This window comes from Microcaecilia unicolor, chromosome 3 (assembly GCF_901765095.1).
Source record: "Microcaecilia unicolor chromosome 3, aMicUni1.1, whole genome shotgun sequence".
Lineage (NCBI taxonomy): Eukaryota > Metazoa > Chordata > Amphibia > Gymnophiona > Siphonopidae > Microcaecilia > Microcaecilia unicolor.
In genome coordinates, this window is record NC_044033.1 from 219,936,159 (window position 1) to 220,008,247 (window position 72,089).

At 41.9% G+C, this 72,089-nt stretch overlaps 1 protein-coding gene across 1 annotated transcript; it reads left to right on the top strand.

Moving 5' to 3' along the window:
- The first annotated feature begins 3,227 nt into the window (after positions 1 to 3,227).
- Positions 3,228 to 39,946, top strand: LOC115464384 (vomeronasal type-2 receptor 26-like). The gene is made up of 7 exons (XM_030194769.1): positions 3,228 to 3,650; positions 8,622 to 8,849; positions 21,377 to 21,503; positions 24,377 to 25,208; positions 30,849 to 30,881; positions 38,554 to 38,845; positions 39,887 to 39,946. Exons 1-7 carry the CDS (start codon positions 3,228 to 3,230, stop codon positions 39,944 to 39,946), a joined length of 1,995 nt encoding a protein of 664 aa, XP_030050629.1.
- The last annotated feature ends 32,143 nt before the right edge of the window (positions 39,947 to 72,089 follow it).

The window sequence follows — 72,089 nt, forward strand, 5'->3', positions numbered from 1 at the left end:
GCCTTTGAATCGTCTCTCATCAAAGAGCTGTGCAGCTGGTATGGAATTAAAAAGACGCGGACCACTCCCTACCACCCCCAAGGCAATGGAAGGTGCGAAAGGTTTAACAGGACCCTGCATCAGATTCTTCGTACCTTTCCAGAGGATAAGAGGAGAAATTGGTCAAAGTTTCTTCCCGAGCTAATGCAAATTTATAACAGCTCAATACATCAGGCGACGGGCTATACCCCGGCGTCACTCTTTTTAGGTAGAGAAAGTTTGACACCTTTCGTCCAGCTTGTGGAGAAGAATGGAGATGAAGTGGGGGAAAATTTAAGAGGGAGTCTTGAAGATTGGATGATCGCACATCAAGAAAAGATGGAAGTGGCTTATGAGATGGCAAGAAGAACGATGGAGCAACAGCAGGAAAAGATGAGAAAAGAGTTCAACCGGCACACGGGAGCTGAGGAGCTTCGAGTGGGGGACTGGGTGCTGCTTAGGAGGCAGAGATTCTCCGGGAGACACAAATTGCAAGATTTGTGGGAAGAGCAGCCTTATAAAATAATAGAAATTTTTGGTGATACTTTTCAGGTTATAAGAATGAGGAATGACATGAATGGAGAGAAAACGGTGCATAGGAATTTGGTCAAGAAATATAATTTAGAGGTGTTAGAACCTGTAATGAACCAGTTCCAACATAAAATGGTAACTAAAAGGGAAGAGTCTTATGGGGATAAAGTAGATACGGGTACTAAATGGGGATATACTCTAGTTACTGAGATTACCCTAAATCCTTGTAATTCAGAGCCGAATGTGGGGAATGTGATGAATGTTAAGAGATCTGCTAGATGCAATAAGGGGGTATGTTCCACTTTCCTTAAAGAGAATTTCGTACTAGAATAAATTTAACTTATGTATTGGGGTTATGGATTGTGGGTAAAAGTTTAATGAAGTTGGGTACTTCGTATCCCGTGAAGGGAGAGCTAAGCTGGTGAATGAGGGATGGTGATTGTGAAGAATTTTGATACATTTCTGATCAAAATTCTGTTTCCCCTCATTCACACGCATTCTAGATTGGAGGAATGCTGTTGAATATATAAACTGTGATTCCTGTTCAGGTTCAGTTAAATGATATTTGCTGTTAGAAGAAAAAAAAAGATAATTTTTGTTTTTTTTTGGTTAAAATTTAGGGGGTTTTATATGTGCCCTAGGTTGGAGCAGGGGGGTGAGGTATTTCACATTATTTAGTTTTAGGTGGGATTTGCTGAATCTGTGGTTGTGATAATTGTATTGGGAGGCTGTTGGAATTGTAGAGTGGAAGGATGGAAACAGTGTTGGGTGTATATATGGTGGCTAGCGTCAGAGGTGTGATGTGAACTAGATTTTGGTGTAAGCTTGGGAGTGGAAGGGTAAGAGTGGTAGGAATATCTGGTGCAAGTGGGGTTGATAGTTGTGAAAAGTGTTGGTAAGTGAAGGGAATATTGAGGACAATATTCGATCTTAAAGCCAGCGTGAATGTAATAGAGGGTTAAATGGTGAGAAAAAAAAAAAAACTTACCCGGGGTCCGGTCTGGGGCCTCCGAGGTTCGGGCTCCCGGAGAGGGGAAAACGGGTTGACGTGTCCGTGGGGGCAAATGAGGTGGTGTGGTTCGTCCATCTTGTTTCGACAATACGGGTTTCACTGCCCCAAGATTTCGCTGTTTTGGAAGGACGTCCAAATCGCAACTTGGGTGTCCCTTTCAAAAATGCCCCTCTAAGTGTATCACTTTGCACTTTTTTGCATTGAATTTTAATTGCCAAACATTAGACAACTCTTCTAACTTCTGCAGATACTTTTTCATGTTTTCCACTCCCTCTAGAGTGTCCATTCTATCAAATCTTCGTATCATCCGCAAAAAGGCAGACCTTACCTTCTAACACTTCGGCAATATCACTTACAAATATATTGAACAGAATCGGCCCCAGCACAAAATTCTGAGTGGTATAGAAAGAGTAAAAGTAATTTGATTTATTACTCATTCCAAAAGTACAATGTCATGATGGTGACTGTTTCCTTGTCTGTACTCACCTCGCCCTCTGGTGGCCAGAACCGGTGGCTGCTATGGACTGTCACACATTCCAGGCTTCAGCCCAGTCCAGTCCGGATCTTCCGGGCTGCCAGACTTGCTTTTTGTTGTTTGTGCCTGAACAGCGCCCGTAGCTGCCTTGTGATTCCTGCATCTGAACTTCAGCTGCTGATGGGCTTTATTAACCACCTGGAAACTTCTGTGTTTGCCTTTGCATCGCCTAAGGTCTCTGGGTTTGTTGGTGTGCTCTGTGCACTTCTGTCTAGTCCAATTTGTTGTCTGAGTTCCTTGTCTGGTACTAGTTAGTCTGTGTGTAGTTTAGTTTTGGTTTTATTGCTTATTTCCTAGTCTTGTTTCTGGTCTGTATTCCTTGTCTAGTTCTTGGTTGTCTGTGTTTCTTTCTTAGTGGCTGCTTGACAGCTTTCCGTCCTGACTCTTACCTGTCTGAGTTTCTTTCTTAGTGGCTGCTTGGCAGCTTTTAGTCCTGACTCTTTCCTGTCTGTGTTCCTGTCTTAGTGGCTGCTTGGCAGCTTTCAGTCCTGACTCTTTCCTGTCTGTGTTTCTTTCTTGGTGGCTGCTTTGCAGCTTTCAGTCCTTGTTCTTGAGCCTGTCTACTTTCTACCTAGTGTGGTATTGTTTGTCTGAGAGTCCTAGTCTAGTATTCTGCCTAGCCTCCCTTGTGTATTCTAGACCCTGTGTGAATTCTGTTGGTATCCAATTCCTGCCCTGTCCTGTAAGTCCTGCCAGCCGCCTGCACCCAGGGGCTCAACTCCTGGGGAACAGCGGTCAAGCGCAGGTGAAGTCTAGCTGTTCCTGCTCTGCCTGTTCCAGCTTGTTTGCCTCAGCTGCAACTCCAGTCCGGGGCTCCAGTCCTGTTCTGCCTTGTCTCTGGTTTGGGGGTGGTTTTGCCTGCCACTGCCGCTCCTCGGCAGTGGTCCAAGGGTTCACGAATCCAAGTTTATCCGTGAGAAGCCTAACAGAATGCAAAGGTCATGAGCTCGGCAAGATCATCCTTCCAGCCCAGGACTTTTGCTCCTGTTTCCCGTATGAAGTTCGGTTCCAGTTTAATTATGGTTTTTTATTCTTTCATGACACTTTATAAGTATCGTGGAACACTTTTGTCTAAACCAGCTCTGAAGAGACTTCTTGAAGCGGCAGAAGAGAAAGCGTGTCCAAGAGCTTATGATTGCTGAAAACCCAGTTTCTGCTATTGACCCTTCAACCCCACTCTGCAAATACTGCCACCTACTGGTCTCCTGTCCAGCCCTGCGGAATGCTCTGGAAGCTGCCGCTGAAAGAAAGCGTCTTGAGAATCCCAAGTTCCAGGCTTACCTGGAGTCCAACCTGAGGGGCGCTTCTAGCCAAATTGCTCCGGAGTCCATTCAGAGGTCCAGTTTCAGCCAAGTTCGGAGTCTCGTCCGAGTGGCGCTTCCAGTCAAGCCTCTGAGTCCAGTCCGAGTGGCGCTTCCAGTCAAGCCTCGGATTCCTGTCCGAGCAGTGCTTTTGGTCGAGCCTCCAATTCCAGTCCAAGTGGCGCTTCTAGTTGAACCCCCGATTCCAGTCCGAGCGGCGCTTTTGGTCGAGTCTCTAATTCCAGTCCAAGTGGTGCTTCCAGTCAAGCCTCCGATTCCTGTCCGAGTGGCACTTCATGCTGAGTCCACACTGAGTTCCAGTTCCAGCCGAGATGCTGAGTCCACGCCGAGTTCCAGTTCCAGCCATGTGGCTAAGTCTAAGCCAAACTCCAGTTCCAGCCAAGATGCTGAGTCCAAGTCGAGTTCCAGTTTCAGCCAAGATGCTGAGTCCAAGCCGAGTTCCAGTTCCAGCCAAGCTGCTGAGTCCAAGCCGAGTTCCAGTTCCAGCCAAGCTGCTGAGTCCACTCTGAGTTCCCGTTTCAGCCAAGATGCTGAACCAAGTTCCAGTTCCAGCCAAGATGTTGAATCCATTCTGAGTTCCAGCTCCAGCCAAGAGGCGAGTTCCAGTCCTGATGCCAGTCTGGGGTGCAGTCCTAATGCCAGTTCGAGGTCCAGTCCTGATGCCAGTCTGGGTTCCAGTCGTGACTCCTGTTCAAGCACCAGCCCAGCTACCACTGGTCATATTTTGAAGATCCTCCATAGGTTTTACCATTGTTACCCATGGAGACCTGAATTCCCCTTGCAGGTCAGGGGGGGGGGGCCTTGAGGGGGCGGTACTGTCACGATGGTGACTGTTTCCTTGTCTGTGCTCACCTCGCCCTCTGGTGGCCAGAACCGGTGGCTGCTATGGACTGTCATACGTTCCAGGCTTCAGCCCAGTCCGGTCTGGATCTTCCAGGCTGCCAGACTTGCTTTTTGTTGTTTGTGCCTGAACAGCGCCCGTAGCTGCCTTGTGATTCCTGCAGTGAACTTCAGCTGCTGATGGGCTTTATTAACGACCTGGAAACTTCTGTGTTTGCCTTTGCATCGCCTAAGGTCTCTGGGTTTGTTGGTGTGCTCTGTGCACTTCTGCCTAGTCCAGTTTGTTGTCTGAGTTCCTTGTCTGGTTCTAGTTAGTCTGCATGTAGTTTAGTTTTATTGCTTATTTCCTAGTCATGTTTCTGGTCTGTATTCCTTGTCTAGTTCTTGGTTGTCTGTGTTTCTTTCTTAGTGGCTGCTTGGCAGCTTTCCGTCCTGACTTTTTCCTGTCTGTGTTCCTGTCTTAGTGGCTGCTTGGCAGCTTTCAGTCCTGACTCTTTCCTGTCTGTGTTTCTATCTTAGTGGCTGCTTTGCAGCTTTCACTCCTTGTTCTTGAGCCTGTCTGCTTTCTACCTAGTGTGGTATTGTTTGTCTGAGAGTCCTAGTCTAGTATTCTGCCTAGCCTCCCTTGTGTATTCTAGACCCTGTGTGAATCCTGTTGGTATCCAATTCCTGCCCTGTCCTGTAAGTCCTGCCAGCTGCCTGCACCCAGGGGCTCAACTCCTGGGGAACGGCGGTGAAGCGCAGGTGAAGTCTAGTTGTTCCTGCTCTGCCTGTTCCAGCTTGTTTGCCTCAGCTGCAACTCCAGTCCGGGTTCCAGTCCTGTTCTGCCTTGTCTCTGGTTTGGGGGTGGTTTTGCCTGCCACTGCCCCTCCTCAGCAGTTCCAAGGGCTCACGAATCCAGGTTTATCCATGAGAAGCCTAACATACAAACACCAGGGTACAGTCAAGGAAGTTACAAAATACTGTTAAAACAAATAGGAGGAAATATTTTCTCGCTGAATGGATAGTTAAGCTCTGGAACTCTTTGCTGGAGGATGTGGTAACAGCAGTGAGCATATCTGGGTTTAAAAAAAGGGATTGACGAGTTCCTGGAGGAAATATTCATAGTTTGCTATTAAGACAGACATGGGGAAGCAACTGCTTGTTCCAAGATTAGTAGCATGGATTGTTGCTACTAATTGGGTTCCTGCCAGGTAATTGTGACCTGGCTTTGCCACTGTTAGAAAGAGGATACTGGGCTAGATGGACCATTGGTCTGACTCAGTATAGCTACTGTTATGTTCTATGAGTGAATTCCATTAACTACCACCCTCTGGCAACTATCTGTCAACCAGTTCCTAATCCAGTTCACCACTTTGGGTCCTAACTTCAGCTTATCAAGTTTATTTAAAATCCTCCTATGAGGAACTGTGTCAAAGGCTTTGCTGAAATCTAAGTAGATTACATCTAGCACACATCCACGATTCAATTCTCTGATCACCCAGTCAAAGAATTCAATCAGATTCATTTGGCATCATTTATCTTTGGTAAAACCATGTTGTCTCGGATCTTTTAACCTATTGGATTTCAGGAAATTCACTATCCTTCCTTCAGCATCGCTTCCATTAATTTTCCATTAACTGAAGTGAGGCTTAACAGCTATAGTTTTCAACTTCTTCTCTGTTACCAGTTTTGTGAAGAGAACCACATCCGCTCTTCTTCAATCCCAAGGAACCTCCCCCATCTCAAATAAATATTAAACAAATTTTTAAGAGGGCCCTCCAGAACTTCTCTGAGCTCCCTCAATGTCCTGGGATGTTTCCTGACTGGTCTGATGGCTTTATCCACCTTCAAATTTTCACATTGTTAATAACCACTTTCTTCCATGAACAGTGCTATATCTATTCCATTCTCATATGTACCTTTGCCAGTCAATCGTGGTCCTTCTCCAGGATTTTCTTCCGTGAACACAGAACAGAAGTATTTGTTTAGCACTTTTGCTTTTTCCTCATCATTCTCCACATAGTGGTGCACAGCATCTTTCAGTCTCATAATTCTGTTTTCAGTCTTTCTCCTTTCACTAAAATACCTGAAAAAATTATTGCTGCCCCTCCTCACATTTCTGCATTTTATGAATGCCAGCTCTTTAGCCTTTATTTTCTAAGCCACATGTTCAGAGAATCATATCAGTTTCCTTTTTCTCTTGCTTTTATTTATTCTCCTTCCAAAAAGGTTATTAGCTATATTTATAGCTCCTTTCAAAATGGAACAATGCGTTCAACTTCTCGTATGTCCTCCCAGTCCGTCAGCTCTTTCTTCAGGTATTTCCCCATTTTGCTAAAGTCAGCATGCTTGAAAATCAGGACTGAGTTTTCAGTGGCTGCCATTCACTTTAGCTGTTATATCAAAGCAAACTGTTTGATGATTACTGCTGCCGAGGTGGGCACACACTCGGGGACTAGACATCATTTCCCCATTTGTGAACACCAGATCTACCGTTGCTTCCTCTCTCATGGGTTCTCTTACCATTTATCTGAGCAGAACACTGTAAGGCGTCCACGATCTCTCTACTTCTTTCCAATTCTGCAAGTGGAACTTTCCAATCTGGCAGGTTAAAATCTCCCAGCAACAGGGTCTCTCTCTTCTTTCCCAAGTTTATCTAGTTCTTCTGATTGTTTTGGAGGTCAGTTGGCAGCATCCATGTGTAATTGTGAGCCCTCCAGGAGCATTAAAATACTTACTGTACCTGAATGTACACCATTTCAATTATATAATTAGGTACAGTAGTTGTTTCTCTGTTCCTGGAGTGCACAATATTTTACAAAATAAAAAAGAATTGAAGCGAGATTTGAATCTGGGTCATTTGGTTTCCAGCCCAATGCAATAACTACTAGACTGCTCCTCAGACCTACACTTGTTTTGTTCTGAATGTCCATAATACCTGAAGCTGTCTCAGAGGCTGGTATTCCTTTCCAGTTTCACTTTTAGGGGAGATGGAGAGGGACAGCAACCACTGGGGGGTTTAATGAGGTGCTCAGACCACCTTTATGTACCCTAGACTTGATTGACACAGGTCTAGCTAAGAATGGGATTTGGATGTTTCAAGCACAAGAACGTCTATTTGGGCGTTTTGAAACATCCGTTTGCTTTGAAAATAAGTGCCGCTTGTAAATGCAAACTACTAATGGTGAGCATTCAGAACTTTCATTTGGGTTCAGTTATTTTCTTTTGTGGATATTTTTTTTTCATACTGTTTTGTATCTCAGAAGTATCACTCCATATCATGTCAAAATAGAACATGCTCTTTCCTGTTTCCTTCATTTGCATTTTTGTTTATATAACTATTGCCATACTGGGACAGACTGAAGTTCCATCAAGCCCAGCATCCTGTTTCCAACAGTGGCCAATCCAGGTTGCAAGTACCTGACAAGATTCCAAGCTTCTTTATCCATTTATTGAAAGACTAGTAAAAGAGGCCCGTTTCTGTGTGAATGCTGCCAGATAGATGATCTTTAACACCTGGAAGCTGCCCAACAGCTGCCTTTACCTACTGTGTGCGTGTGTTGGAGAGAAGTGTTTGAGAGCGACCCACAAAGAACTGCCCACCAGTTGTTCTGAAAACTTATCGGAGCAGTTGACTCTGCCCACTGATATCATCATCCTGGGTTTTAAACCCCAGAAGCAGCCCAACAGTGGCTACTTTGATTTTAGATCTTTGTCTACTGTGTGTGTGCTGGAGAGGATTGTTGAGAGTGACCCAACAAGAACCACCCACCAGTTGTTCTACAAGCTCATCGAAGCAGTTGACTCCGCCCACTTACATCATCATCCCGGGATTTAAGCCCTGTAAGCAGCCCAACAGCTGTGGTTGCTCACAGAAGGTGAAGGAGAGGGCCTCTTAGTGAAACCTTGGAGAGCTACTGGAGAGATGCTGGGGATTGTCGGAGGTGACTTGTTGATTGGTTTGAGAATGGTGCGGGCAGTAGGTTGAAAAGTGTTTTTTTTTTTTCATATTTCTGTTATAAGTGGGCATGAAGGCTTTGGGGAGTTGGTTGGTAGTCGGAGGGCGGTTAAGATTGTTAAATTGCATGTGAATTGTGAGAAATTGCAGGAGGTCCTTTTGGACTTGGAGATTGGGCATCCAAACATCAGATACAAATCGATGTAGACCTGTTTATTAAGCCATACTAGAGGGTGTCTATACAGTTAGCACATTCTAAGTTTTAGCTAAAAACATTAGTGCACCTTAGTAAACAGGGCCCTTGGTATCAGTTGATTTGTAATGTGTGACTGACAGATTAGAAATGCTCTTATTCAAATACATACATTAAAAGAAAATTGTCAGTTCCAGGCATTCCAGAAAATTTATCCTTTATTTTTTTAGCTTCATCATTATCTGAAGAATGTGCACTTTAAGAACAGTCTGGGTGAAGAGATATATTTTGATGAGAACGGAGACCAAGCCACTGTCTACATTATTATTAATCTGATCCATCTCCCCAATGGGACATTGAAACATGAAATTGTTGGAAGTTATAAACCTTCTGCTCCCCCTGGAGAGGATTTTACAATCGATGAAAAAATGATAGTTTGGGAGGCTTCATTTACCCAGGTTAGAGTGATAAAACATTATATAAGATGGTTAATAATACAAGAGGTATTGCATGCTGCTATACAGAGAAGAGTAGAAATTTGGCTTCATGGTTGGATTTTGTACAATTCTAATGGGTCCATTTTCAAAGTGATTTAATCATGCACGAGAGGCTTCTGTCCAGTTAGATCATTTGTACAGGGCTATCTGCAGAAATTTAGCAGCTCTTAACTGGTTCCTTCTGTGAATATCAGCTCTAACCACTGGTCCACCCCCAACAGGTGGCATTTCCAACGCAGGCTGAAATATTGGAAAAATATTTCCACAGAGGGTTACTCAGGGGTAATCGTGCAAAGCTGAGCACTGCCCAGTTACTACCGGGTTAGTGTGGGAGCCCTTAATGCCACCTCAAATGGTTGCGGTAAGTATCCCTCTGAAATGGCCATGCGGCAAGTGCAGACTTACTGCATGGCCGTTTCTTCTTCGGAGCTTTTTACTCCCTGAAGTAAAAGGGGCCCTGGTGTGTTGCAAATACGGCCACCGCTGCTAGCGTAGGGCACCCTTTTACCACCGTTTAGTAAAAGGGCCCCTATGTTAACTGGATAAATCAGACTGCATAAAACTCAGTCCTATCTACAGGATGAAACAAAAAAAAGGTAACCCCCCCCCCCCCCCCCCACAGGCTTTTGTTGTCTCTTATCAACTGTTTGGAATTTCAGTGTTAAATCGAACAGTTTTATTTCTTGCTCCCATCTACATTTATGTGCCATTGAATTCTCCCACTTCATGGTAGCTGGCTCCTCTCCCTTGGGCAGCTCTAGTGGTAGGCTACTTCCTTCTTCCACATACTCCATGGAATTTCTCTCTCCCTTCGTTTCTCCTCCTCCCTGGTGACCCTCCAGGAAATCTGCTCTCCCTTTCTTGCAGCTGGGGGGAATTATATACTGATGGTGAAGCCAGGAAAACTGAGCTTCATCCTTCCCTTGCCCTCTAGTGGGGAAGGGAGTAACAGGCTCACCCTGCCTCGAGCCATTGCTCCCCCTGTTGGGATTGGGAATACATTCCATATTTTTAGGACTACTCTCCTCACTCATTCTTGCAAGGACTTCTGGGACCCATAGTTCTGGGCTCAACTGCTTCACTGGGGTATCCCTGGGGCTTACCTTGTCACAAAATGATAACATGCCTTTGTAAACAGGGCCTTTAACCTGCTATCCGTGAATATTCAGCAAGGGATGGCCACCATCTCTCGCTTTATATTTGAGGTCAGCATATAGCAGCAAACTGGCCACCTTTGAATATTCAACGCATCACCGGTGAAGTTACATTCCTTTTAGCATAACAACCCAGCGCTTCATGCGTTCCAAACTGTTTGTACTGTAAAACTACCATTATTTGAAAAAAAAGAAACGGGGTACTGTTAATGGTATCATAGTTACATTCCCCTGATATTTAGCACTATTTAACCGGACAGGAATGACTCCTGGCCGATTTAAATAGCACTTAACCAGCTATCTCAGCAGGGAATGAGAACCATTTCCCGCTTTATATTTCAGGTCAGCATATAGCAGCTAACTGGCTGTCTGCGAATATTCAACAATCACTGGATAAGTTTGGCGATCAAATCAGGCCACCTAAACAGCAGGTGTATCTATGTCTGGTTTAAACTTAACTGGCCAGCTCTAAATATTCATTTGGCCAGTAAAGTTTAAATCGACCAAATAAACCCTCTGAATATTCAATGTCAGTCACTGGAAACAGCCCGGCATTGAATGTCCAGGCTCGGTGCTGACTGCGGGACTTAGACGGCTTGCCTCCCGTGGTTTCAATATCGGACCCATTGATTTATACAAACAACAGTTTGTATTTGATAATATGATCATTTACAAATACGTTCTTTAAAATCATTTCCTATTCGAATGGCAGTAATGGGCTAGGTGTCCACAGCTGATCTGAGACAGGCGGAGCTTACCACCAATAGGCAGAATTTGCCGCCAGATTGGTTCACCCAAAACAATAGCAAATGCTTTTTAGAAATAACAGACTGCCTATCCTTTGTCCATCTGTAAAACGTCTAAAACTCTTCAAGTTAGATAGGCAGCGACTTAAAAGATGGAGGATAAAGGATTTTTTTTTTATTTGAAAGCTTCCCATATCTAGATATATATCATGCAATAAAGTTGAATTTAACTAAAAAAAGCATTAAAAAGTATTGTAGCTGATAGAAACAGCAGTAGTAAACTCTGTATTTTATGCTCTTTTTTTCTACACTGTTCTATAATACATGGTCATATTTAAGTGAGGATATCCTGTTTCTTTATAGGGTCATCTTAACTGTTGTTGTATTGTGCCTTGGGAAGCCTGGTGCTGTAAAGATGGAATATATTAAAACTCAGTGGAAGTAAAATTAAACTCTCCGTTCATCAGGACACATGGAACCACTTCTTCACCTCATCTCTTTTGTAGAAGTTTAGTGTTTAACTTATCCTATGGCCATTTCCTTTAAAAACCCAATCTTTTACCTGCTGTAGTAGAAGGGGGCCGCAGCATAAGGCAAATCTGTGTGCTGACGACACCGCAGGGGTCCTTATGCTGCAGCTTGGTAAAAGGACTCCTAAATGGGCTATAAGCATTTAATGCAGTCCATTGGTTTTCACATATTTTGTTCTTGTGATGACTTATACTATGCCCAAACTGAAAACTCTAATGTCTTCTACCTGGTCTATAATAAAAGAAGCTTATTATGAACATTACTCTAAAATGTTGTTTTGTGGCTGTACATGAGGAATTGTGATATTGCATAAATAAGTGTGCATTTCTGTTCCTAGTCATGCATCCAAAGAATATATAATACCTTCAAGAAATCCAGTTAATTGTTTCACTTATTAGCGGAACAAAACCACAGAGGCATGGTATGGTTGCATTTTCAATATGGTAAGACTAGGGCCCAGCTAAGGAACAGATTATTTTGAGTTGTATCAAAATTGCTTTCCTTGTGCCATCACCATCTAGATGGATAGGCAGTGCCTTAAAATGTGGAGGATAAAGGATTTTTTTTTAGATTTTATATCCCACATTATCCCAGGAAACTTGGATAAATTTGAAAATATAGTGAGACAGAATAATAGAGTTCAGTAACATCATGGGAACAAGTCGATGGCTATGTCTGAAACATAGATGGATAATTTATAGTGGTCATCTTGAAGCTTAATTTCCAGAATATTTTGGTTTGAGCGGATTGAAATAACTAGGGGTTCCAGGGCTAGATTAAATAACAGGGGGGAGAGGGGGCAACCCTGCTTAGTGCCTCTATATAATGTGAATTTTGGAGAAGTGATGCTGTTGGTGAAAATAAAGGTTTGAGGAGACTCATAAAGTAATTTAATCATATTGAGAAAAATTTTACCAAAGCCAAACCATTGGAGAGTTTTGAAGAGAAAGGGCCATTCGATTCTGTCGAAGTCCTTTTCTGCATCTAAGGAAAGGGCTATTAATGGAGAGTCAACATCATGTGTGTGAGTTAGTATATTCCAAAGTAGTCTGGGCATTCTACCAGATATGAAACCATTTTGATCACGATGGATAAGCGAGGACATCACAGATTTTAGGCGATTAGAAAGGATTTTGGCATAGATCTTGTTGTCAATATTAATAAGAGAGATTGGTCAGTAATTTGATACATTAGAAGAGTCTCTGCCTGGTTTGGGGAAGATTCTAGGAAAGAACCCTTATCACCAGAGTGAAGAAGGAGATGGTCAAATAAAATAAGTAATTTGAGACTAAGAATATCTGTAAAAATTGCAGAAACTTCTATGAGTAAGCCATCATTACCTGGGGCTTTATTATAGGGAATCTCTTTAATAGCCTTGATGATTTCATCTAAGGAAATATTTTTATCTAGAATAACTTTTTGAGATTGTGATAATAAAGATTGACTCAAAATTTTCATAAAGTTGTCAAAGGATGACTCGGAGAAGAGTTTCTGAAGTATAAAGTTGTTGGTAAAATTTGGAGAATTGCAGAGCTATTTGAGAGTCTGTATAGTGAGGATTTCCTAAGGAATCAATTATGTGAGATATGCGGGCGTGACTTTGTTTTGCTTTAAGCAACTGTGCTAGCAAATGTCCTGATTTATTATTTTCCGCATAATAGACAGATTTCTGAATATTTATGGAGGAAGAGTAGTAAATCACCGGGACCTGATGGTATTCATCCCAGAGTATTAATAGAACTAAAAAATGAACTTGCGGAGCTACTGTTAGAAATATGCAATCTGTCCCTAAAATCGAGTGTAGTACCGGAAGACTGGAGGGTAGCCAATGTTACTCCGATTTTTAAGAAGGGTTCCAGAGGAGATCCGGGAAATTATAGACCGGTGAGTCTGACGTCGGTGCCGGGCAAGATGGTGGAGGCTATTATTAAGAATAAAATTGCAGAGCATATACAAAAACATGGACTGATGAGACAAAGTCAGCACGGATTTAGTGAAGGGAAGTCTTGCCTCACCAATCTAATGCATTTTTTGAGGGGGTAAGCAAACATGTGGACAATGGGGAGCCGGTTGATATTGTATATCTGGATTTTCAGAAGGCGTTTGACAAAGTGCCGCACGAAAGACTCCTGAAGAAATTGCAGAGCCATGGAATCGGAGGTAGGGTATTATTATGGATTAAGAACTGGTTGAAAGATAGGAAGCAGAGAGTAGGATTGCGTGGCCAGTATTCTCAGTGGAGGAGGGTAGTTAGTGGGGTCCCGCAGGGGTCTGTGCTGGGTCCGTTGCTTTTTAATGTATTTATAAATGACCTAGAGATGGGAATAACTAGTGAGGTAATTAAATTCGCCGATGACACAAAATTATTCAGGGTCGTCAAGTCGCAGGAGGAATGTGAACGATTTCAGGAGGACCTTGCGAGACTGGGAGAATGGGCGTGCAAGTGGCAGATGAAGTTCAATGTTGACAAGTGCAAAGTGATGCATGTGGGTAAGAGGAACCCGAATTATAGCTACGTCTTGCAAGGTTCCGCGTTAGGAGTTACGGATCAAGAAAGGGATCTGGGTGTCGTCGTCGATGATACGCTGAAACCTTCTGCTCAGTGTGCTGCTGCGGCTAGGAAAGCGAATAGAATGTTGGGTGTTATTAGGAAGGGTATGGAGTCCAGGTGTGCGGATGTTATAATGCCGTTGTATCGCTCCATGGTGCGACCGCACCTGGAGTATTGTGTTCAGTACTGGTCTCCGTATCTCAAAAAAGATATAGTAGAATTGGAAAAGGTACAGCGAAGGGCGACGAAAATGATAGTGGGGATGGGACGACTTTCCTATGAAGAGAGGCTGAGAAGGCTAGGGCTTTTCAGCTTGGAGAAGAGACGGCTGAGGGGAGATATAATAGAAGTGTATAAAATAATGAGTGGAATGGATCGGGTGGATGTGAAGCGACTGTTCACGCTATCCAAAAATACTAGGACTAGAGGGCATGAGTTGAAGCTACAGTGTGGTAAATTTAAAACGAATCGGAGAAAATTTTTCTTCACCCAACGTGTAATTAGACTCTGGAATTCGTTGCCGGAGAACGTGGTACGGGCGGTTAGCTTGACGGAGTTTAAAAGGGGTTAGATAGATTCCTAAAGGACAAGTCCATAGACCGCTATTAAATGGACTTGGAAAAATTCCGCATTTTTAGGTATAACTTGTCTGGAATGTTTTTACGTTTGGGGAGCGTGCCAGGTGCCCTTGACCTGGATTGGCCACTGTCGGTGACAGGATGCTGGGCTAGATGGACCTTTGGTCTTTCCCAGTATGGCACTACTTATGTACTTATGTAAAGGGCCTCTTGACTGAGAATGGTGTTTTAATTATATCTATTTAAAAGAAGCTTTTGATATACAGTAATACCTCGGTTTTCATTGACTTCGGGTCTTGTCGGTTTCGGTTTTCGTCAATTTTTTCCGCGAAACTTTGTCTCAGATTTTGTCGGTTTCCTCGGATTTCATCGGCGTGCCCACGTGACCTCACTACTAATTTTGCAAAAACAAAGGATGACCCAAGCATTCTCCTGCTCAGTGTTGCGTTGTTTCTCGTTGTTTGAGCATCACACCTTGTGTCTATCCAAACAATTCTATTGTTTTCCAGTGTTTTTGTGCTTTTTTTATTGATTGCAAGTGCTAATACTACAATTAAATGTAAGTGATTAATGCATATACAGAAGGCCAGGAACACAATCGAGTTGAAGAAGGAAATCATTGAAAAATACAAAAGCGGCATTAAGATTGCTGAAATCGGCTGCAAATCTTAAAGAGGCAGAAGAAACAGACCTCTTTGGACAGCTTTCTTGTGCAACATGGGTCCACTGACTCTGAAGCTAGTCCTAGTGCCAAAAGACCAAGAAGGGAAGTGACCCCAGATAGTGCCTTGATACCTAAGGTCCTTATGGAGGGGGATCCCCCTTCCAAACTATAATATCTGCACCTCTCTCTCCCCTCCTCGCAGTCTTCCATATGTCAAGAAGAGCCTTCAGAAAGGTAAATGCCATGTTAAATGTTTATTTATTCTTTACATTAGTATTTTATATTCATTTTATATTAATTTATTATTTTTAATATTAAGCATTATATTTATTCTCTATAAAATATGTTTTTGGAATGTATTTTAGAGTGTCTAAAATGAACTAATTGGATTTACATTGATTCATATGGAAATAATTGACTCGGTTTTCGTCGGTTTCAGATTTCGCCGATTGTTTTTGGAAGGATTATTGACGAAAACCGAGGTCTCATTGTACGTTATGATCTTTGGTTTCTGGTTATTGTTTTTCAAGAGATTTAGTTTCATTTACCAATAGATCTAACCTTTGTTTTTTATATACTCCCACAGAGTAATTGATAGTGGCCTTATAGGCAACCCACCATATATTAACTGGAGAATTATGTAGAGGATTATTGGTAAAATAATCTTCAGTGGATATTTTCAACAGAGATATAAAAGAGTCCTCCTTTAATAGGGAAGTGTTGAGTCTCCAAGCTAAAGATTTTTTAGTGGAAGAGATATTTGAGAAGTATAATGAGATAGCAGAATGGTCAGATATATTCCTACTGTGAATTTGGGAATTAGCTACACTAGGTATGAGAGTTTTGAAGATCAGGAAATAGTTGATTCTTGAGTAACTCATGTGAGGTGGGGAGAAGAAGGTGAAGTCTTTTTTCTGTGGGATTAAACAGTCTCCATATGTCTACAAGACCCAGTGAAGAAATGAGTGAGTGTAAGGCAGAAAAAGCTTTGGATTGGTAATAGGGGCAATTGGAGAGCCTATCAAGAAGAGGGTCAAGAATTTGGTTAAAGTCCCCACCTAAAAATATAGGGTTAGGGAGAGAGCTGTTGATTTCTGAAGCTAGGAGATGAAAAAAATCAGAAGAGTCTTTGTTGGGTGCATATATATTTAAGAGAGTAACTGGTGTATTATTTATCAAGATGTCCACTTTAACCCATCTGCCTTCCACATCACAAGATTGTTTAATAATATTAATTGAAAGGGATTTCTTGTGTAAGATGGCCACTCTGTTTTTTTTTTTTTTGTGTACTGCAGGAGAGTGTGCCGTGAGTGAGAAGTTTTTGTCTTGGAGGCATTTAGAGTCTGAATCTGATAGATACATTTCCTGAATAAAAGCCAAGTCAGAGTTCAAATTGTGTAAATATATTAGAAGTTTCTTCCTCTTAATAGGGTTAAACCTTTTATGTTAATGGAAGTAATTCTCATACAAGTTGTTCGATAATAATACAGGAAACAGAAAAACTGACTTGACTTTATGTGAAAAGAATATATCAATTATATCACAAGTCAAATAGGCAGTAAAGTTGACAAAAAGAAGAATTACAAGTATGCCTATGTGCTCAAAACAGTGGGAGGGAGAAAAAATTAAGAAAAACATTAGGTAAAAAGGATTCAGAGAAAACAATGGCATAGAACAGAGAACAATGCCAATACAATTGTAATAAATTAGTAAGGGAGAAGTAAGACACATATTGAGAGAATTAGAGGCTCAAAATTTAACAGTATGAATCTGCAGAGAGCTAGCACAGAAAACTTTTTTGCAGCATGTAATCTTGCAAATACCAAGGGAATAACATTTGTAAGGAGATTGGAGATAATTGGAAAAATTGGAGAAAAGAGAGCAACATTAAACATTTATAGCAAGTATTATGCAAATATATATAAATCTCATTATGCAATGGAAATAAATTCCAAAATGAGAGAAAGGACTGGAAGAGGGAAATTGAGATGTTTATTTCAAACCTTGTTAATGTTTAGGTCTCAAAAGGTGTCCAGAAAAAGGTTTAGGGCCAGGTCATCAAAGGTACGGGCAGAATTGTGGATTGTCACCCACATTTGTGCAGGGTAAAGGAGACCAAATTGAGCGCCAAGAGACTTTAGGTGATTACGTTGTGCAAGAAGTTGTTTTCTGCGATGAACTTGCTGAGACCCGGGAAAATTAAGACTTTCATACAATCATAGAAAATAGGCGATTTCAGTTTGGCATTTTGCAGAATTGCTAAAGTTTCAGGGTAGTGGCGAGTCTTAAGGACAATCGGTCGAGGGAAACGTTGTTGTGCAGTTTTGCCAGAGGTGATTTCAAGCAGTGGGCTAAAGTTTAAACCCAAAAGCGTGGGTAGGTGATTTTCCATAAATTTAATGGAGTCAGAGCCCTCTGCACCTTCTTTAATTCCAAGAGCTCTTAAGTTGTTTCTCCTTGCTCTATTGTTGAGATCTTCCAGATCTTTTTTGAGTGAATCAATCTCTTTTGTTTTTGATCAGAGAGAAGAGATTTCATTGGAGTTAGCTTCAAACTTCAGGGAGAGAGGATCCATGCGCGATTGAGTTTGTAAAAGCTGAGATTTTATTTCATTAATATTTTCTCTGAATTGGGAAATGGAGACGAGAGTATCTTTGAGAATACCTCTGTGAGAGAGAAGTTTGCACATGATGGTCTGCATTGTGATTTCCTCGTTTCCAGTCTCGGCCACCATTACGGCTTGATGAGAGGAATCTTGACGAGGTTTCTTTGAGGCTGAAGACGCAGACTACTTAATATCTGCCTTTGGAGATTTCTTTGGCATGATATCAGGTAAATATTAAAATGTAATTTGCTGTGAATAAGCGAGATAAGTTGAGCGGGAGCTGAGAGATTAAGCCGCCATTCTCTGTTATGCTTAGCAGCGCCCCCCTATACCAATTGCTTTTAACCATCCTTAGGCTTCACCTTTGGGTTTAACAAGCAATATCATGTGCATATAATGTCTGGATGAATTAATTAAGACCTTAGTAACATTGTAATATAGTAGATGAGGGCAGATAAAGACCGGTATGTTGTATTCAGTCAAAATTTGAATCAAATGCCCAAAATATGTATTACTTGGTAGCAGTAATGAAATAGTGATGGAATATTTACATAGCAGGCAGCCACCAGATTTATTTTCCATTGAAAATAATGAATTTTGCATGAACTTGACGGCTAATAGTGTGCTGTTTGCTACTGTATTTTGTATTTTGGTGGTATATTGTTCCTGTTACGTCTGTGCTTTCCTCGCCCTCTGGTGGCCAGAACGGGTGGCTGCTATGAATCATTACCTGTTCCAGATTTTAGCTCAGTCCGGTCTGGATCTTCAAGGCTGCCAGGTTTGCTTGTGTTGTTTGAGCCTGCACAGCACCCGTAGCTGCCTGGTGATTGCAGCAGCTGAGTCTCAACTGCTTCTGGGCTTATTAGCCATCTTGGAACATTTCTGTTTGCCTTTGCATCGTCTAAGGCCCTGGTATGTTAGGGTGCTGGTGCACTTCTGCTGAGTCCAGTTCTAGTTTGGTTTCCTGCCTTGATTCTTGTCTGTTCTTGCTAGTCTGTGGATAGTTAGATTAGATTGTTGTTTGTTTGCTTGTCTTGTCTCTGGGTTATAGTTTTGTGTGTAGTCCTTGTCTGTTTGTATCTTAGTGGCTGCTCTGCAGCTTTTAGTTTTGTGTCTTGTTAGTCAGTGTTTTGCTCCCTGTTTTAGTGGCTGTTTACAGCTTTCAGTCTGTCCTTTATTTTACCCTTTCCTTGCCCTGCTGTCCCTGTATGTTCCTTTCCCCTCTGACCCTCAGTCCCTGTTCAGTCTAGTTGGGATCCTGTTCCTGCCCTGTCCTACAAGTCCTGCTGGCCACCTGAAGCCAAGGGCTCAACCCTTGGTGAAAAGTGGCCAGGTGCAGGTGAAGCCTAACTGTTCATTAAGCTCTGCCTTGTCTCCAGTGTGGGGGTGGTTTTGCCTGCCACTGCCGCTCCTCAGCAGTGGCCCAAGGGCTCACAAACCAGTTTCCAGCTTTGAAAATGTGACATTTCCTCTGTATAATAAAATCACAATCATGTATATACAATCACATAGCTGGGAGATAAAGATTTGTTTTTTCAAAACATGCCTTTTATAAGCAAACAGACTTGAAGAAGAAATAAATATATAAAACAAACTGGAAAATCTTGAAACATTTAGACTAACTCTGGACAAAACTTCTGCATGAAAGATTCTCAACTCGGGCATTCGGCAATCATTCAGACATACCCACTTACATATCCAGGACTATACCAGAAGCCATTTTCTTTGACAAATGTGGAATTTTATTTAGGCCACAGCCAGGCCTTCAACATTGCATTTTACCATAAAATACATAACATAATCAAATCCCACTGGTAAACATAACCTTCACCTGAGTACGCAGCCCTTCTTTCTTATGTCACCACAGGCTGTGCCGTCCAAGCACCCTGCTCTCCTCAGTGCTGTCATAGCACACAATGTCACTTGATGCATCTCGTCTAAGGATGCACCTACAACTTTAAACCAAAGCTCTTGTCCCCCTGGCCATCCAAGCCAGGAGACTAGCCGTGTCCACATTGTTGTTTTAGCCTGCTAGCATGCAGGTATACACTTTACTTAGTATTGCAACTTTCAACAGCTCTTTTTAACACGCATGTAGTAAATCACTTCATAATGTTATCCGCTAAGGTGCTGCGTACCTGGCACTGTCGTTGCATAACTTTCGTAGCTTACGCCTCGCTGCGACAACTGCCCCTTATACACATGGGCGGGTGGGCGTGTCAGCACTGATTCCTTCACCTGCTGTCCACAAAATGGCACACTCCTTTCCGATCCCTCCCTTCTTCACTACCCCTCCCTACCCGCCCCCTTTCCCCTTAACCCTTCACTCACCTTCCCTTCCTCTTACTCCCTACTCCCCCCTCCCCCTCCTCTCCTTTGTCTTCATGGGCTTTCAGCCTGGTTGTGATCAGCCCCTTTTTAAGGGGTGGGCCTTATTATTTTCCCTCATTATTCAATAACTCTCTTTGAAATAGTAGTAATAAAAAAAATCAAGTGCATTTTTATAATACACACTGCATTCCACAAAACAAAAGGAGCAAGTTCCCACGTACCATATTTTTCTTTTGATGCATGCACAAGAAAAAAAGATGTTAAATGCTCCCATGTTTCAACCTAATTAATGTTTGCCAAAAGATCATCCCGCAAATTCCTTGATCTGCACTTCCCCACTTGCAAGGGAATGAAATACAAATTAATGCATGCATCAAACTTCACCTACTTGAGCACACAGTTATGGAATGCACTGCCGAGCAACTTGAAATCAATATACGAAATAGCGAACTTCCGCGCACTACTGAAGACCCATCTCTTTGAAAGAGCATACCAAAAAGATCAACCCAAATGAATATGCACAACTTGCCTATTTAATTTTAGAACTGTCTCCTAAAATCAGCTTGTATACTACTTATTCGCTTTTCTTATCATGCTGACCAAGAACATGCAATACTAAATGTTTATTACTAACACTCTTCCACTACTCATGATGTATTATAAGCCACTTTGAGCCTGCAAAGAGGTGGGATACAAATGCAACAAATAAATAAAATAAATAAATAAAAAAATTAAACTCTGAATGTTGGACATTTGATTCTCCTAACATGATGTTTGTTTTGGTGGCCCTTAATAGGTGAAAACCTCTCTGAATGATTGCAACGCCTGCTAGGGTGTTAGTCCCTATAATCAGCCCCTTCAAATGACACACTGATTACAATTTAGAACTAATTACTACTATGACTTTTCAAACCAATATTTCCTTTGTGAACATCCATATGCTGCACAAGCTGGCATAAGTGAGATCAAATAAAAATGCTACCAACAATAATGAACGACAACATGGATGCAGCAGCTGATAGGTTTCTTTGCTCTGTTTTGGGTGTACCATCTTAATGGTAGCCCAGATTAGTAACTCTGCCATATGTTTCTCTTCATCCTAAACACCTCCACAGAAATGTGTACTTTTAATGTAGTTTAATATTACTTCCTCTGAAAAATAGCTGACTATAATTTAGCTGTTCTAGGGGTAAATAACAAACCTCAAATGTGATGTCCAAAGAAAAGGTCTGAATTGGTCCATAAGTGGACAGGAATGAAATCTGCATTTTATAAACTACAGTCCAGTGACATTTGAAGGTAGATATATATTTTGTTTCAATCCTCAGACTCCTCCACAATCCAGATGCACTCAGAATTGTGCTCCTGGCTTCAGGAAATTACTCACAGAAGGAAAGCCTGTCTGCTGCTATGACTGTATTCCCTGTCCAGCTGGACATATCTCCAATCAAACTGGTGAGTGATATACAATAATGAGAGGCTCATAGTGGCAAGTTATTCAGCCCCGCTTCTTAAAGGACATTATTTTATTCTATTCTATTATCTTGGATTTATAAATTGCAGAAACCCAAGAGGTCCAAAGCTATATACAATAGTGTCATATTCCTAATCTGCAATAAAACAGTTACAAGCACTAAGTAATATCACAATAACAGCATTAAAAATAAGCTGAAGTCAAAATCACAAAATTTAGTTTCTTATGCCTTTATAAAATCTTGGGGATAGGCATTTCTTCCTGTCTCTTCTGATGCAGAAAGTTCTCAGTTCCTTCACACAACTAACAAGACATTTGCTTAAGTTGCCACTGTCTCCTATATACCCATGAGTCACTCCTAGACTTTCAGTATACTAGCATGAGCAGTACAGCATAGTCAGTAAACTTTCTGTGTTATAAGGTCAAGGCTTAGGCTTGAAGTGTCTCCCATTGCAACTATGGTCAAAGGCCAGGGAAATTTCAGGAAAGCCAAAGACACTATTCCAGGGTGAATCAAGGATTTCTAGTCAGGGGAAGTTTCCTTCTACAACCGGTTCTTCCCACTATTCACTCCCCACGTCTCCATCTTTCTGGAAGATGCCATAATGTCCAGAAGGTCAGATCCAGCTCATCCTTCCTACATCTGAGGTTGAACAACAGTGCCCCTGCGTTTGGGGGGGCAGCAGTCAGGGGAAGGTCACGGTTGAGCTGGAGAGGCTTAGCCTCCCCAAGCCTCTTATACGGGGCGCCTATGACTGTCCTCCCATCCTATCCATGTCCATCAATTCTCCTCTGCCCTGCCCTCCCCTTCCCTTCCTCCCTCCCTCCCCTCGATGTCCCGCAATTCTCTACACCTGACATGATCTCGCCTCCAGCGTTCCCTTCCCCCTCATTGTTCCTCCCTTTGACATCATTACGTTTTGACGCGAGGGCGGGGCAATGAGTGGCAATGGATGTTACGAACCCAGGCATCCAGATGTAGAATGTTGGAGGTGCAAATTATTATATAGGATGACACCTTTGCTTAGAGATCTTCATTGGCTGACTGTTTCTGCAAGGGTTGAATTTAACACTGTTACAAGTCCATCTGACCACATTACTCTGATATACTATTCTTCTGCGGATCGATCTATTTGTAGTCATTATTCTCTAAATCTAGCTGTTCCTTCAGTGAAAAAAATTCAATATAAACTTTTTTTTTAATAATTCCTTTAGCTATTCCGCAGTTAAACTGTGGAACTCAATTCCTAGTCAACTCTGGGGATTTCAAATTACTATCAGTTTAGGACAGAGGTAGGAAATTCCAGTCCTCGAGAGCCGCAGACAGGTCAGATTTTCAGGATATCCACAATGAATATGCAGGAGATAGATTTGCATATCAAGGAGGCAGTGCTTGCAAATCTATCTCCTGCATATTCATTGTGGATATCCTGAAAACCTGACCTGTCTGTGGCTCTCGAGGACTGGAGTTGCCTACCCCTGGTTTAGGAAGTCTTAAAAACTTTATCTAGTCAAGAAACATTTTGAAGTGTTAATGTTGCGTAGTGTAATGATTACATGTTGTAACCCACTTTGATTATTTGAATTTATTTATTTATTTATTTATTTATTTATTTATTTATTTATTTATTGCATTTGTATCCCACATTTTCCCACCTCTTTGCAGGCTCAATGTGGCTTACAATACATCATGAATGGTGGAGATATATAAGAAATAAACATTTAGTAATTACAGAAGGATCTTGTGTTAAATGATAATGAAAAAACATGATATTAGTGTAACAAGCAAATATTATAAGACAATTCTGGATATATCTGGAGGGGTTCACATTTGTTGATCTTTGTGGTATGCCTTGTTAAATAGATGGGTCTTCAGTAGTTTGCGGAAGTTAGTTAGTTCATAGATTGTTTTTAGGTTGCGTGGATAGAAGGATAGAAAAAACAGAATAGAATAGAAAATTCTGAAACTTGTAAATGTAAATGTCAGCCCAATCTATGGCCCATCCATGCTTCTCCCCTGCAAACACCCCTCTGACATTTCTGAAACTATAAATATGAGGTTTTTTCTCAAACGCACTTTCATGGGTTAGTGATCAATAAAGTTCTTGCAAATTTTAGACATTATGACTCAAAGAAAGGGGTAAAATGATGTACAAATTAGGACATTCCTTTTTGTGGAAGTACTTTACTCACCCAGTGCAAAGATGTCCTCAGGGAGCCCCTTTTTAACATGGCTAAAAGTACATGTTTTATGAACCCTCTGTGTACAGTAAAGCAATTATCTGACGAACTCTGGTAAGTGGCTTTGAAACTTCTCCTTTAAATTATATCAGATCAATATTCAAAGTGATTTAACTGGCCTAAAAATGGCTTCTGATTGGTTAAATCACTTGTTCAGGGCTAACCGGTCAAATTCAATAGCTCTTAACCAATTAGGGCTGCTGAAAATATCCAGTTAGTGCTTATCAGTCTCAAATCCAGCTATTTTGGAGGCATTCTGTGGTCTAAATCAGTACTTGACTGGTTAATTATATTCAGCAATTGATTGGCCAAAGTAACTGCATAAATAGTGCAGATAAATGTCTATATGGTGCCCCATAGCTGATTACAGGCTGAATATCGCACTTAATGGCTATGCTTTATCCAGCTCCACATACCCGAACATTTAGTGCTGAAGCCCAGATATGGTTTGGCATTGAATTTATGGGAATACATTCCAGCAGTGGTCAGCAAAATGCTAAGCAGCGCAGGCTGAATATCAACCCCTATATATTTAAAATTAAGAGCAATATTTAGCCACTCTTGTAATCTGACGTTAATTTTGAGAAGTTAAGAAAATATTCTGTCTTCTCAGATATGGAGAACTGTATAAGATGCCCAGAGGACCAGTGGCCCAATGAAAAAAGAGATGTCTGCATCCCCAAAATAGTAATCTTCCTTTCCCATGAAGAATCTTTGGGAATCGTTTTGATGCTTATCAGCATTTTCTTTTTTCTCATCACTGCTGTCATTTTGGGAATCTTCATTTATTACAGAGAAACTCCTATTGTGAGATCCAACAACCGAAACCTAAGCTACATTCTCTTAGTCTCCCTCATGCTCTGTTTTCTCTGCTCATTGATATTCATAGGACATCCTGAGAAGGTGACCTGCATTCTTCGACAGACTGCCTTTGGAATAACGTTCTCCATCTCTCTCTCTTCTGTCCTGGCAAAAACAATCACAGTGGTCATGGCTTTTCAGACCACTAAGCCTGGAAGCAAGCTCCGGAAATGGATGGGTTCCAGGGTCTCATACTCTACAGTACTTTCTTTTTCCCTTCTTCAAGTCCTCTTTTGCTTTGTCTGGTTGGGAACTGCACCTCCATTCCCACATCGTAACACGCAAACTGAAGATGGAATAATTCAAATTGAATGTAATGAAGGATCAATAATTGCATTTTACTGTATTTTGGCTGGTATCAGCTTCATTGTAGCTTTCCTAGCAAGAAATCTACCTGACAGTTTCAATGAGGCCAAGTACATCACCTTCAGCATGCTGGTGTTCTGCAGTGTCTGGGTGTCTTTCATCCCAACATACCTCAGCACCAGGGGCAAGTACATGGTAGCAGTAGAGATATTTGCTATCCTGGCCTCCAGTGCTGGAATACTGGGGTGTATCTTTATCCCCAAGTGCTACATTATTCTGTTGAAGTATATCACAAAAAATAAATTGATGTAAACTTTCCTGAATGTTAAAGGAAAGCTAAAATAACAGCAAAATCTTACATTCCAACTCATACATAATCTGTCTAATATTCAAGGCCAGCTGCACATTCATGATTCTCAAGAGGTCTGAACAAGGGTAGGATGGGAAATTACCTCGATAGAGGCAATATTCAGTCACTATCTGAGTAGATTATACTTTTAGTTTAAATGTATAGTTATGCCACGGTGACTACAATATCTGAAATATTCAGAACCTCAGCTTTTATATATAGCAGTTCTTATTATTTGGGCTGAATATCTCCTTACCTCTGAGGATCTGATATTAAGCACCACATACACTAGGCAGCATCCAGGTGCCTCAGTGTAGTCCCAAGTTATAGAATTTAGTTAAAACTTTATGTCAGGTCAGAAAAGAACAACAAACAGGAAAAATAAATACAACCTTCAACATGCAGGGGACAAACATCTCACATACTAACATGGAGAGAGGACAGTAATACACAGAAATAAAGATCACAGCAAACCATTGCTGGACAGTTATCATCCAGGTACTCAGCAATCCATCTGTATGTCTTTTCCAGTTGAATAGCTTGGTTCACTTTCTGTCCATCACCCCCACCACCACAGAGATGCCACTGACCAGCTACCACCCCCTATTTTTTAGCATCTTGAAAAAAAGCTATCCAGAAATTCAATGCTGAAGGCCTGACATGGTCTAGCATTGAATTTATGGATTTAACACTGGTGGCAGTCAGCAAAATGATGGTCATAGCTGGTTTTATATCAGCCCTGATATCTTACCAGATAGCTCAAATTCAACTCTAGTGCTATGGACATCATGATTTGAAAAAATGTTTTTTGATCCATATGAAGAATGTCTACCATTGCAAGTGACCAGCTACTGTCTTGACAGTCAGAGGAGCATCACAGTTCAGTATCTGTTTTATATGTTGTCAGCTATCTTACCAAAACAAGTTGAGCTCTTGGCAAGTGAAGATGATCTAGACTAATGTTCCAATTTCCCTCTGAAAGTACCAGCATATATTTTGTGGCAGCAGCCTGACCTTTCCCATGGTGTCCAAAATGCATGTTGTGCTAAGAAATAGAAAGCCAGAGAGGAGTTTACCAAAAGGATTGTGCCATTAAAAGATCTGAAAATATTCTAAAAGATGTCCTCCTCCCCCATATCAAAGTCGTTTTCCCATACTTTCCAGATCATGGTAGGAGGTCTACACAATATTCATCTCAGATGATTATATATATGTGATAAGACTTGGCCTGAGGCTTTGATTTGTTTACAAAATGTGCTCAAAGTATGATCCATCTTTAACACCAGAGCAGACTGTATCATGGGTCACATTAAAAATTGTCTCGACTAAATAAAAACTTGTGTTGTTTCTAAAAGCAGATGCATCAAAGATTCACATGGAAAAGGCCATATGTTGGATCTGGTATGAGCAAACTATCCCTCTTTGTTGACTTTTTGTAACTGGGAACCAGTATTATGGTCAGACCATTACAGTTGTACATTTACTTTGAATTAGTTTTCTTCTAAATCAATTCAAACTCCTGTTCGTAAGACAGAAATGGCTAGAAATAAAATAGACAAATTATTTGTTTGGTCTTCAGTAATTCCATTGTTAGATATGTCTGAAACTAGTTTTGAAGTTTTATTTTTGACTTGAAATTCTATGACCTCATCAGTTATCGATCTTATTGCTCCTGAATATGAAGTAAAAGTTAGTTGGAAAGTTAGTTTTTTTTCTGCAAAATTATTGGCACTGAAAAAATATTGTCATTGTCTAGAACGTAAATAGAGAAAGCAAAAAATGTGATAAGAGTTAAATGGAAACAGTTATTAAAATAGTATAAATGTGGCTTAAAAAAGGCCAAAAGAACATATTACTCAACCTCTGTAGGTACAGAAAAGCCGAAGCTTAGAAAGTTATTTGAACTGGATAATTTTAATCTATCATCTTCTTTCTCAACCAATGCTGTTCGGTCCTCTGATGAAAAGTTAGCTGTTTACTTTGAGTCCAAAGAGAAATTTATTCATTTCATAAATGTTCCTATTTGTAGTTTGCCAAAACCTATATCAGATTTGGATGATGTGCTAGCCGACAGATACTAGGTCTCTTTTGACCCGGCTTCTGCCTTTGCACTGTTCCCATTAATTAATAGAACATCTTGTTCTAATTGTCCTTTGGACAAACCACCCAGTGGCGTACCAAGGGCGGGGCGGTGGGGGCGGTCCACCCCGGGTGTCAGCGGGTGGGGGGTGTGCTCCGCTTCCGCTGATCCGACACCCGCTGTTCCCACCCTTTAAAAAAAACCCTGTGAAGCAGCATGGCAGGCTGCACCTCGCGTCTGCCCTGCTTCTAAAAGAAACAAATCTCGTCGTCGTCGGGCCTTCCCTCACTGTGTCCCGCCCTCCTCTGAGGTAACTTACTATTTCCGCGAGGGCGAGACACAGGGAGAGAAGGCCCGATGACGAGGAGGAGATTTGTTTCTTTTACAAGCAGGGCAGACGCGAGGCGCTGACTGCCACACCGCTTCACAGATTTTTTTTTAAGGCAGGGTGGTGGCAGAAGAAGAGGGCTGATGGAGCTGGTGGTCGGGTCAGGGGGTTCTCAGATGGGTGAAGGACTGGGAGGGGGTTCTTTCTCTCTCTCATGGGAGAAGGGGGGGCTGGGGAAGGGGTTCTCAGATGAGAGAAGGGGCCATGAGGGAAAATGGGGGCCATGCCTGGGACTGGTGAGAAAATGGGGCATGCCTGTGTCAGGTGGGAGAATGGGTCTGGGGCTGAAAAGGGGGGCCCTAATGCAAGGCATGTGGATGAAGGGGGCTGGAACAGGAGGCTGAAAAGAAGGGTAGGTGGGATAAGGGGGCTAGTACTGGGACTGGGGGCTGAAAAGGGGCAGGGGCTAAAACTGGGGGGACTGGGGGCTGATTGATTGGGGAGGGGGAAATAATAAAGAGTCTAATGTCAGGGGGGGACACTTTCGGGCGGGGACTCACTTCCTTTGGGAGGAACTGACAAGAAGGGAGGATAGGCAGTTGAAGGGGAAGGGAAGGGATGGGGAGGGGGGTCAGAGGGCAGGGGAAGGGGGATCTTGAGGGTAGGGTCTTGGAATGTGAATGGTCTTAACAGCCCCAGGAAGAGAAGTATTATCTTTCGAGAACTACGTAGGTTGAAATGGGATGTAGTAATGTTACAAGAGACGCATATACAACGGAAGGATGAAACATTGCTGAGGAATAGGTACTGGGCGAGGGGTACCCATGTGGAAATCCCAAAGGGGGTAAATCTGGGGGGCTGGTTATATATATTAAAGATAACCTGCAATTCACCAAGGAACAGGAATTCAGGGGGAGGGATGGTAGATGCCTGGCACTCAAAGGAATAATTAAGTGCCAACCAATTACATTTATCAACATTTACGCACCAAATGAGGGACAAAGGGAATTCTTTGACAAATTACTAACAAATCTAGTTCCTTTTGCTAAGGATCAAATAATATTGGGGGGAGATTTTAATTTCCCTGCAGCAGGGCTTGATCACTCGAAAGAAAAAGAGCAAGGTGCGAAATACACGAGAGGGAAGCTTCTCAAATTAATGCGGGAACTAGACCTACTGGACATATGGAGGTTGCAACACCCAGGGCAAAAAACCTTCACGCATTATTCACATGCGCAAAAGACCTATGCTAGGATAGACGCGATCTGGGGTAGTCGCTCGTTATGGGGGGTACTCAAAGGGTCTGAAATTGATAATATACATGCCTCCGATCATGCCCCTGTGTGGGTCATGTTGGGGGGGGGGGGGGGGTTGGGTAAGGAGAGAGGGGGAAGGGTATGGAGACTCAATGAAGAAGGGGCAAATCTGTAGGAGAAGCGGAATTATATAAAGGATTTGGGTCTCAATAAAATAACAGATACCCAAAGGGCGAGTTTAGAAGCCTCTATAACATTGGAGGAAGTGTTAGGAGTCATCAAGGAATTAAAAGGAGGGAAAGCGCCGGGGCTAGATGGGTACACGGGGAAGTATTACAAAGTGTTTAGACAAGAATTGGCTCCCCTACTGGTACGAGTGGGTAATGCCTGCTTTATTGGGGAAGAGATGCCTATAAGCATGCAAGCGGCAGGGATTACAGTGCTCCTCAAGCCAGGGCGGGATCCAGCTTTGTGCGGTTCCTATAGGCCGATCTCCCTGCTGAACATTGATGTCAAGATCTTGGCCAAGGTGATGGCGGACCGCTTGGGCAAGCTCTTACCATTCTTGATCCATGAAGATCAAGCGGGATTCGTCCCACATAGGCAAGTAGCAGATAATATTTATAGAACTCTAAATATCAAGTGGGGAGCTCAGAGGAGAGGGGACTCCCTAACACTTCTAGCGACCGATGCAGAGAAAGCATTCGATAGGGTGGATTGGGAGTTCCTGTGGGAAAGCATGGCACAAATGGGGATGGGGAAAACTCTCATAGGTTGGTTGAGGAAACTATACGCCCATCTGGTAGCCAAAATTAAAGTTAATGGGGGGTACTCCGAGCACTTTGATGTTCAGCGGGGAACTAGGCAAGGGTGCCTGCTCTCCCCATTATTATTCGCTATAGCCATAGAGCCATTTGCTCAGAGGATCCGCTTGCTCCAAGAGGTCTGGGGGCTTCGGATGGGAGGTAAGGCGCATAAGATTGCACTTTTCGCGGACAATATTTTATTTTATATCTGATCCCCTATGACGACATTGCCTGCTTTGATTAAAGAGCTGAAAGATTATGGCTGGGTATTGGGATTTAAGGTGAACTATCATAAGTCCGAGGTGATGGGGGTCACTATACCAGAAGTTGAGGAAGAAAGAATAAAAGAGGCGTTTAAATTTAAAATAGCTAAGGACAGTTTCAGGTATCTAGGGATACAGATCCCACAGAATCTCAATAAATTATATCAATTAAATTATATACCTTTACTAAAAGAAGTATGGGGGGATATGACCAAATGGCAAAAGGGGTGGCTTTTACGGTGGGGCCATATTGCGTCAGTAAAAATGAACATTCTACCCCGGCTTCTATTTTTGTTTCAAACACTACCAATCCCAGTACCTAAGAGGGAGTTAATGAGGCTGCAAGCGGATATAGGAACATTCGTTTGGGGGGAAGCACCAGCAAGATTGGCACGGAAAATAATGTGGGGTACACCTGATCAAGGGGGGAGGGGGATACCAAACATTCTCTGGTATTACTGGGCATCACAGCTAAAGCAAATAGCGGTTTGGGGTAAAGTAGATCTATCTCCAATAACAAAATTAGAACAGATCTTTGTCCAAGAAGGGGTATTGGAGGGACTGTTATGGGCCTCAATTCTGGATAATACATATAAGAGGTTAACTCTAAATCCCTTTGTATCACATCTTCTAGCTTTATGGGGTACTTTAAAACACAGGCTTAGGGGATCTAGGACTAAATCCACATTTGCTTGGATCACGCAGGACCCGAGTTTCCCAGCTGGGACTGAAGGTGGGGTTTTAAAACATGGTTCCATAAAGGGTTGATACGTTATAGAGATTTGTTGACAGAAGAGGGAATTAAACCTTTTGCAGAATTGCGGGAAGCCTATGAGCTACCACCCTCTGATATCTATGCTTACATGCAGGTAAAGCACTACATAATATCCGTTAGGTGGGTTAAAGATAAATTAGTAGAAAAGGAAAAGATGGAAGACATATGGGGAAGATTGATTTATGGGGGAAGGGACTCTCTAGGCTATATGATCATATAAGGGGGTCACAATTTGTAAAACACCAGTACATGCAGGCCTGGGAGAGGGATTTGAAGCAAGAACTGACTGACTCTGAATGGGGGCGAGCATGTAGAGAGGTCAAAAAGGCCTCCGTATGTGTACTCCTCAAAGAAAATGCATATAAACTACTGAGCAGATGGTACTATACGCCGGAGAAAGTGAAAGCAATGTTCCCTGGAGCCTCGGATACATGCTGGAGGTGTAAGGAGGAAAAGGGCACTTTTTATCATGTGTGGTGAGAGTGTGTGTTAATACAGAAATTTTGGAAGGGTGTTACAGGGCTATTGACAGAAGCCCTGGACACTTTATTCTCATGTGATCCGAAATGGTGCCTATTAGGGTGGGGGAACCAGAGAGGGGTGAAATGGGAACAAAGGATTAAGAGGATAGGCCTAGCGGCTGCAAAATCTATAGTAGCTGCGTTTTGGAAGCAAGACAAGGGACCCACAGTGCAAAACTGGCTTGGAAAGATTAGGGGACTAATAGTGATGGAGGAATTGACAGATAAAAGGCGGGGGAGGTTTAATTCGGAGGCTGAAAAATGGAAACACTTTGACCGAATATTGGGGAAAAACCTGTAAGGGGGGAGGGGGAGGGTGAGCCGAGAATGAATGGGACTAAGGTGGTGGGGTTGGGGGGGAGGGGGGATGGGGGGTGAATATGGGGTGGGAGAAAATGGAGGAGACATAGGAGGGGACATTCTTTAATGCTTATATGTCTGTACACTGAGGTTCAGATGAGGGAATGATGGATGTTAATAGAATTTAGGATGAGACATTGTAAAGTAACTTTTATATGGTTTGTTCAATAAACTTTACACATTTTTAAAATTTAAAAAAAAAAAGGAGAAAAAGTCCCTCATGCAAATGTGAGTAGCAAACAAAAAAGTGAGGTAGATTCAATGAGGATGCCTAGAAGACTTTAATTTAGAGAAACATACAGTTGAACCAACACGGTTGTGTTTTGGCACAAATGGCCTGGCTCGGCAGTCAAGTGGATCTTTTATGTTGTAACGATAAAACTTAACTTAAATGTAATGTCAAGATCCTTGCTGTCGAACCTCTCTGTAATCCTCACGTGAGTAAGGAGTGCAATAATGCAAACAACGTCTGACTGGCAAACACAATAAAAAAAGTCACCAAACGACTCGACACAGCTGCCGTGTTTCGGCGCCAAAGCGCCTGCTTCAGGAATCTTACAGTGTAGGTTATGCAAAGGTAAATGGTATTTCTAAAACCAAATGCAACAGAAAGCAACTTATGGTTGTTCAAGGTATAAAACCATCACTTTCAACACATGGCAGCATAAGCTAAAAGGAAAGTAGAGAAACTTTCCTGTCAACTTTTGCTGTTGGTTAGAAGAGCCAGCCTACTCTACTCTTTTGACTCGTGTTGTTGACGTTTATAGGGATTCAGTATTCCTCCACTTTGACTGGTTGCTTCCTTCTTCTTTTTTGTATAGATATATAAGTAGGACTATGTTGTGTTTGTAAATAGGCTTAATGTAGGTTCCATTTTCCAACTTGAAAAACACTCCCCAAATATGCAATGTCCTCAATTACATCTACTACTAATCATTTCTATAACACTACTTGATGTACACAGTAATGTACACATTATATGCAGGTACGTTCTCTGTCCCTAGAGGGCTCACAATCTAAGGGCTCTGTTTACTAAGATGTACTAGCGTTTTTAGTATGCGCTAAAATTGGCACGCGCTAAACGCTAGAGATGCCCATAGAAATATATGGGTGTCTCTAAAGTTTATTGCATGCTAAAAATGCTAGATCGCCCTTAGCGCTGCTTAATAAACAGGGCCCTCAGTTTTTATACCTGGGACAATGGAGGATTAAGGGGTCCTTTTACTAAGGTGTGCTGATAAATGGCCTGCACTGGTGTAGATGCATGTATTGGACGTGCACAGGTCCATTTTTCAGTGCACCTGCAAAAAAAAAACCTTTTTGGCTAAAAATGGACATGTTGCAAAATAAAAATTGGAGCGCGTCCATTTTCAGCCTGAGACCTTAGCAGTAAAGTATCACCTGTTAACTGGGTGGTAATCATCAGCAAGCATACACTGCCAATTACCACCTGGTTAGCGCTGCGCACAGGAAATTTTCCAGTGTGCGTTGAGGACACACGTAAAAAATGAAATTCCCTCCTGGGCCAAGGTTGCAAGCAGCTGTAGTGGGAACTGAACCCAGGTTGCCAGAATCAAAGCCCACTGCACTAGCCATTAGGCTACTCCTCCACTCCAGTTACTATACAAATCTCCAAAAATTTCTGCTAGATTGATGTTTGTCTGTTTGTTAATATAAGTTGAGCTTTAGTTAAAAAAAAAAAAAAAAAAAAGACAGCAGCAAGCTATATTTAATATTAAATACACAGAACTAGAGCAGGTTTCCCATGAGAGTAAACTCTAAGAGAACGACACTATAAAGCTCCTGTATCTTAGCAAGAAAATTGGATTCAAGTTCAGCTTAATGAGTTCTCCCCTCAATAATCTGATATCTGTTTCATTGCTTATATACCTATTTCCAGTGAGAAAATGACTGGGTTTTTAATGTAAGTAATTTAAACAGCATTTGTGTGGGATCAGCAAGAACCCTATAACATCTCTCTAGCCGACGAATTAAGTACAGTCAGTTTTGAAGATGCAAGCTCATTCTCTTCTTCTTTTTTTAATGCTTTTTCATGGCCTTTGGAGGTTCGTTGAGTGTTTGTGTTCATTAGGGCAGGATTTGCTGACATCACCAGGATATCACAGGAATGGGGACATCATAATCGGAGGAATAGTAAATGTGAACACTTTGTATCTAGCTGAACGGTTTAACTTCACAGATCCCCCTAACCTGCTTGAAACTATATTGTAAGTAAAATTGTTTTGCTTGTTCCTATCGGGGTTATGTTTATGAATTTTACAATGCACAGCCACTAACTGGGGGAATAATAACTTTAGTTGGATTCTTTTGAAATTAACTAGGTTAGGGGGTCCTTTTACAAAGGCGCTCTGAAAATGGCTTGTGGTAGTGTAGGCACGGGTTTTGGGGGCGCACTGATCCATTTTTCAGCACGCCTGTTAAAAAGGCCTCTTAAAATTTTTGCCTTAAATGGATGTGCAGCAAAATCAAAATTACCGCGCGACCATTTTGGGTCTGCGACCTTACCGCCAGCCATTGTCCTAGTGGCAAAGTCTCACATGGTAACCATGCAGTAAAGACCTACACGCACCAAATTCCACTTGGTGCGCGTCTAATATGCGAATCCAAAAATAACAATTATTTTTCAGCCTCTCGTATCGGACGCACGACAAAAATGAAATTACTGCAAGAGCCACATGGTAGCCAGGTGGTAACTCCATTTTGGTGCACGTTGGGCTTGCTTAGAGCCTTAAGCGGCTTAGTAAAGTGGCCCCTAGATTACTTATATTTAGGATCCTATTGTGAATTAGAATTTCAAATGTAGGTTCCTAAAACATTGGTGGGTATGGAGTAGAAAAAGGAAATGAATGTGCCAATAGTGCAAAGCACTTTTCCACAAAGAGGGGAAAGGGAATGGGGCTTGATATACCTCCTCTCTGTAGTTTTTGTAACTACATTCAAAGCTGTTTACATAGCATATACAGGTACTTATTTGTACCAGGGGCAATGGAGGGTTACAAGGAGCTGCAGTGGGAATCAACCCAGTTCCCCAGGATCAAAGTCCACTGCAATAACCACTAGGCTGGGATTCCGGAATCTTGCTATTCTTTGGGATTCTACATGGAATGTTGCTACTCTTTGACACTGTGCATGGAATCTTGTTAATGGGACTTGATACACTGTCTTTCTGTGCTTTTGCAACTACATTCAAAGTGGTTTACGTAGTATATACAGGTGCTTATTTGTACCTGGGGCAATGGAGGGTTAAGTGACTTGCCCAGAGTCACAAGGAGCTGCAGTGGGAATCAAACCCAGTTCCCCAGGATCAGAGTCCGTTGCACTAACAATTAGGCTACTTCTCCACCTGTTACCTGGATAAATGCTGCTGATCATCTGTATACTGTCTTGAAAATCCTTACAGACCCCTCTGCATTTTAAGTTGATTTAATTAGGGTATTTATAATCAGCTTAATCCATTCTTGGCAGAGTACAATCAACTAAGAATTAACAGTAAACAATCATTTTAAAGAGAACTGAGTCACACACAATAACTGGTTACATGATTGGACAATTACAATAAGATAGAACCGGTAGTGTCAAATGTGGAACAGCTGAATACAGAAGTAAAAACGAAGTATTAAGTTTTTTTACAAATCAATTAGTCTTAAGTCTAAGTTTGACTATGGACGTTTTCCACTAAATGTCCCAAAAAGTAAAGCGTCTATCTTGTGCGGATAGTGCCAGGGTGTCCTAAGGTATTAGGATAGCAGGAGATACTGCCACCAGCTCGATAACAGTGCTGACCCCCTTTTCTACATACAATAGTAGGAAACTTTAAACTGACAACTAGCACCTAAATTTCAACAAAAACATTCTTATATTTGGGAAAGTAAATGAAATGTGTTTCAAAAATGTCTATGCAAATTGATGAGAAAAACCCACATGTAAATTATTTAAAGGAAACCTTTAGAATTTTGCTTGTAATTTCTTTGCAAATTCATACTTTGTCTTATAGAAATAGAAAGTATCAGTAGATGAGAATCTCTTGTTCCATCCAGTCTGCTCATTTATGCTGTGACCAATCACACTCAGTCTGTGGTTTTCTCCTTCATTCCTTCTTACACTAAGGTCACATGTATGTTTCATTTGCACCAGGGTTGTAATCCTACCACCTCAGTTATCCACCTGCCTTTCTAAAACGTATTTTTATTTTCTCCAACGTACTATAATGATACCTTGACTTTCAGAAATTGATTCTTTGGAAAATGCTACTTATTTTTCTCTTATTAAAAAGCCTGTTAGAAAATCAAAGGTTTGAAAACTCTTTTTCATATCCAAATTGCTTTAATATGTTGACTATATATGATTCTGAAACACTTCCACCTTTGTACATAAGGTTGGCAAATTCTGTCAGTCACCAAACTTCTGTCATTGATTTTTTTCTTGACCTTCTCTGTCCAAAGGTCTATTGCTTTATAAGAATATGTTTTCCTTTTACCAGTAAATAACTTTTTTCCATGACTAGTTTTCCAACATCATAATCCATGAAATGTCATCAACACTTGGCTACTGCTGTTTCTTAACCTGTTCAATTTCTTCTCTAATGCATCCCTGATATTCCTATAACAGCTACATATTGTTAGATAACCAGCTGGCCACATCTATTCACCTGCAGAATTTTGTCTATCAAGTGTTGGGTTGATTGATGGTATTTTGAGTCCCAAGAGCTCAGCAGTTCTCGGAATAACTGTGGGGGCTTACTGCTTGCTAATCCAGAACTACCGGTAGTTCCCACCCCCAGCAAGCGCCATTTCCTAGAATGCTAGGAATGCTAGAAATTTTTTAATAAATTTAATTTTTTTAGCAATAGAGTTTAAATAGCCATGCGGCAAGTGGTTCACTTGCTGTACTGTCACTTCTTTTAAAAGAGACAGCCTTTCACCCTTTGCGGTAAAAGGGGGCCTCAGAGTGCATCAAAAGCAGCTGGATGTTTGCTGGTTTGGAATTGATATATCAGAGACGAGGACATTGCTTTCAAATTCTATAGATTGAGTGCTGAGAAGTTATGTATTTACACTTCATAGGGATTCCTGAAGCAGGCCTCTGTGGCCGAAGCACGATTTGTGTCGAGTCCATTATATACTTTGAATAAAACTTCTGATGTGAAATCTTTGAGTCCGTTGGACGTTTTGTTTGCATCATCTTTGTTGTCACCGTCACTGTTTTTGCCTGCTTGTATGGTCACGGGCAGGTCATGGGCATTTCTAAAATCTATGCGCATTATTATAGAATAAACCCGCTCCTTGCATATTTTATGGTTCTAGATTTACAGAAGGTTTTACTTGGCGTAATTGGTTGTGGCTAAGTTTAGTTGTGTGGACCGTTGCTCAGAGTATTCTAAATAACTGCATCCAAATTTAGGCTTATTCTATAAACTATGCCTAAATTAAGTTGTATTTAATAGAATACTCTTAAGTGAATTTCATTTCAGCACCGAACGTTTAGGCTTGATATATTGAATCTAGTCCATGAGGGAGAATTCTATAAAGACCAGATCTCTTTTAGAATACTATCTAATAGTATTCAATACAATCAGAATGCCTATGACATGCCCCTGCCCCTCCTATGTCAATGCCCCTGTGTCACTATGTGAGAGGAAACCAGCAGAAGGAGTAGTGGAGGTAGCAGGGCTCCACCCCAAAATGATAGAAGGACAAGAGATGTAGTAAACAAATTCTTTATTCATCAAGACCCAACACAGCAAAAAGCTGTGTTTCTGCAAAAAGCCTACATCAGGGGTCTGTACACTACTCCTTCTGCCGTCCAAGTTGAATATAGAATAGCACTTGAGTGCACTGTGGTATCGAAGTGCCATTTCAGCCCCATTGTAGCACCGAATACTATCTTTTCTGTAGCTACTATTCCTGAATAGAACTCCCTTCCATTAAACATTTGGAGAGAACGGAACTATATGAAATTCCATAAAATTTTAAAAACACATTTCTTTGGTGGGTCGTAATTATAATATTGATATTACAAAATGTTGGTATAATGTTCTTTATTGCTACATATGCATTTGTCTAATTAGCTGCTAACATTTAGCAAACTATAGAGCAGGGGCGTATCTGCGTGGGGCCACAGGGGCCGTTAACCCTCCCTCCCTCGCCTACCGCCGTCACCTACCCCGAGGTCCGCTTACTCCGGCTTTTTAAAATGTTGCTTCAGCTGGCAGCCCAGCCGCGATCTTTAACTTTTTCATCCTCGTCGTGCAGCGCGCTGTGAAAGCTGCATGCATCTTTAGTTCCAGTTGGATGGAGTCTGACATCTCAGATATGCCCCTGCTATAGAGAATTATCCCCATGGTGGGTCATTTTCGAAACCATATATGTGTATAAAGCAATAATTTGCATGCAGGAAACAGGCTTTTACAAAATTGTGTGCCAGACTTGTTCATACAATTATGTACATTCAACCTGTACACATGTAATGCTGCATGGAGTGAGCAGAGGCTTTCCTGGGAATGGGGCTGGGGAGAAGGTTGCATTTATGTACAAGCTTTGAAAACACTAAGACATTTCCAAATCTCCGTCCCTGCCTCAAGGCAGTTCAAGATAAATGGGATACTCTATCTTATCTGAGACTAGTGATGTGCTGAGAGAGACATCACGCAACACAGTTTGGTCTGACCTTTTTTTGAGGATAAATCTTCTGCAGTGCAGAAACTTATTAAAGCCAATTCAAGACCACTGATTGTGGAGTGACATATGACTTTGGTTGGTGGACAGAAGAAATAGGTTTCAAATCATTTTTCAGTTAGAATTCATGTTTCTAGATCTTTTATTTGGCTGCTTATTGTACATAATCTGACACTGAATCTCATTACAGTTTTAATACAGAAAACATCTACAACTTCCTGGCCTTTGTTTCTGCAGTGGAGGAGATTAACAACAGCTCAGAGCTCTTACCCAACCTCACGCTGGGATTTCACATTTATAATTCTTATAGTCATTCACTCTTAAAGTTTAAGGCTGCCATGAATATATTTTCACAAATGGACATACCAGTCATTAATTATAACTGCCAAACATCTGGCACACTGGCTGCTATCATTGAAGGTCTTCCAGGAGAGAGATCAAGTCAAATATCCAATGTGCTCTCAATATACCACTTCCCACAAGTAAGGAGACATTTCCATTTTACTTTATTTCCTATTCTATAATCCATTTTTACAGATCATCTTCATAAAACTATATCCAAATTGCTATCCACAAACACATATAAGCTGCTGAAATAAAAGGATGGCAATTGAAAGTTTCCACATCTACCTGAACAGAAGAGGGCAATTTGAAAATAGTTTGGCAGCTAAGTCTCAAATAGCTCCCAATATTCAGTACCAGTGACCAGGGCTACTTCTGCTCATGGCAGTGTATAAAAACACTGACTGCCATGGGCTGAATATCGTCTGCAGTCAGCTTTAGTGTGTGTAAGAAATGTGCTTGTAATCATTTTAGAGACACATGACAGGGAGAGCTCACAGTCAAGGTACATGCATCATATTTTCAATGCATTGCTTAAGTTGGCATTATCTCACTTATACATACAGTTACACCCAACGCTGTTACATCAATTAAATGTCCATTCACATTGATACATGAGTTTTAACCTGATCCTCGGCTGATGATTCTTTTTACATGGGGATTCTTCACCATGATTCACCAGGACTCTTCATCAACTCCTCTAATGCTTTCACTTCCCAATAATTGTATTCATAATAATAATAATTTCAATTTCAATATTAAATATTTTGTATTAAATGTTTAATTAGCCCTCTTCTCAAATCACTTCATTGGCTCCCTATCCATTTCTACATACAGTTCAAACCCATGTTTTATCATTTCCACCTTAGTTATTCCCTTATCTCTTATTTGTCCTGTTTGTCAGTCCTAATTAGATTATAAGCTCTGTCGATTAGGGCCTGTCTCGTTATGTCCAGTGCACAGCGCTGCATACGTTCAGTAGCGCTATAGAAAAGATAAGTAGTAGTAGTAAACTCTGTCAACAGTTAAAGATCCTGCTTCTTGCATAATGAGTCAAGGTAGACCAAAAGGATTCCCATATGGCTTGATTCTAAAGGCCCTCTGGTGAGTCCAAGCTCTGCACCCATCACCGCTCCATAGTTAGAGCATGAATCATACCTGCTCTCCATGATTGCTCCAAGGGGGCCTTCTCGGACAACCATGAAGGAAGGATCACTTTCATTATCATCACAGTGTCCTAACAAAGAAATCTACTAGCTCTCCACCGCCGTGGTTGTATTTCAGGAGTAACACTGAACATAAGACTTGACTGTAGGGGGATCGACAAGAACTACATCTTGGTGATAAAGGTCAGAACCCGTTGCCAATGAGATTGTACAGATGAGTATTTCCGCAGCATATGACCCAGGGAAACATTCAACTGACCACATTTAAAGCAAGCAGAAGTTGAGCTCATTTTCATTAAACTCTTTTTACATCAATAAAAGATCTACAATTTTAAGTCCATGCTTTCAGAAAGAGGTGTGTCTTCAACAGTTTATGAAACTGTGTTCTACTGTTACACAACCTTAATGTGCCAGGGAAAGCATTCCAAACAGTGGACCAGCAATAGAAAAGGCTGTCTTCCAAGTACAAACAGATTTCACAGAAAGTAAAGCTCTTGTCATCATCGACATTGCATTTTCAGACAGCAAGGCCCATAAAGGCTGATACACAGAAGTAGCCATCTCAGGGCCAGGAACAAATTAAACAAGCTAATTCTCCCCAACATGAAGAGGGAATAACCCTTATAGCTCTTCAACCTGGTACTGGTATCCTTCAATAAATGGTTAATGTTGAGAGAATATAAATGGATCAAATCCATAGGCAGGTGTAACCCCAAGTATTTAATACTACCTGCAGCCCACTGCAAGGAGAATGCTCCAGACTAGGATAACCAGACTGAAGCAAGAACCAGTAGGCCAAGATTATCAACATGAAAGCTAGACAGAAAGCCATATTGCTCCATCAGATCAATGGCTGCCGTCAGGGAACGCTTGGTGTCTGTGAGGATAAGGAATAGGTCATCAGCAAAGTCCAAAGTCTTTAATGTGTACTTTCCCACCTCCAGGCCACATATTTCTACCTCTCCCTTTAGGGTGCAAAGTAAAGGTTCTAGGGAAAATGCAGAAAGTAAGGGGGATAGGGGACACCTCAGTATAGTGCCTCTAGCTAATGGAAAACCCTGTGACTGCCCTCCATTAATAAGGCCATAGTTTGCGCATAAAGTGCCTTCATCTTACTCAAAAATCACCCATTAATCCCAACATGACCCAAAGTATGGAACAAAAAAGACAATGCCACACAATCAAAGGTATTAGAGGGATCTAAGCTAACTGAGTGCTGGAGTGTTAGTATGCTGACAATGCACCAACGCTATCAGTGCCTTCCAGACATTGTGAAGTACATGATACCCAGCTGCAAATCCTGTTTGAACTCCCTCTTTCACAGTGGGTAAGTGCTCAGAAAGTTGGGAAGCCAAAATATCCATATTAAGGAGGGATATGGGTCTGTAGGAACCAGAATCGTCATCATTCATACCCGGTTTGAGGAGAAGAGATATCAAGGCTACATTAGTATAGTGGGGCAAGGTTCCTACTTCAGTCACTGCCAGATAGTGTTCCAGGAGAAGGTGCCACTAATCCCCACCCTCCAGGATTGTATAACATTCATTTGAAAAAACATCTGTTCATGGGTATATCCCGTTCTTTAACCTTGATATTCAATTTGAAGCTCTTTGGCCTGTAGGGGGTGGTTTATATGTTGGACCACCTCCTCTGACAGGCGGGGCATGCCTGATTAGCTAAAGTAATCCTCTACCTGTTCCAGGAACAATTCAATCTCTGCCTCCTAGAGGTCCTGGCTTGGCCACTGCTGTAAATGGGATACTGGGCTAGATGGACCACTGGTCTGACCCAGTATGGCTAGACTTATGTTTTCAATTTAGAAGACTATCTATGTTATTCCCTCCCAACCCATAACTATCTGATCTACAATTCACTATTTAATATCAGTAGGAAGGAGCTATTCAAACTTGTTTTTGAATGGCCGGCTGTGCAGCCCCAACCTTAATTTAATTGGTCTAGAGGTTATGGTGACCCTTTATGTGTCTGCTTTATATACATCTATAGCACAGGTGGATGTGATAGATACAGCGCAAAAGGGTTTAGAAGTCAGAGTACCACTCCAAAGGGGTTAATGAAGTTAACATCCATGGTTGTCATGAGAAATTATTTTATGTTTCAGGGCAAGTATGATTTAGAAACTGTCAGGCTAATGATGCTTGCACATCCAAGGACATGGATTACTGAGAGCGAGTCAGCATGGCTTTTGTGTGGGGAATTCTTGCCTGATCAATTTACTTCAATTCTTTGAAGGAGTAAACAAACATGTGGACAAAGGGAAGCCAGCTGATATTGTGTATCTGGATTTTCAAAAGGCGTTTGACAAGGTACCTCATGAAAGGCTACAGAGGAAATTGGAGGGTTATGGGATAGGAGGAAAAGTCCTATTGTGGATTAAAAACTGGTTGAACGATAGGAAACAGAGAGTGGAGTTAAATGGGCAGTATTCACAATGGAGAAGGGTAGTTAGTGGGGTTCCTCAGGGGTCTGTGCTAGGACCGCTGCTTTATAAATGATTTAGAGATGGGAGTAACTAGCGAGGTAATAAAATTTGCTGATGACAGAAAGTTATTCAAAGTCATTAACTCGCGACAGGATTGTGAAAACTTACAGAAGGAACTTACGAGACTGGGCGGCTAGATGGCAGATGACATTTAATGTGAGGAAGTGCAAGGTGATGCATGTGGGAAAAAAGAACCCGAATTATAGCTACGTCATGGAAGGTTCCACGAAAGGGATCTGGGTGTCGTCGTCGATAATACACTGAAACCTTCTACTCAGTGTGCTGCTGCGGCTAGAAATGCGAATAGAATGTTGGGTATTATTAGGAAAGGTATGTAAAACAGGTGTGAGGATGTTACAATGCCATTATATCGCTCCATGGTGCGACCGCACCTTGAGTATTGTGTTCAATTCTGGTTGCCGCATCTCAAGAAAGATATAGTGGAATTGGAAAAGGTGCAGCGAAGGGCGACTAAAATGATAGCAGGGATAGGACGACTTCCCTATGAAGAAAGACTAAGGAGGCTAGTGCTTTTCAGCTTGGAGAAGAGACGGCTGAGGGGAGACATGATAGAGGTATATAAAATAATGGAGTGGAACAGGTGGATGTGAAGCGTCTGTTCACGCTTTCCAAAAATACTAGGACTAGGGGGCATGCGATGAAACTACAGTGTAGTAAATTTAAAACAAATAGAAGAAAATGTTTCTTCACCCAACGCATAATTAAACTCTGAAATTCGTTGCCGGAGAACGTGGTGAAGGCGGTTAGCTTGGCAGAGTTTAAAAGGGGTTAGACGGTTTCCTAAAGGACAAGTCCATAAACCGCTTCTAAATAGACTTGGGAAAAATCCACAATTCCAGGAATAACATGTATAGAATGTTTGTACATTTGGGAAGCTTGCCAGGTGCCCTTGGCCTGGATTGGCCGCTGTCATGGACAGGATGCTGGGCTCGATGGACCCTTGGTCTTTTCCCAGTGTGGCATTACTTATGTACTTATCTGTAGACACATTATATATGGCCAGTTTTGCGGAAGAGGTGATATATAATTCACAATGGTTTCAACATGTGTTCTTTGGAAGGAGATTTCTGGATGATATATTCTTCTTATGGAAAGTTAGTGAATAGAAATTGCAAGATTTTATTTGTCTTAATGGTCAAACTCAACATTTAAATACCTCCTACACAACAGCGAACAATCAGATACTAAGTGAAATACTTTAAGAAGAGAGGAAAAGGCCACAGCAGTCTGTGGTTCAATTTCTTCATACAGATAATATTACTTTCTTCGGCCAAAAAGCCTGTCCTCCATTTACAACTCACCTTAAATTATGACAAAGTCCAATTAGATTTCTTGAATTTGTGAGTTAAGTGGTTGGCATGGGGATACAGACTACATTCATTTGCAAAGAGATGGAAAAGAACACACTATTGCACTTTCAAAGTTTTCATCCTTATAGGTTGTGTGGTAGCTTACCGGTCAGCCAGTCCCTAAGAGTTGGAGGATCTGCTTCTTATCTGAGGATTTTGAAGTTGAAGCTGAAGAACTGAAGCATCACATTTTAAAGAGAGATTACCCATGTACAGTAGTTCGTTATTCCTATTTATTGGCTTGTTTTGCCCACAGGATCTGCTATTTAGTTATAAATCTGGAAATTCAGAAGACCATCATAGGGACGTTATTGCCCCGAGCTGTTCCGGTGCTAATTTTAGAGTGCAGTTTAGAACCACAAGGGGCTTCTTTCCTGATCATTGGGACCTTAGACTTATCTATTCAGCTGATAACTTCAATCACTTTGCTTTCTTATTCTTGGAGAGTGATTGGCTCCCTATCTCTTACAGGTGTAAAGTTAAGATTCTAAATCTTCCCTTTATGACTCTGAAAATTGCCTATGTATTGATGTAATAGTCTACTTCCGTGTATACCATTACAAATGCTGCATTCTTAAGAACAGAAGTTACTTAATATTTCTCCTCCATCAAGATCTCACCTAGACTGTATGAGAGAGAGAGCTTTTTTCTTCCATACTCGCATCTTTGGAATTTAATCCCAGAAGATCATTGTTACTAAAGATTGATTTGAAGGCACATTATTTGCCTTTGCATTTGATTGTGAGTATCGCACTGTCCTTATTTGAATCTAGATATAATGAAGAGTTGAGTTCCAGACACCTAGCTATTTCTTCATTTATTCTCTTGTCTTGCATTCTAATTATCCTTATGCATTGTAAACTGCTCTTGAATATGCATGTAGGTGGGATAGTAGTATACAAACTAAAATAAAACAATAAACATGAACAACAACAACAAAGCAATTTAAAGATCCAGTACTTCTCTACACTGGTTGAATAAAGCATATCGCTACTTCCACTTTTTGCCTTCTGCCTTACTGTATGGAATAATGTTGTAAATGTGACCTGAATCGGCTACTGAGGAAATAGGGTGTTGGGTTTGATGCATCTTTTGTCTATCCTACTGACAGTTCTTATTTCAATATAGGGGATTGGTTACTAATGTGCATTAAGGGAATAACATACAACATTTGCTTCTTAAGGCACATTAGATGGTAAAATTATGCATTAATTTAAAGTAATAATATTAATTTATTGTAACATGTTACACGATGAGATTGATTGCATGCAAGTGAATGCAAAACACCTAATTTTATGCAAATTAAATAACACAGCTTGTGTTGAACTTTGGAATAAGTGTTATTCATAGGAAAATAATGTCAGCATTATTTTTACCCTTCAGGAGCACTGAGTCATTATTGTGTGGCCTAATGTTCCTAGATGCCTTCTTAAAAGAGCTGGTGCATATGAATAGATGCAACCTCCTCTTCTTCTCCTCCCCCTCCCTCCCTCTCACTACCCTAGAACAGACTCCCATTCCCCCAGTCGCCCTCTACTCCCTCAGAGTAGACCATCACAAACCTGAAGTCACTTTACAGAACCCCCACCCTAAAATTTGAGCTGCTATCTGGCATCAGGATTATGAGCAAGCCCCAGTTGTTCCCGCCCTGTAACTCTCCAGGTTCAAAATGGTAACCTGTTCAATCCTTTAGAAGTCTTACAGTACTGCTGCTAGGATTGGGCTGCCATATAAAGAACTTCATATTTTGATCTCAATTGGTAATTTAACCTCTAGAAATAGTACATCTTGAATCCAGAGTGTGATGGGGTAGAAGCAGTGGTGTGCTGGAGCCAGCTCGCACTGGCTTGCAAGAGCCGGTTTTTAAATTTTCTAAGATCTTGCGAGCTGGTTGTTCTGCACAGCTAGCCGGCTCCGGTAAACGAGGTAAGCAAGGCAGGAGGGTGCCACAGGCCATGCTTACCCTGTTTACCTCACCTCCCACCACTGCCCTCGTTTGCCTGCACCCACCTCGCGGCGCCCTGTGGGGAGTTTAAATCTTTTTTATTACCTCCGTCGAAGTGGCCGCATCTTTGAAAGCCCTGCCCATCTCTAGCCTTCCCTTCGTGAGTTTGTTTCCTCAGAGTCCCGCCTTCTGATATCATATCCTCTTTCTACGAGGGCGGAACTGAGGGAACGAAGTAACAAAGGGAAGTGTAGAGACGGGCAGGGCTTTCAATAACGAAGCCACTTCAATGGAGGTAATAAAAAAGATTAAAACCATGCAGGGGAGGGGTCATGTGACGCTATGAACAGGAGCAGATGCTAGACGAATAGCTCCTGCCTTCTCCTCAAGAATCGCTACTAAAAAATCACTCAGAAAGAGAGTTTATCTCGTTACCTTTGAGAGGATCATAGCGTGAAACGAGAGCAGACTTGTTGATTGCAGATATTGCTGAGTATGACGACTAAATCTGATAGAAAAGAGAAAGACAAAAGTCGGCCGATTGGAGACAAAATGGCAGCACCGGCGAGCCCAGGAACATCAGCGGTGGGATCCGCATGGGCCGCCGAGATCGTGGGCGAAGTTACCCACGCGCTGGAAACTATTTTGGAAAACAAACTTAGCTCGTTGGATTCTAAACTAGAATCGCTGCATAGTAGCGTAGCTCAAGTAGAACTGGATATGGCACATTATCAACAAAGAGCTAGCGACACAGAAGATCGAGTTGGTACTTTAGAATCGGAAATAAAACAGCTGAAAAAGACAATTACCTCTTATAATGACAAGCTTGAGGACTTAGAAAATAGGTCCCGGAGAAACAATCTTTGCATTGTAGGATTGGCTGAAGGACAAGGAGATCGGGATCTGAGCAGGTACCTGGAACAGTGGTTGGCAGAAGAATTAGAGCTACCGGAGACGCTAGGGCCATTAAAAATCGAGAGAGCACATTGTTTGAGCCAGAAACAGGCGTCGGATGGCAGACCACGGGTGGTTATATGTAAAATCCTCAACTTTGCCCATAAAAACGCTATTTTGCAAGCTCTGAGGAGTGGAAAAGAGCTGCACAGTGGGAATCGAAAAGTGTTATGTTTTCAAGATTACTCGTCGGCGGTGGCAATGCAAAGGAAAACATTTTCGCCAGTCTGTACTGAACTTGTCAGTCGGAAAGTTAAATTAGCACTGTTATACCCGGCGAAATTGAGAGTAATTCACCACTCGGACACAAAGATGTTTAATACAGTGGAGGAGGCTCAGACATTTCTACAACAATTGGAAGCGGGGCAATAATATCCCTGACATGCTTTGGTGATATGGACTGCCTGTTACAGATTGTTTTGCAGGACACTGAACATGTGGAAACTATTGACGTGCAGCAGCTGGTACTAATCTTGTTATAATAATACTGGGTGAGTTTAATTTACAAGAGCTTACAAGAAGTGGGAGGCTTGCTAAGAGGCATTATATGCAGGCATGTTATAATTGAGCAGTAGAGAGAGAAGCGGAGATGTTAGAGCATTTGAATTGCACAGAGAGGACACCTGCTGAGCATTTTGATCATTGACGATTGCTGGAGCCAGCGTGGACAGTAAGGGAGCCCTCTAGAAGAGAATTGTGTTTTGGATTACAACCCGAGCCCGATGCTGGCTGAGCGACATGGAGAGAGTCGGATAAACAGACAGCTACAATAATGTTATGGTGGCTGCAGGAAATTTCGCTTCTCCCATAAGTACTTATATAAATGCAAGGACTCCCGTGGACGGTAAATTAATAGACCTGATGTAATGGTGACAGGTTGATAACTCTGCTAACTGTGTAACATATTGAGTGGGTAAATAGAAACATCTGATAAAGGATGGTTCAGGGAATGGCTGAAAGAAGGGGAGACGCAGTAAAGATGAGAATGGGGAATGCAGGATGGTGCTGATTACGTTATGCATGACTGGCAGAGACACTGGTTTGAAAGTATTAGATTGCGATTGAAGAGGGGTTAATTGTTGGGAGAATGAATATGCAAGTAACAGAATGATAGAGGATGAGTGATTAAAAGAGATGCAGGCTATAGATGATGGGAGGAGGGGCGTTGAAAGTGACCTGATTCCTTCGGGAACAAAGGGAACAAGAGGGATAGGGAGGGGGAGAATGGGAGGGATAGGGGGGGGGCGGGTGGGAGGGGATTAACTCATTACGAATTAGAAAACTTAGTGCTAATGGTACAGAGAGACTGGTATTCAAAGGAAAGGGGCTGGAGGCTGGGCTGGCTTCTCTTAGAGGTAATGGATAATCAGGGGATAGAATAGCTGGACACAGGAGGGTAACAGATTAAAGTAGCATCTTGGAATGTAGGAGGAATACACTCCGCAATTAAAAGATCAAAGATTTTGCGACATCTCAAACATATTGGGGCGGATATTGTGATGCTTCAGGAAACGCATTTGACAGATATTGAACATACCAAATTAGCTAAAGGGTGGGTAGCTGACTGCGTGGCATCAGCGGTTCTTGGCCGGAAAGGAGAGGTGGCATTGCTATTTAGAAAAGGGATAGCAATTCATGTGCATAAAACAATAAAAGATCCGGAGGGTAGATTTATTCTTTGCATTGTTACACTAAATAGGCAAAAAATAATTTTGGGCAGTATCTATGCTCCTAATGTAATAGATTTAATATTTTACAAGAAGTTGCTTAAGCAAATCACGCAGCTAGAAACATTGCCTATATTGGTGGGAGGAGATTTTAATATGACTTGGGATCCAATATTAGATAGATCACATCCTCCAACTGATATAAGAAGGATAGGTACTAGGGGTTTGCCGGATTTTTGTACAACGCTTGACTTACTTGATATTTGGCGGACCTTACATCCATTAGACAAAGAATATACACATCAATCTAGAGCACACGGTACATCGTCTAGAATTGATTACTTGCTAACATCCCGTACTTTACTGACTGACATTACAGAAGCACACATAGATCCCTGCGTTATATCAGATCACTCGGTGGTAAGCATGCAATGGATGGGAGGAGGGGAGGAAGAGAAATTAAAAAGCTGGACGTTTCCGACATATTTGCTCAGAGACGCACGGTTTGGGGAATTTCTGCACGCCAAGTGGGCTGAGTATAAGCATTTTAATGAGGGTTCGGTTAATGGAACTACTAGCCTCTGGGAGGCTGCGAAAGCAGTCCTGAGAGGTGAAATAATAAGCTATGTTACGCAATATAAAAGGACAAGAGATAGAGAAATTGTGAGGCTTGAAAAACAACTAGGTAAACTGAACAGACAGTATGGCCTGAATCCTTGTAACAGAATTCGGCAAGAAGTGCTGGTAAAGCAAACGGCCCTGAATTCCTTATTACACGAGAGGGAACTGAAATCACAAGCCTACTATCGCTTCCAACTATACAGACATGGGAATAAAGGAGGCAAGTATTTAGCCCGACTTATTGCATCAAAATATGCCTCCAGAAACATAACAACTATTAAAACTGTGGAGGGGACACTTATACACTCTAATCAAGAGATTAGGTCCGCTTTTCAAACATATTATCAGAGTTTATATACGGCATCAGACCAGGAGGGCCTCACGGGAGAGATATACTTAGATGGTATTCAAGTCCCGAAATTGCAGAATAGTGACCGAATTCGCCTGAATGCCAAGATTAGTGATGATGAGGTCGCCTGGGCCATTGCTCAGAGTAAGTCAGGTAAAGCCCCAGGCCCCGATAGATATAAAGCAGAATTTTATAAGCTGATGGTAGATTCGGTTGTTCCAACTTTGGTCAAGGTATTTAATGAGTGGATAACAAATGGCAAGATGCCTGCACATTTAAACTTAGCCCGGATAGTGGTGTTTCCTAAACCCAAAAGAGACGAAAAGTTGGTAACTTCTTATAGAGCTATCTCACTAATTAATCAAGAAGCAAAATTATTTGCCAAAATTTTAGCCAATAGATCGGGTATGGTACTACCTCATCTTATTCACAAAGCGCAGGTAGGATTTGTACAAGGTAGATCAATCACAAAAAGTTCCCCCTCCGAAGGGACACCACCTTGTAAGTGGTGGAGGGGCTTCCGTGTTTCAATGACTCAGATGGCTATGCTGTAGGTTTACCCATATCAGACAGGCCTCTGAGGAGAAACCAGACAAAGAGAGTCCCAACCTAGAGGATCCAATATGACATTGAGGGAGGACGTACTCTAGTTGAGTTCCCGTTTTACACCAGAATGCCTAAAGAAGAGGGCGCGCTCCCCAGAGAATGGGGAAGAGAAAAGGCAAAGCCGTGGTGCTGTCCTCCTCGAACACGGCTGGGGTTCCCACCACTTCTCAGTCTATTTTGGAGAGATTCGGGGTCATAACGTCGGGGATATCGGTTCTTGCTTCGGGGAACAGCAAGGCTTTATTGCTGAATATCAGTGGAGGGAGTGACTTTGAGTCCCCCTGTTGGCACGACCCCTCCAAGACCTGGAAATAGTAATGCTTCGCTATGGAGGTCAATAATGGAAACGCCCGAAGTGGGTTATGATTTTCATGTGACCCGAGGAGGTCCTGGTGCAGCATCGACTCGTATAATAAACCAACTGGGAGATTGGAGAGTGAGCTCTTCCCCCCGAAGATATCTGGAGCGGTTTCTGTGGAGAAATTGGACTTGGTGAAGCCAATAATGTCATAATGGACGTACTATAGGAACTGCAGCAGAATGTGAATAACTCTCTTCTTCAGCTGCTTAAAATGTTTCACTATGTGAGTTAAAGAATTTATATTAATACTTATCTAACAAAGTGGAAGTCCAAGATATAAAAATGGAGACTTTGATTACGGAAATGGCTTCTCTATGAAAATCAGATAATTTGGTAATGAAGAATAGTTATCTTTCTTGTAAAAATTGGAATTTCTGGAGAACTAATTAAGGGAAAATAACTTGAGAATGATAAATTTACCTATAATATCCTATATATCAGTTACTGAATTCTTGAAGAAATATTTCTCTGATAGTTTGCTAATACCTTCTGATAGCCACCTTGTGGTGACTAAAATTATATTTCCTTTAAAATCTTCTTTATCAGAGAAAAGAGATGTAAGTTTAACTGACATTTTGGAAAATTCAGAAGTTATAGATAGAGTTATTATTAGTGACTTTCATCTTTGATTTAGATAGGAACAATGTTTTGAAATTGTATTTCCGATACATGGCTGATAGTTTTTTGGGCTCAAAGATGCATATATTTCCTGACACATCAAGGGAATTGCAGACTGGGAGGTGTGAAGTCTTGGCTTTTAAGCCAGGAATCATTGCCCTAGGTGGGACCTTCCTAACGCGATTCCAGTGGTGTGCTGGAGCCGGCTCGCCCCGGCTCACAAGCGCCAGTTGTTAAATGTATTGGCATCTTGCGAGCCGGTTGTTGGCCCCTGTGAGCCGGCTCGCCTCTGCTCCCCCGGTCGTCTGTCTGCAGCTCTCCGAGTCCCCAATAGCCATTTCCATCTTACGCCGCACCCCTACCTTTAAAAATTTTATTTTCCCTCAAGGCGTGCCGGCGTTGAAGGTTTGAAGCGAAGGCATCAGGCTCAGCTTGGTTCCAGGCCTTCCCTTCGCACCATGGCTCCGCCCTCACCTGACATATTTCCTGTTTGCGCGAGGGCGGAGCCATGATACGAAGGGAAGGCCTGGAACCAGCTGAGCCTGCTGCCTTCGCTTCAAGCCTTCAATGCCGGCGCGCCTCAAGGGAAAATAAAATTTTTAAAGGTAGGGGTGCGGCATAAGAAGTAAACGGTTATCGGGGACTCGCAGAGCTGCAGAGGGCATACAGACGAACGGGGGAGTGGGGGGGGGGGGGGGAGAAGTCAGATGGAGGGGAGGAGGGCAGGGGGGAGAGGAGGGTTGCTGGACATGGGTGGGTGGATGGAGGGGAGAGGAGGATTGCTGGACATGGGTGGGTGGATGGAGGGTAGGGGAGAGCAGGGCTGCTGGACATGGGTGGATGGATGGATGGGAGAGGAGGGTTGCTGGACATGGGTGGGTGGATGGAGGGCAGGGGAGAGGAGGGTTGTTGGACATGGGTGGGTGGATGGAAGGCAGGGGAGAGGAGGGTTGCTGGACATGGGTGGAGGAGAGGGAAGAGAGAGAGAAGAAATGCTGGACATGGATGGAGGGGAGGGAAGAGTGAGGAAGGAGATGAGAAGAGGGAAAAGGAAGAGAGGAGAAAAACTGCACATGGATGGAGAAAATAGGCAGAAGCTGAGGACCAGAAATGAAGAAGAAAGGAGGAAAGAAATAAATGGAAAGGAATTCCTGGAAACGGAGTGAAGAGGACAGATAGCAGCAGAATCGGATACTGGGCCAACATGATCAGAAAAACAGTCACCAGACAACAAAGGTAGAAAAAAAACTCATTTTATTTTCATTATAGACAGTGTTTGGAATATGTTCACTTTGAGAATCAGATGCTCAACATTAAAAGTTTATATTTATTTACTTATTTATGGCAATTTATCCCACATTAAACATGAATTAGATTGGAACCTGGGATCATTTAATAGTTTTTTCCTGGCGAGAGTAATGCATTGCCCCCCCCCTCCCCCCCAGGCTATAGCCAGCTCTGCAATTTTGGGGGGCACAGAGGTGGACGGGGGGCGCAGAGGTGGATGGAGGGCGCAGAGGTGGACAGGGGGGGCGCAGTGGTGGATGGGGGGATGCCGTGGTGGACCGGGGAGAGAGCCTGTTGTTAAACTTTTACCAGCACACCACTGCGCGATTCCCTTGTGTTTTATTTCCTTATTACTTATTTGTTTGAACCTAAGAAATTATAAGAGTTTGTGGAAACAGATGAAGAATGCACTGCAGCAACTTACTTCAGTTACCACTGTACCGGCTGCAATAACCGATTAACCTTCCTCCCTCAGAAAATGTGAAGTGTAAGATTAACCATTTCCTGATCTTGGATCTTCCAATTGTGGACAATTATGTAAATATATATTGTTGAGAGAAAATGTTTTCCTTTTTATATTAATTTCTGTATTTCCTTACATTTATGTGATAAATGTGAATGTAATTAAGTAAAATGATAAATAAATAAATAAAAAAGTTTACAAAGCATTCTGGTATCCATGGAGGGACTGGGTCACTCCAAAGAACAGGCTTTAATGATAAGTTTTGACGCAGAAAAAGCGTTTGATAGAGTGGAGTGGCCCTTTCTGTATTCGGTGCTAGAAAAATTTGGCTTTCATGGTAGCTTTGTGCAGGCGATCGGAGCACTATATTATTCACCTAGAGCACAGGTGCTGGTAAACAGTAATGTATCGGGTGAAATTCAAATTAGCAGGGGAACCAGGCAGGAGTGCCCTCTGTCTCCCTTGCTTTTTGCACTTTGTAACCAGGCGCCTCTCTTGTGCAGCCAAGGATGAAACAATCTCCTCTAACCACAGGCTCCTGGTACAATGAAGAAATAGATGTCCACCAGTAACTTCAATCTTAAGGACTTTTATTCCATGCAGGTTTCTAGTACACAGTTCCAACAGCAGCATAGCACATACCAGGATTCAATACATGCTTACAGGCTTCAGTCTGGGCTCTTTATCCAGTGCACCATAAACATTAGTTCAATTCCAAACAGCAGCAGTCCATGCAATTCATCATCATAGTTAACTCACAAAGCAGCAGTTATACTTCTATTCTCTTCACCCTCATAATGAGCTCCATATTTTAGGGACTTCTCACACCAAAGGGATTCCCCCTGCAACAGCTTCACTAGTAAGGTCAATACTTTAGGGACTTCGTCTTACCCAAGGATTTTCAGCCTGCAAATACTTCCAAGACTTCAGTACTTTAGGGACCTCCCTGCCCAAGGATTTTCAGCCTGCAAATACTTCAGACTCCAGTACTTTAGGGACCTCCCTGCAAATACTTCTCACCTTCCTTGCTGCTCTCTCTGAACTGAACTGCTGAGACTCCTTCCCAACTGCCTAATCAATCCCTGGCTTCTGCCTTCACAACCAATCATTCTCCACTCATTAGCTTCTCTACACACCCATACCAGCTGAGCTGAGCATGAGCCTAATGAGGAGCTCCTGCACACAGGGTTTCCTAGCTCTCTTTCCCCCTAGGGGCAGCCAATCTACACATCCTGTCAGCTTATTCCCTTGTCTTCCCCTATTGCAGCTAGAAGTCCAGTCTGGGTTCCTCATCTCACCTCCTGGCTCCTTGCCTGCAATGCCTTCTGGGACTTGTAGTTCAGACTGAAATTGCCTTAACCCAACTATCCTGGATGTGACTTTATCACAGCTTCAATTAGACCCCTTAATTAGAGATGTGTACGGCTGTACTGCACTTCCTGGGGTGCAACTTAAGAGTCAGGTATTCAAATTGGCCGCGTTTGCTGATGACCTGTTAATGATAATAACGAAGCCGCAGGAGACTTTGGGGAATCTCTTAGAGGTGTTCCGAGAATATGGAGACTATTCGGGCTTCAAATTAAACATAGATAAGTCGGAAGCTCTCCCGATCAATTTAGACATACAAAACCTATGGCCGAGAGGGTTCCCCTTGAAGCGGGCGAATAATTCTTTTACGTATTTGGGTATTCAGTTGCCGTCTAAACCAAAGGAGCTATATCAGTTAAATGTTACAAAATTACTGGAACAGATGGCTCAACAGTTAGATGCATGGGACACCCTAACACTGTCTTTGATGGGGAGGATCTGTCTCATTAAAATGGTGATATTGCCGAGATGGCTTTATGCATTATAGGTCCTACCTATAGTGTTGCTGAAGAAAGATATAAAACACTTTTATCGACTAGTGTTTCAGTTTTGCTGGGCTAAGAAGCATGCTAAGATGCAACAGAAATATATGCTGGGAGGATGGAGACAAGGGGGCTTGGGCATCCCTAACCTCAGATATTATAATATGGCATGCCTTCTTCATCAGGTGAGAGACAGGATATTCCTGGAGATTGAAGATGCGCTATTTAGTCCATTTCATTATATAACATTAGTACATTTGCAGAAAAACAAGATCCCACATAGACTTAGACATAATGTTTTGCTCATGCCCACCAGAGAAGCGTGGAGATTTTTAGGGACACTGCTAGGAGGAGATCCAAGAATAACGGAATTTATTCACATTAAGGGAAATCCAGCATTTGTGCCAGGGTTGGAGTATAAAACTTTTGATAGATGGGAGCAGTCAGGAGTGATCTGCTTAGCAGACGCATTGGGAGAGAATTGGGCTATAAAACCGCTGACGCAACTGTTGGTACAAGGGGTGCAGAGATGGGGTGATACATACGCGTATTTCCAACTTAAACACTACATACAAACATTAAACAGGGAAGCGCTGAATACCAAATTGGGTACTAAAATTAAAAATTTCTTTGATGAGATTTCTGACAACGCTCCCTCTATATCCCATATACACCGGAAGATTTGGGGGCTGGCTCCTGAGAAAGAGTTGAACCAACTTCGCCAAAAATGGGAAAAAGATGTAGGGAGAGATTTAGAATCTTGGGATATTATGGCACAGCTTAAAGATATACCGCGCATAATAAGAGGAGCAGATTATCGGGAATGTGCGTATTGGGTGCTCCATAGAGCTTATTTTACTCAAGTGCAATTATACAAATCAGGGGGTATTGAAACAGTTCTTTGTTTGAAGTGTAATAGATGTGATAATTCATTATATCATGCGTTGTGGGGATGTGTTTTAATACAGCGATACTGGAGAGACATAGTTACTTACCTCTCTTGTGTGCTGGGCAGTAGAATAAAAATGAATCCATTGCAATTGGTATTAGGTTCAAAGAGTCACAATTGCACCTGAATGCTGACAGAAAGATGTTATATCAAAAAATTATGTCTGGTGGTACGGAAATGTGTTATGCAACATTGGACCACAGCCAATCCGCCGACTTTCTGACATTGGCATAACCAGGTGCATCAATTGTTAGTCTGGGAGGCTAAAGAAGCTAAGGGGTACTGTAAACGGAAAATTCAATTTCTTAAAATATGGGGATGCTACTTAGACAAAATGATGCAGCGAGGACAAATTCTCATTGTTAATAGCTTATAATCGTATAAGGTATGATAATAACAGTGTATCGGGTAGTTATGGGTTAATCGGAAGGGGGGAGGGGGAATTGTAGGGGAAGGGGTGGGGGAGGGGCAAGGAGGAATAGGAATTGAGGGTACTTTAAGGTTGTAACTGTTATGTATGCTCTAGAGCAGAGTAATTGTTATGGAAAGTTGAGTGTCTATTCTACATGAAGTTAGTATTATATTCAGTTGACTTCTCTATTATATTAATGTTGAAATATACTATAAGGTGGAGTAGTAAATGATACAATGTTTACCTGTTGAAGCATAAGGATGGAGGATGTGGGGAAAGGGGGGAACATAACGAAAAAAGATTGATGTCTGTAAGTAGCAAATAATTTAGTTTGTTAGTCAACTCATTTTTGAATTTCTGTATATTCTGAATGTGGATTGTGTTTTAGTTTTGAAGTGTCATCAATAAAAATTGTTGGAAATGAAAAAACCAGGCAAGGTGCTGTGGTAGGAAAAAAAGGAGGATGTTGGGGGGGGGGGGTAGAGAAAAGAGTAGGCAAGTGGATATGAATGGAAAAGGAGAGTGGGGGCAAAGAAGAATCACTAGACATAGATTGCAGTGGAAAGGAAAATGAGAAAAAAAACTCACTGTGTACAGATGGAAAAGCGTAGAAAAAAAAAATCTTTGGGGATAAATGGATAAAGGAAACGTACTGGAAATGAGTGAGTGGATGGAAAGAAGAACAGGGAAGAGAGAAGAACTGCTGATTGTTGTTATGATAAGACTTCTCTTCCCTCTCTTCAGCAGACCACACTGGCCTGTGGCTCTTGAGCAGGACTCCAACCAACCTGTTCCCAACACCCTGGGCACACCAACCTTCAGGCGCCTGGGTCCCTTTTCAACTCAGGGTGACCTGTTCCATCTGCCCTCCAACTGCTGCCGGTTCTTCTGGGGTGTACCCTCTGTTCCTGGGTCACTCCTCAGGCTTTCCTGTGCTTTCCCCTCCGTACCCTCCGGAACTGCAACCTGGATTTATTTAGCTTGTATGAAATATGCAGATTAGATGCAAATTAGACAAGTCCTCAACAACAGCATATTCATCAGACAGCTCTTTATTCCAGCCCCCTGGGCCCACTTCTTCCAGCATAAACACCTTCACAGCGATCTCCCCACTGAGCCATCACACACAGACACCTGGGCTCATGCTAATAGCCCCTCTGGCCTGAACAGGATGTTCTTCCCTCACTCTGAGGGTACAGCTCTGTCCTCCAGCCCCTGGCTGCTAGTTCCTTACTCTTAATAAATAGCTCTATCTACACACAGTCCACCAAAACTCCACAGAGTTCAACCAGTATCTTCAAGGGGCTCTTTTTCCATCAGCTGCCAGGTCTCCAGCTTCTCTCTTCTCTTTTACCACTCAGGCAGGTATAAGGTTGTTAATTAGCTTCTCCACACCTTTAGGCTCTTCCCCCTACTTCCAGGCAAGACCCAGCCCATAACAACCTACGCCTGTTTCCAGCCCAGGATTCTGCTTGGTCCTAACAACCTCTATCTGGACATTCCCCTACTAGCTCCCTCTAGTGACTCATCCTGGGCATTTTCCCCATTTCTACGGAAACAGCGTTCTCTAGTGGCCTACCCAGGACAGGACAGACCCTTACTCTTCACAATATGGATGGATGAAGGAGATGGCATGGAGAGAGGAGAATTGTTGGACATGGATGGAGGGGAGGGAAGACAGAGGAAGGAGATGCATATGGATGGAGGGGAAGGGAGAGAGAAGAAATGCTGGACATGGATGGAGGGGAGAGAAGAGAGAGGAAGGAGATGAGATGAGGGAAAAGGAAGAGAGGTGAAATACTGCACATGGATGGAGAAAATAGGCAGAAGCTGGATCCACTGGACAGTCAAGTCTGCGGAGGACCCAGCTTTTACTTACAGATGTAGGGCAAGAAATAAAGAAGAAAGGAGGAAAGTAAAGAAATAAATGGAAAGGAAGCCCTGGAAACGGAGTTAAGAGGACAGATAGCAGCAGAATCAGATACTGGGCCAACATGATCAGACTAACAAGGTCACCAGACAACAAAGTTAGAAAAAAATCATTTTATTTTCATTATAGTGTTTGGAATATGTCCACTTTGAGAATCAGGTGCTCAACGTTAAAAGTTTATATTTATTTACTTATTTATGGCATTTTATCCCACATTAAACATGAATTAGATTGGAATATGGGATCATTTATTTTTTTTTCCTGGAGAGAGTAATACATTGCCACCCACCACAGGCTCTCTCAACGGCTATAGCCAGCTCTGCAATTTGGTGGGGGGGGGGGGGGCGCAGAGGTGGATGAGGGGCGCATAGGTGGACGGGGGTGCGCAAAGGTGGACCGGGGAGAGAGCCTGTTGTTAAACATTTACCAGCACACCACTGGGTAGAAGCAACTGGGATCACTACGACCCCAGCTGCAAGACAGCAGTTAACCCCCAGGTAGGTCTAGTGAATCTGTGGGGAGTTGAGATGTTGGCAGTGACATCAAGGGAATGACGGGTCTGAGAATGTAATTTAGCGGCTATTGGTTCTGGGAGGTAGGGTTAACTGAAGGGGCTGGTAATCTGTTTAGCAGAGAAGGTGGCTTCAAACGGTTGAGAGTCTGTTCTGGAGACATGGGGAACACCCCTTTAATGGGCACTGGCTCCTATAAGATGGTACCCAAAAGCATTGGACTGCATATTAGTAGCCCAATGCTCAATGGCAGACAAATAATACAGGTTGTGAGACCGACCATGATTACAAGTTGTGTTATTGACTCCTGCAGTAAATTGAACTGTGATAATAAGATATTTTACCACAGCTTAGTTGATATCTCCTTCAATCTCTGGAAGACAAAGATAATTCTGAATTAATTACATTTCTTGACAGATCAGCTATACTTTTCAGAATCCTTTCATGAGTGATGGTATTAAGTTTCCGTATTTATATCAGGCTATGCCCAGCATTCTTAACATTTGTACTGGGATCGTGAAGTTACTGAAACATTTCAAGTGGACCTGGGTTGGTATCATTGCACCTGATGATGACAGCAGCCAAAGGTTTGTCCAGATCCTGAAAGAAGGGATTGAGCAGAATGGAGCCTGCATTGAATTCATAGAAATAATCAGTCACATCAATAATTTATTTGAGAGATTTGACAAAATTAATGAGACTATTCATAAATCATCAACTAATGTGATCATTGCTCACTTTAATAATGAGATTACAATGAATTTGTTTTGGGAGTTAGGAATTTTCAGTATACCTGGTATGATCTTTATCACCATAACTGAAGCTGAGTTTTACTTATCCCATCAAGTGGGAATTGGTTTCAAGAATAACACCTTGATATTCACAAGAATAAATAAAACTATTCCAAGTTTTTTAAAATTTATACGTGAGGTAAATCCTATTCTGTTTCCTGATTATATTGCAATTGAAGCTTGGTGGCTTGGACTGTGTAGCAACCAGTGCCCCCAAACCATCAAAAGATCCTGCAGTATAGATAAAGATGGTTCTGGCATGTTCCACTGTCACAATACCCACTTTGCCAACAGTTATGACGTTTACAATGCTGTCTATGTCCTGGCACATGCACTGAAAGAAATGCTTTTCTCTGGCTCTGGGAACACCACCATGTGGAATGGAGACCGACAGAAATTTTCAGATTATTTACCATGGAAGGTAACATCATTTTCTAAAGGAATGCTATATTCAGAAAACAGAATTGGTAACAATTTGTGGAGTAAAGGGTGAAGTTCAAATCTTTCTGTGTTGTCCATTTATTTAAAAGATTTATTTTTACTGTATGTGTTGTCTAGAGTGTTGCATTCATTTCAAAAACTCTTCTTCAGATTATAAGTGGAATCAAATATGTGACAGCCAAACCAAAGAAGTGAGGTACACTCAAGGAGGATATCAAAGTGTAAAAGTCTTTAATTCATAAAAGCTATAAAACCAACCCAACAAGGCCGTGTTTCAGCACAAAGGCCTGCCTCAGGGGTCAAGTAAATCTTTTGTGCTATGATTGGTTTGAGAGTGGTGCGGGCAGTAACATAGTAGATGATGGCAGAAAAAGACCTGCACGGTCTATCCAGTCTGCCCAACAAGATAAACTCATATGTGCTAGTTTTTTGTGTATACCTTACCTTGATTTGTACCTGTCTTTTTCAGGGCACAGACCGTATAAGTCCGCCCAGTACTATCCCCTCCTCCCAACCACCAGCCCCACCTCCTACCACCGGCTCTGGCACAGACCGTATAAGTCTGCCCAGCACTAGCCCCGCCTCCCAACCGTCTCTGCCACCCATTCAAGGCTAAGCTCCTGAGGATCCCTTCCTTCTGAACAGGATTCCTTTATATTTATCCCACGCATGTTTGAATTCTGTTACCGTTTTCCTCTCCACCACCTCCCACGGGAGGGCATTCCAAGCATCTACCACCCTCTCCGTGAAAAAATACTTCCTGACATTTTTCTTAAGTCTGCCCCCCTTCAATCTCATTTCATGCCCTCTCGTTCTACCGCCTTCCCATCTCCGGAAAAGGTTCGTTTGCGGATTAATACCTTTCAAATATTGGAACGTCTGTATCATATCACCCCTGTTTCTCCTTTCCTCCAGGGTATACATGTCCAGGTCACCAAGTCTCTCCTCATACGTCTTGTAACGTAAATCCCATACCATCCTTGTAGCTTTTCTTTGCACCGCTTCAATTCTTTTTACATCCTTAGCAAGATATGGCCTCCAAAACTGAACACAATACTCCAGGTGGGGCCTCACCAACGACTTGTACAGGGGCATCAACACCTCTTTTCTTCTGCTGGTCACGCCTCTCCCTATACAGCCTAGCAACCTTCTAGCTACGGCCACCGCCATGTCACACTCTTTTGTCGCCTTCAGATCCTCAGATAATATCACCCCAAGATCCCTCTCCCCGTCCGTACCTAGCAGACTATCCCCGCCTAACACATACGCCTCCCGTGGATTTCTACTCCCTAATTGCATCACTTTGCATTTCTTCGCATTGAATTTTAATTGCCAAACCTTAGACCATTCTTCTAGCTTTTTCAGATCCTTTTTCATGTTTTCCACTTCCTCCGGGGTGTCCACTGTGTTACAAATCTTAGTATCATCCGCAAAATAGGCAAACTTTACCTTCTAACACTTCAGCAATGTCACTCACAAGTATATTGAACAGAATTGGCCCCAGCACCGATCCCTGAGGCACTCCACTACTCACCTTTCCCTCCTCCGAGCGAACTCCATTCACCACCACCCTATGGCGCCGGTCCGTCAACCAGTTCCTAATCCAGTTCACCACTTTGGGTCCCATCTTCAGCCCATCCAGTTTATTTAAGAGCCTCCTGTGGGGAACCATGTCAAAAGCCTTACTGAAATCTAAGTAGATTATGTCTATAGCACATCCACGGTTCAATTCTCCGGTCACCCAATCAAAGAATTCAATGAGATTCGTTTGGCACGATTTCCCTTTGGTAAAACCATGTTGTCTCAGATCTTGCAGCTCATTTTCTTCCAGGAAATTCACTATCCTTTCCTTCAGCATCGCTTCCATTACTTTTCCAATAATAGAAGTTAGGCTTACCGGCCTGTAGTTTCCAGTTTCTTCCCTATCACCACTTTTGTGAAGAGGGACCACTTCCGCCATTCTCCAATCCCTCGGAACCTCTCCCGTTTCTAAGGATTTATTATACAAATCTTTAAGAGGAACCGCCAGAACCTCTCTGAGCTCCCTCAATATCCTGGGGTGGATCCCATCCGGTCCCATGGCTTTGTCCACCTTTAGCTTTTCAAGTTGTTCATAGACACTCTCTTCTGTGAACGGTGCTATATCCACTCCATTCTCAAATGAACTTTTGCCAGACCATCGCGGTCCTTCTCGCGGTTGAAAAGTGTTTTTTTTTTCATATTTCTGTTATAAGTGGGCATGAACGCTATGGGGAGTTGGTTGGTAGTCGGAGGGCGGTTAAGATTGTTAAATTGCATGCGGATTGTGAGAAATTGCAGGGGGTCCTTTTGGACTGGGATACTGGGCATCCAAACATCAGATACAAATCGATGTGGACAATTGCAAAATGATGCACTTAGGGAAGAATAAATGAAATTATGGCTAAATGATGTTAGGGTCCACATTAGGAGTCACTACCCAGAAAAGAATCTAGGGGCCCTGTTTGTGAAGCCATGCTAGAGGAACGCTAGTGTTTTTACTGCATGCTAAACATTACCACGCGCTAACCGTGTTCTTACCCATGATGTTCCTATGGGTGTCTACATGATTAACGCTTACGAACTTTTAGCAAAAAACACTAGCACACCTTAGTAAACATAGTAACATAGTAACATAGTAGATGATGGCAGAAAAAGACCTGCATGGTCCATCCAGTCTACCCAACAAGATAAACTCATATATGTATACCTTACCTTGATTTGTACCTGCCTTTTTCAGGGCACAGACCGTACAAGTCTGCCCAGCAGTATTTCCCGCCTCCCAACCACCAGTCCCGCCTCCCATCACCGACTCTGGCACAGACCATATAAGTCTGTCCTCCACTATCCTCGCCTCCCAACCACCAACCTCTCTTCCCCCACCTGCTCTGCCACCCAATTTCGACTAAGCTTCTGAGGATCCATTCCTACTGCACAGGATTCCTTTATGCATATCCCATGCGTGTTTGAATTCCATTACCGTTTTCATCTCCACCACCTCCCGCGGGAGGGCAATTCCAAGCATTCACCACCCTCTCCGTGAAAAAAAATACTTCCTGACATCTTTTTTGAGTCTGCCCCCCTTCAATCTCATTTCATGTCCTCTCGTTCTACCGCCTTCCCATCTCCGGAAAAGAGTTTTTTGCGGATTAACAGGGCCCTTGCTGTCAGTTGATTTGTAATGTGTGCCAAAGTGAGTGAGCATCAAACTGATTGACAGATTAGAAATGTTCTTATTCAAATACATACATAAATAGAAAATTGGCAGTTCCAGGCATTCCTGAAAATGTGCCCTTTATTTTTTTAGCTTCATCATTATCTGAAGAATGTGCACTTTAAAAACAGTCTGGGAGAAGAGATATATTTTGATGAGAACGGAGACCAAGCCACTGACTACAATATTATTAATCTGATCCATCTCCCCAATGGGACATTGAAATATGAAATTGTTGGAAGTTATAAACCTTCTGCTCCCCCTGGAGAGGATTTTACAATCGATGAAAAAATGATAGTTTGGGAGGCTTCATTTACCCAGGTTAGAGTGATAAAACATTATATAAGATGCTTAATAATACAAGAGGTATTGCATGCTGTTATATAGAGAAGAGTAGAAATTTGGCTTCATGATTGCATTTTGTACAATTCTAATGGGTCGATTTTCATAGTTATTTAACCAGGCAGGAGAGGCTTCTGGCCATTTAAATCATTTGTAGAGGGCTATCTGCTGAAATTTAGCAGTTCTTAACTGGTTACTTTTGCTGAATATCAGCTCTAACCACCGGTCCACCCCCAGCAGGTGGCATTTCCAGCGCATGCTGAAATATTGGAAAAATATTTCCTCAGAGGGTTACTCAGGGGTAATTGGGCAGCGCCGAGCACTGCCCAGTTACTACCGGGTTAGCTCTGGAGCCCTTAATGCCACCTCAATTTGTTGCGGTAAGTGATCCCTCCGAAATGACCATGCGGCAAGTGTGGACTTACTGCATGGCCGTTTCTTCTTCGGGGCTTTTTACCCCCTGAAGTAAAAGTGACCCTGGTGTGTTGCAAATACAGTCACCGCTGCTAGCGTAGGGCCCCCCTTTTACCACCATTTAGTAAAAGAGCCCCTATCCAGCTTATTTTCGAGAGAGATCGCTGGCCATCTTCCGACACAAATCTGGAGATGGCCGGCCATCTCATGAACCCGGCCAAATCGGTATAATGGAAAGCTGATTTTGGCCGGCTACAACTGCTTTCTGTCGCAGAGATGGCCAAAGTTAAAGGGGGCGTTTCGGAAGGGTATGGAAGGCGGGATGGGGCGTGGTTATGAGATGGACGGCTTCAGCCGATATTGAAAAAAAGATGGCCGGCTCTGACGAGCACTTGGCTGGCTTCACTTGGTCCATTTATTTTTAGGACCAAGTCTCAAAGAAAAGTGCCCCAATTGACCAGATGACCACCACAGGGAATCGGGGATCACCTCCCCTTACTCTCCCCGTAGTCACCAACCCCCTCCTACCCCCCAAAAAAATTTTTAAACATTTTTTTCCAGCCTGTATGCCAGCCTAAAATGTCATACCCAGCTCCCTGACAGAAGTATGCAGGTCCCTGGAGCAGTTTATTGTGGGTGCAGTGCACTTCAGGCAGGTGGACCCAGGCCCAACCCCCTCCCCCCCCTACCTATTACACTTGTGGTGATAAATGGGAGCCCTCCAAACCTCCACCAAAACCCACTATACCCACATGTAGGTGCCCCCCTTCACCCTTAGGGCTATGGTAGTGGTGTAGAGTTGTGCAGAGTGGGTTTTGGGGGGGATTTGGGGGGCTCAGCACCCAAGGTATGGGAGCTATGCAGAAGCGTAGCCTGGTGGGGCACAGGGGGAGCGGTCGCTCCCCTAAACAGCTGTTTAAAAAAATGGTGACTATGCGCCTCAACCCAATAAATATTTTTTTCTGCTCCCTCCCGAGTCTTTAATCTTTTGCTATCTCTTCTTCTGCCCGCGCTCTCCCGTCCGCGAGGTCACTTTTACTTCCCGAAGCGTTCTCCCTCTGGCACCGGTGATTCACAGTCAGCCTGCCAGCGTCGGGGCTTCTCCTGATATTTAGCGCTATTTAACCGGACAGGAATGACTCCTGGCCGATTTAAATAGCACTTAACCAGCTATCTCTGATATTCAGCAGGGGATGAGCACCATTTCCCGCTTTATATTTCAGGTCAGCATATAGCAGCTAACTGGCTATCTGCTAATATTCAACGCATCACTGGATAAGTTTGGCGATCAAATCATGCCACCTAAACAGCAGGTTATCTTTGTCTGCTTTAAACTTAACTGGTCAGCTCTAAATATTCATTTGGCCACTAAAGTTTAAATCGACCAAATAAAACCTCTGAATATTCAATGTCAGTCACTGGAAACAGCCCGGCATTGAATGTCCAGGCTCGGTGCTGACTGCGGGACTTAGCCGGCTTGCCTCCCCTGGTTTCAATATCAGACCCATTGATTTAAAGAAACCAAGGTTTGTATTTGATCATTTACAAATAATTTCTTTAAAATCGTTTCATATTCAAATAGCAGTAATGGACTAGGTATCGGCAGCTGATCTGAGACAGGCGGAGCTTGCCACCAGTAGGCAGAATTTGCCGCCAGATTGGTTCACCCAAAACAATAGCAAATGCTATTGAAAACAATAGTAAAAGCTTATTAGAAATAACGGACTGCCTATTCATTGTCCATCTGTAAAGTCTAAAATTCCTGCGGTCCTTATACTGCAGCGTAGTAAAAGGACTCCTAAATAGGCTATAAGCACTTAATGCAGTCCATTGGTTTTCACATATTTTGTTCTTGTGATGACTTATACTATGGCCAAACTGAAAACTCTAATGTCTCCTATCTGGACTATAATAAAAGACGCTCATTATGAACATTACCCTAAAATGTTTTGTGGCTGTACATGAGGAATTGTGATATTGCATAAATAAGTGTGCATTTCTGTTCCTAGTCATGCATCCAAAGATTATATAATAACTTCAAGAAATCCAGTTAATTGTTTCACTTATTAGCGGAACAAAACCACAGAGGCATGACATGGTTGCATTTTCAATATGGTAAGACTAGGGCCCAGCTAAGGAACAGATTATTATGAGTTGCATCAAAATGGCTTTCCTTTTGCTATCACCATCTAGCTGGATAGGCAGTGCCATAAAAGGTGGAGGATAAAGGACTTTTTTTAAAAGATTTATATCCCACATTATCCCAAGAAACTTGGGTTCCGTGTGGCTTACATTTGAAAATATAGTGAAACAGAATAATAGAGTTCAGTAACATCATGGGAACGAGTTGATGGATATGTCTGAAACATAGATGGATAATTTATAGTGGTCATCTTGAAGCTTAATTCCCAAAATATTTTGGTTTGAGCGGATTGAAATAGCTAGGAGTTCCAGGGCTAGATTAAATAACAGGGGGGAGAGGGGACAACTCTGCTTAGTGCCTCTATATAATGTGAATTTTGGAGAAGTGATGCTGTTGGTGAAAATAAAGGCTTGAGGAGACTCATAAAGTAATTTAATCATATTGAGAAACTTTTCGCCAAAGCCAAACCATTGGAGAGTTTTGAAGAGAAAGGGACATTCGATTCTGTTGAAGGCTTTTTCTGCATCTAAGGAAAGGGTTATTAATGGAGAGTCAACGTCATGTGTGTGAGCTATTATATTCCAAAGTAGTCTAGCGTTATCACTGGACATTCTACCAGGTATGAAACCATTTTGATCACGATGAATGTGAGGATATCACAGATTTTATGTGATTAGCAAGAATTTTGGCATAGATCCTGGTGTCAATATTAATAAGAGAGATTGGTTAGTAATTTGAGACATTAGAAGGGTCTCTGCCTGGTTTGTGGATGACAACAATTTAAGATTCTAGGAAAGAACCCTTATCACCAGAGTGAAGAAGGAGATGGTCAAATAAAATAAGCAATTTGGGACTAAGAATATCTGCTAAAGTTGCATAAAATTCTATGGGTAAGCCATTGTGTATTTCTGTCCCTTAGCCCCCATGGGGAGAGAAAACACTACAGCCCCAACAGCTGAAAAAATAAGAAAGAGAACTTAGACTCCGTTACGCACAGCCAGTAATTACCTTTATTATCACAGAGCCAAAAAAATACAAACAATAGTTCTCTCCCTGAAGCAGGTTGTCAGTCAGCAAATGCGCATCCTGAAAGACAAGGACTGCTCAGCTAACACCTCCCAGACATCACATATATACTGTTGCAAATTCCATTTCTTATAAATCATGTGATTTCCCATAAACTGACACCATTAGGTTGCCTTCTACCATATATGGATTGGTCATGAATTCTATCAGTCTCTCCGATGTGTTTGCACGTGAACAGTCTGTGGCCATTGGCTAGTCAATTATCAGTATAGCTTGCAGTTAGTCACAGAGCAAAAAAAATTACATAGAACAATACCCTTGTGTCCTCTGTCTGTCTCTCTCCACAAATGCAACATACTGGTAGGCTTCACTGTGTCCTCAGTCCCTTTGCAACTATCAAGGTTACATCCACCTTATATGAAAAGCATACTCAGCTGCAAACAAATGTTATGAAGTGTCAGTTCTCAGCTCCTGAGAAGGCAATGATTGTTACACAAGATGCTGAGTTAGTAGGCTAACTTGTGAGAACCAAACTGACAGTACAGGCCTTAGGCCTAGCCCTTAGTCATAGGCCAAGCATAGGAAGGCATATACATTTCCCTCTTGAAAGGCTGAATAGCGAGAAGCATGAAACCTTTCACACACAAGGAGCACAGATAGTGGTGGTAAACATGAAGGACTGGGTTCTTCAGAGCCAATACTGGAAGTGCCTCAGAGAGAAAAGGTCACAAGGAATGACTGTGCAAAAAAAACTAATAATTAAAACAAAAATAGAATTTAAGAACAAAAATGGGGTCCAGGAGAAAATGATATGTGTAAAGGGAAATATAAAGCAATGGTATAGTATCATGAGTAAAAATGGGCCATTAACCATTAAAACTATGGTGACATATGTCTTACACCAGGACAGAAACCTGAAAAACAATCACCAACAGAAAAAACAACAGGATGAGCAGATATACACTAAATTATAAATTGCAACATATAATATCAAAATTTCTTAAAGCCACTCAGCAGGAGTAGCGACCTGCAAACCAGGAGTAAAGAAAGAAACTACATCAAGGGAAGTGCTAGAAAATAAAATTCAGCAGGAATAGAAAATCAAGCATACAGGTGTACAGATACCAGAAGCATTCCCAGGAATACATGGGTATAAGGGAGTAGAATAGAGCCAGAAAATATACATAAAACGAAAAACAGCACAAATAAAATTAAAAGGAAAAACTGTCACAGAAGATAATACTTGACCTAAGTATTGACATGTACCAGAAAAGGAAATACATAAACGGGCCAAAATAAGAAGAAAAGCTGCAAAGACAGGAGAAAGGGATAGTGGACAATGAATACGACTAATAAAGAATTCAGGACAGTTAACCACAATACAAGAAGTGTTAACCAGAATAGCAGCGGACAGCATAGCTTTAGAAGACTATGCACCAGAAGCTGCAGACATGACATATGAGGAGTCATATGAATGTAAAGAGGAAAAACAGTTGTAAGAATAAAAAAACAAATTCATCATTATGGCAAATAGTTCAGTATGGCAAAAGTCCAAAATATAAAGTCCACAATGCAAAGTCTGTCTCAAGTTCCAGATAGAACAGTAGGTGAAGGGCAAAGATCAGATAGATGGTTATAGGAAGAATGTCCTTCAAATAAAGCAGATGTTGGGGTAGGAGTCCAAATGCAAAAGTGTCCAGATTACACAGGAGGTTTGTGTAGTAGTTAAGCAGCAGGTACTCAGCATCAAACTTGAGTGAAGTTCTCCAGCATCCGATTGTAGTGGACTTGGGAATTATTACTGTACTGTGGGTCATCTGGATCAGATGTTAAGGCTTCCATTTGAACCCTAATTTCTCACTTGGGTTGTTGTTTGCTTCATCGGTTTGAGACGAAGATTCCTATTGAAGCACCTCCCCTGTGCAGCCAGGCTTACCCTTGCAAGAAGGTGGTCTACTCTGGTTACCCAATTTTTCCCTCTTGATGACCTTGATAAGGACCCAGTCTCCTGCTTGGACCTAGCCAAGCTCAATAGGTTCAGGATCCGTGAACACCAGTGACCAACAACAGAAAATGAAAAAACAGTTAGGATGGAGGCGGTAAAGGGATGGCCCCCCAGCGGGTTTGTGTAGGAACAATTTCAAACAGCTCAAAACAATCTCCCCATTTGCCTAAAAAAGAACCAAGGGCGTGAATCTCTATCTAGTATCTGATATGAGATCAGCCAAAAGTATGCTAATTCTCCTTTATTAGGCCTAGGTCAAGTTTATGTAGGACAATCCTATAGAGGTCAATAGTTTCTAAAATATCAGTAGCATCAGGACCAGGGTCCCAACTCAAAGGAGACATGAGAGAGTTAAAAGGATAAAGCAGTTCTTCCACAAATGTTGGAGTAATACAAAAAGTAAAGTTTTTTTATCAACAAATTGTTGCTAGCAAGGCAGTAAGAATAATGACAAACAATGAAATAAATTAAAACTCTAGAACCATAAGTCCCCAATCATACAGTATGAAGTATGGCTGATTCAAGTTTTATAGCAGATTTCAGATATCTGAATCAGGAAGTATGATTTTGCAGCTTTACAGCCGCGGCTGAAAAGGCCTCAATTTGCTTCCAAGTTATGTGTGTAAACTGATCTGGAATGACAGTAGACAGAGAAGTATTGGGAAAACTGGTATGCTGTGAATATTCTTGTTACCATCCCTCTTGTTGAGTGCCTGATCCAGGAAGGGTACTTCTTTATCTATCTGTAAAAGACTGTCATGTAAATGTACAGTTAGTGTATCTATTATGGGCTGCAGACTCACAAATGGCTAATCTGCCCAGAAGGAAGACAGCAGCCAGTAGGTGAATGATAAGATTGCAGATACAGAAAAATAGAAGGAAAACATGTGGAAACATATGAGTGTACAGCTAGTAAGCAGACAGAAAGCATTATAACTAAAAATAGAACAGAAATTACATAAAAGCAATAATCCTGCAATCAGAGCAATAGTGTAATCACTGAGGTAGAGTTCAACAGTTCATCCAGTAAATGGAGCAGGTCTTTAATCACACAAATTAGTGCAAAAATTCTCCTTCCAGTAATGCAGCCGTAGGTGTCACTGTAGATGTCACTGTTTTCAGACTAGTCTCGCAGCATGCTTCAAAAGGATGCCAACTCAGAGTAAATAAGGGGACTTTGAAGAAAGACAATAATACAAGATAAACAGAGCAGAACCATGAGGACTTAATAGTAGTTCATAGACATGAGGTCATAAAGGTCAGAGTTCCTAACAAGTGAAACAATCTATGTAATGTGTGGGCAGTTCTTAAACAAAATGGCATAAGCTCAGGTTTGACACATTATGCAAATGTAATTGAAGTTAATTTGGAATATAAAATACAAAAGAGTATACCATATACATTTCCCTGTATAAACAGTACAACATACGTCTACACTGTCATTCACGTGCTCTGACCATCTAATCAACGTGCAGTGTTCTTCCCAGATATTGTGCCATGTGACTTTCTAACAATGCATTCAACTGGCAGCAAACGACTTTGACAATGTTTCATTCACTATTAAGTGGAACATCCCTATAAGCTTTCACAGAATTACCCAAAAAGGAATGGGAATTTTTCATCCATCGATATCGCAATTAAACTTCCAGCAATGCAAAACATAACAGTAAATCATTATTATGGAAGCTCCCTCTGGTGGCTAAAATAAGTACGAAAACAGTACTCGTTAGCTACTAAAAGATTCTTAACATTGCCTCCCCTGGGATTATTCATCTGCAATATCACTATAAACCTAAGATCTTCATCTTGATGGTTAGCCATGATCCAGTGGTCTGTCTAGCAAGGGTGGTCTCAAAGTGCTGAAATCTAAGATTGCTTAAATGTTGAGCAATTCGATATTTAATCTTATGTTTAGTTTCCCCAATATACCATTTGTGACATGAGTATTGGGTGGCTTAAACTACTTGTTGTGATTCACAATATGTTCTTGTTTTCAACAAACCAAAAAAAAAATCTCTTTATAAATGGGCCACTCATACTTTATCTGTCACAATACACAATCGTAATAGATCATCATATAGGAATTGTACATTTTAAAAAGTATCATTCTTTAATTCCTTTAGCGATTTCTTAGGGGAGGAAAGTAATTCTGTCCAATCACAAGTAGGAGAAAAAGTTTTCAAATTCAAATAATATAAAACAAAGCGTGAAAGTATGCAAATAATGGTAACAAGTTATCTATTATGCAGTGAAATAGAAGGCAAATAAGAGCAGCACAAATTAGTTTCAGGCAAGGTATATAAAAAACTAAACCACGTCATGATGTAAAAGCTCGTTTAGGTCCAATGTTCCTGGGAGGGATGTCTGTGAAATCTCAGCAACCTAGGATACACATTTAATATTGCAGTAGACAGACATGTATTGTAACAAAATGTAAAGAGAATGGAATTTAAACCAATTGGGGCAAACTAGGTGCTGTCCATTTCAAGTTGCAGGGTACACAAAATATGTTAACTTCTTCTTGATGTAAACATTCATCTAGATTTATTGGGCCTGTTAAGCAGTTGCTCTTGAATCTGAACTACGTAAGGTAGAGTATTTTTTGTTACATTTGTACCCCGCACTTTCCCACTCATGGCAGGCTCAATGGAGGGTTAAGTGACTTGCCCAGAGTCACAAGGAGCTGCCTGTGCCTGAAGTGGGAATCGAACTCAGTTCCTCAGTTCCCCAGTGAAAATTAATAAACTAAACACTTTAAGTAAAACAGGAAGTGCAGGACAAAGTTTAAAAGCATTTAGTATGTGGACACAACAGAGAAAGAAAAAAAAAAACAGGCAGGAACTTTACAGTAAATCTCCCAGTGAATGCAAAATTTATCCTAAATGTATCCTTGTAAATCAAAATCCAATAGTGAATGTTACGTTTTGAAACCAATGTAAGAAAGTTAAAGGCAGTTGTGTACAATCTTAGTAGGAGGAATGAAACCAGCTGGAAATAAGAAAACTGCATTACAAAAATTAGCATGCCATCAGAAATATGAATTAGCAACATGTAAACTCTGTCAGGTGTACTGTGGGCAGCGCCACCGTGATCGATGGTATCAATTTAGACAGGGCTGCACAAAGCCCTTTGTCATCCCAATACATTTTCAAAATAGGTATCCGACACTGTTTCAACTTTAAGAATGCTGTCCCATACAAAGAATCAGGCTTTAATGTATGAGTATAGTATGTGGTTCAATAAGATGAGCCATTTGGAATTGGATCCAGACTATAGAAATAAATGAATGATTTTACAGCCTGTATTACATATGCGCTGCATACCATGGAGGATTGAAAAGAATTAATGAAAACAAGGCATTTATCAGAAGAACATGGATACATATGCTCCCTAAAAGAAAGCATAAACTGGGGGGGAAAAAACATCAGGA

Excerpts from the sequence above, each read along its gene's own strand:
- LOC115464384 (XM_030194769.1), top strand. The coding sequence starts at position 3,228 with ATGATTGCTGAAAACCCAGTTTCTGCTATTGACCCTTCAACCCCACTC. Across the intron at positions 25,209-30,848 it reads CCCAAGTGCTACATTATTCT|CTACCACCCTCTGATATCTA; the intron begins GTTGAAGTATAT and ends GAAGCCTATGAG. Across the intron at positions 30,882-38,553 it reads ATATCTATGCTTACATGCAG|TTTTAATACAGAAAACATCT; the intron begins GTAAAGCACTAC and ends ATCTCATTACAG.